A 58,356-nucleotide genomic window follows, 5' to 3' on the forward strand; every position below is an offset into this window, starting at 1 on the left:
AATGGAATTCATCCTTAAACCATCCACTCGTCCCTCTGTTTGTAAAAAAAAAAAAAAAAAGAATTGAAAGTGTTAAAGTAATGCAAAAGTATTGCCCGAAGTATTTGTGTGCTCAAACATTATAAGTGTCAACATGAGAGCAGTATGAAAGAATTATTAACTAATCTTGTGTCGTAACCACATACGATCACGCAAGGATACAACCGGTTTTCTGTGTCAATTATAGGGATTCACCATTGGGATGATGTTTTCATGTTGGTATGCAGTGCCCTATTTATGCCATATGTAGTGGATGTTCTTCCCAAACAATGAAACCTTAGTTTCATCAGTCCACAAAACATTTTCCAGGTAGCGTTGTGGAGTGTCAAGGTGGTCTTTGGAAAACCTCAGGCGTGCACCAATGTTTTTGTTGGAAAGTAGTGGCTCCCTTTATGGTGTCCTGCCATGGACACAATGCCTGTTTAATGTTTTCTGTATGGTAGACTCATGAACGGATATGTTAACCACTTCCAGTGTCTTACGCTGTCACTCCACGGGTCTTTTTGTTTTTTAAACCTCATTGAGCATTCTGCAGTGTGCCCTTTTAGTCATCTTGGCTGGACGGCCACTTCTAGTAGCCACAGGACTAAATCGTTTCCAATTATACACAGTTCTAACTGTGGACAGAGGAATATCTAAGCTCTTCGAGATAACTTTGTAACTATTTCCAGCTTTATGCAAAGCAATTATTGTATGTACACTGGCAGCCACATTTTTTAATAATGTACAGATTTTGCTGTAACGGAAGGAAATTGGTACTTTAATTCTCCAAAGTGACATTCATCTGATCACAAAGTATAGTCAGGCCATTACTGATGTAAGAAACAGCAACATCACTATTTGAAAAATTTCATTTTTGATCAACTCTAGACAGGCCCTATTTCCAGCAGCCATCTCTCCAACACCTTATCCTTGATTAATCATGCTAAATTGCTAATTTGGTACTAGAAAATCACTTAAACACAGTTGAATGTTATTTGTTTCATTAAATGAAGCTTAACATTGTGTTTGTTTTTGAGTTGCCACAGTATGCAATAGACTGATGCAGCTTTCTCTAGAAACTCGTCAGTCAATCGTTGTTTTGAGGAATGAAGGATATACAATTCATGAAACTGTCAAAAAACTGAAGATTTCAAACAAAGATGTACACTACAGTCTTCAAAGACAAAGGACAACTGGCTCTAACAAGGACAGAAAGAGATGTGGAAGGCCAGATGTACAACTAAACAAGAGGATAAGTACATCAGAGACTCTAGTTTGAGAAATAGACGCCTCACATGTCCTCAGCTGACAGCTTCATTGAATTCTACCTGCTCAACACCAGTTTCATGTACAACAGTAAAGAGAAGACTCAGGGGTGCAGCAGGCCTTATGGGAAGAATTGCAACAACAAAAAAAAGCCACTTTTGAAACAGAAAAACAAAAAGGAAAGTTAGAGTGGGCAAAGAAACAAACATTGTACAACACATCATTGGAAAAGAGTGTTATGGATCTTAACCCCATTGAGCTTTAGTGGGATCAGCTAGTCTGTAATGTGCTGTGAGAAGTGCCCGACAAGACAGACACATCTATGGCAAGTGCTTCAGGAAGTGTGGGGTGAAATGTCATCTGAATATCTGGACAAACTGACAGCTAGAATAACAAGAATCTGCAAAGCTGTCATTGCTGCACGTGGAGGATTTTTGGTTGAAATCTCTTTTTTTCATAATTTTTCATGTAATTAACATCATCATTATACATTGTGATCAGTTTGTAGTGAATAAAAGTACCAATTTCTTGAGAAAATTAGAGCAAAATCTGTACATTATTCCAAACATTTGCCCACCAGTGTAGGTCTTCTGAGATTTATTTTATGCAAGACATGGTCCACATCAGCACATGCTTCAGGTGAATCGCAAACTCAAAATATTTAGTGCATTTTTATAAGTAAAAGTATCTCTATCCCACACCTCCAATCTTGTTTCATTAATTGGATGCCAGGTTTGCCAACTCCTGACTCTCATTAGCCTATGGGGTTACACTGGGGTCCAACCTACACTGTGAATGTTTAAATTATGTATTCAATATGTACAAGAACAATACAATACTTTGAGTGATATTAGTTCAAACAGATTGTTTTTGTTCATTATTTAAATTTAGATGAAGATCAAACCATATTTTAAGACAAATTTACACATAAATGCAGGTAATTCAAAAAGGCTTTTTCTTGCCACTGTATACGGCACATAACCACACGTTTATCAGCTGAGAACAGTAGTACACTTACTAAAATGCAGATTTAGACAACTTTACAGCTGATTTAACAAATATTTTTGTATGGAAAAATAATATAAGCACATTTCTGCTTCCCCATACACTTACACCATCAGTGCATTACAGCAAATTCAATTTTTGTTTGTTTTTAGAAACTGAGGAATGAGTCTAAATGATTGTATGTATGCCACTGATGCTGTTGATAAGAGCATGGTTTGAACCGAAACGTTCCTTTAAGAGAGATACACACAGCATTACACATGAAGCTTAAGCATTCACCTTGGCTAGAGTTACTGTTCCTTTCAATCGTGTAGCAGCACTTTCAAACTCTGGGGAAAGTTTCTTACAATGGCAAGAAAAAACACTTAGAAATAAACCACAGGGACAAAACAAACAAATAAACTGTTTTAATACTGCAATAAAAGGATAGCAATGATACCAATGGCACTGAATTTTACACTTGTGATGTAGAAATTATGGTGTGACCTATGCAAGTGCACCTTGCAATAAATGCTGCATTATATATTATAATAATTAATATTTATTAAAAATTAGCAAAGGTTATTGAATTTTACAAATATTACAAAAACGAATTTGAATTCGTTTGCATTGCAACTGCAGTCTAGAGTTAGCTACCACGGACAGCTCATGCCATAATTGACAGCAACATTGAATTAAGCTAAAAACGTATGCAAACATTCTCCTCCACGTTATTATAGAGATTGCTAATGTGATGTCATCGTGACGTATTACCAGTGGTGAACGCAAAGCATTTTGGGAATCCGCGGCACAAACAGTAGGCGCCAGACTTGATTGCATGGAGGGAAGAACGCAGTGTTCAAGGTACCGTCTACCTGCTGTGTTATAAACTGCAATAGTCGTTCTCACGATAGAAGTGGCATAAAGCTTAAGAACGGAAAATCCTTTTATCGTTTTCCAGCTTGGAAAAATAATAGTACAAGCCATGTTTCAGAGGTGACAAAAAGGCGACGAATGGCATGGATAGCAGCAGTAAGGAGGCCCAAGATTACCTTTGATAACACTCCACCACACATGATGGTGTGTTCAAAGCATTTTCACAAAGGTAAGTTACAATTACTCTCTGTAAATGTTTTATTGTGGGCAAATAACCAGCGTGTTTTGTTTGATTTAACCAGACCATTAGATTTGACGTTAAGCCAATGTTAACTGTTAACTAGCATGAAATGGCTAGAAAATTAGCTGAAGTTACCAATGTACTAAAGCGTAACGTTAATCAGTTTTAAATGTTGTACATCTAGGCTACATAGCAATTTATTTGGTGACTGTGTTTGCAGGCTAACCTGCCTATGAAATGTTGGAGTGTAATCCTGACTGGGCCCCTTCTCTGTACCTCGGCCATACTGAGGTCAAAGCTACGAACACAGACCGGTTCAAGTGGTTTAGGAGAAGAGCGACGAGTTCACAACAACAGCAACCCCCATCGCTAGGCACTGACAACACTGGTCCTGAGGCTGAGTTGGAAGCTCACATGAATCAACCCCCATCGCCAGGCACTGACAACACTGGTCCTGAGGCTGAGTTGGAAGCTCACATGAATCAACCTCTATCGCCAGGCACTGACCACACTGGTCCTGAGGCTGAGTTGGATAATGCAGCACCTTTATACCCAGGTAAATAGTAAAAGAATACAATATATGTTGCCCCCTGTGTATATCTAATCTGGATTAATTTGGAATAAAGGTTGTGATATGACACAATGTATTTTTATTGTTACTGTCAGACAACACTACACCTGCAACCAGTAAAAAGCAGAACACCGAGAACTGTGGCTTTCTTCAGAAGCTCTCGCCTGGAGACCTAGTGTTAGCGGACCGTGGATTTGATATTAAAGAAAGCGTTGCCCTTGTGGGTGCTACACTGAAAATACCTGCCTTCACCAGGGGCCATCACCAACTTAATGCAAAAAATGTGGAACAGACCAGGAAGTTAGCTCGTGTCAGGATCCACATGGAGCGAGTGATAGGGTGTATGCGCTCTAAGTTTAACATATTAAATGACACAATACGCCTGGGATTTGTGGTGCCTTGTGAGGGGGAGGATAAAACTGCTGGATAAAATTGTGGTTGTGTGCTGTGCTTTGACCAATATGTGTCCAAGTATTGTTGTGAAGCCGTCATGTTAGAATTAAGCACCATGCTCACATCTAATATGTAAATATGTTTTTTTCAAAAGATTTTGTAATGTCACTTCTCACATGTAATGATTTTTAGCCATTTCTGTAAATAAAATACACAAAGACTGAATGAAATTCTGCCTCCTTTATCTGTATTAAGGAAGAATTGTGCAAAATCAGTGTTATTTTGTTGCAAACACAATTACATAACTTAAATAGTAGTAACAACCAACTTAATTTCAGTTTCTTTACATATTTAACATGTAAATACATTTAGATGAAGACATTTATAAAGAGTCCATATAAAAGACAACTGGAAATGTATGAGGTAGGTTGTGGGTGATAAGTCACAGACATGTGCAAGCATCGCATTGCCATAACTCTTCTCTGGCTGGACACACATATAAGTAAACACTTTGCAGTTTGAATGATGTCCTATGAACAAAATGATGGAGTATGTTTTTATGTTTCCACTGTTCGATCGCGCGAGGAGTGTGGTGCTTAAAACATTAGCATACCGTTGAACGAACGAGTTTTCTGCCCCACTTTTACAATCTCCATGTCCTGGACCCATCCATCTGTAAACAAGACCTGGGCCTGCTGCAGCGACTTGAAGTTACTGAAAACTTCGTGTGTATGCACTAACATTTAATATCATATAGTTGTATATATATGGGTGCTGAAAGTTGGGCAACAGGTTGACATCCCCTGACCAGTCACAGTCACTTTGATTCCCTTTATTTTCTCGTCATACCTCGTTTTTGCATTAGGATTTAGTTTTAGGCGGTGTGGTCCGACAATGTTTTCTTTAGACCGCTGCATTTTGTAGGTTTATATTCTGTTTTTCACGCTTTTTATTATTTTCATGCCAGAACACTAGCCTGCTATGCGATGCCAGCCCATGTAAACTGGCCAAACATACCCATAATTCTTTGCGTTCTGATGACGTTGCCGCCCAGTTGGTCACATGTTTTAGCAATCTCTACTTCATACAAAATGTTCTTAATGGCACAGATATATATGTGTGTGTAAATCCATTCTTATTCTCTCACCATGGTGCATAAAACACCAGCAGAGTCTCTTGCTCTGGCGCGAGATAATCGAAGTCAGCGTTTCTAGCTCGAGCACATCTTTGCTTCCAAGCACTGACGTACTCAACACGCATACAACTGTAAATGATCCCTAAAAACATGAGTAGAAAATGTCCTGAATGTAGAAACATTGAATTAAAAATGCTCCACAAATCTCACACCGATATGTGTGCATGTGTGGGGCAGAACGATAACAGCGCGTCACCGAAGATGATTGGTTAGTAATTTCACAAGTAAGGAGATGTAAAGCGGTCATTGGTGGATTACTCTGTCAATCAAAGCACATCCCGCCGTGTGTTTCTCTTGAGAGATACACGCACAGCGCTACTACTGTCAGAACGAAAAGATAAAATTAGTCGTAGTAAACAGTAAAATAATTTATTTGTGACATTCCTTTACATACAAAGGGATATGACCATACCGTATAAATTATTTACATAAGAACTACATGAAAAATTAGTAGTACACAAAACATTTTAAATTACGAAACCACATAGGTTTCTTTGTTACAACAAAAATAGTATTTTTACAATAAGCAAACTGTCCCCTTATGTCAGATGTCACCGAAAGTGCAAATGTTTAAATGCCAAATTGCAAATCTGTCCTCACCTCTGAGATCATGAGAGAGTCTGAAACGGCTCAATTCAATTTTCGTATTCTTTCATATAAATATACTTCGACCCAGGGATCACAGATTTCATAATACTACATGGTATTTCCTTTGTTCAAGTACTTCATGCAAAAACTTTTACAGTGGTGTCCATCTTTCTATCTCCTATTCATGAGGCAGGTCCAGCCTGCACTCGTTTACTTTCACAAGTCTTATTGTTCCACACAATCATATTTTCTGTCTGGTTAAGTTTCTGTTGTACTGGACTGGTCTTCCATGTCCAATTGGCTTGTGTGAGGCAACTTGCTGGATTTGTGGAACAACTTAATAAGGTCTTGAAAGCGTTCCAAAACCTGTGAAGAAAATTTTTTGTTTGTTTTCCAACTGCAATTAAAACACACTGATGTAACTGCAATTTTAGTTAATTGAATTTAGGATAAATTAAATGATCATCTAACCCAAGGTTATTGCACACTTCAACATTTCAAACTGTGTATTTAAAGCCTGTGCATGTGAATCGAGAGTGCTCACACCTCGTTGGTGGTTTTGTTGCCAAGCTGGGCTGCAATGGCACGAAAAGTGGCCGTCTTGGCACCTCTCTGTCGACAGGTTGTCAGTATTACACGGTCTGCCTCCCTTTTTCATCACACAAACAAAACACAGAAAAACACTGAATAAAAATCATGAATATGCATCTCAATGTAAACAATTTTAGACATTTTAAAATCTATATCAATATCAACAAAATAAAAAAATATCAACAAATGAAGTGTTGTGTAGTGTCAGACCAAAGCTCTGTTCCAAAACTTAGTGATCTACATATGCACGCAGTATTTCTACGCCAAGTCTGCTCCAAAAGGTAGGCAACTTAATTATGCTGCCTCCGAAGACACGACGTTTTAGCCAAATAATATCTTTCATGAAAAAAACAGAAAACAAAACATGATGGCGGGTGAAGCAAAAGAAATGCTGATAAATGTAAACATAATTCAACCAAAAACTATCAATAAAATAGTTAAATATAATGAAAAATATACTACTTTACCCAGTATGTGTGTGATATGTATATTAATGCTTACTGGGACCAATTCCACAAAGGTGCCCTGCTTTGTGCCAAACTGGCTGATTAGAAATACTTTAATACCAAACTTCAACTTAAATGAATTGCGAGTCTAGTCTCCTGTGTTTTGCACTGAGTTACTGCCTATGCATGCTACTGCATTCCAAATCAGTCAGTTATGAAGTTCCATCTCTGTTAGAATACTGCATAAGGGGCCATATAGACCGAACTCATTCTTGTATTAACAAAAGCTAGATGCCGAGTCACAAACAGTGCAGACGGAGTGTGTAAAAAATAAAACACACAAAAAAGCACGGTGTAAAATAAAACTGTAAAATGTGTAAATAAATAAAAAAAGTAAAACAAAACAGCACAGACAGACACAAAACTGTATTCTGTGTAAAAAAAAAAAAAATAGTAAACAACAGCACAGACGGACACAACTGCATTCGGTGTAATAAAATCAAAAAAATGTGTAAAAAAAATAAAATAAAAATAGTAAACAACAGCACAGACGGACACAACTGCATTCGGTGTAATAAAATCAAAAAAATGTGTAAAAAAAATAAAATAAAAATAGTAAACAACAGCACAGACGGACACAACTGCATTCTGAGTAAAAAAATAATAATTATAAAATGTGTAAAAAAGTTTTTTTTTAAAAACAGCACAGACGGACATAAAACTGCACTTTGTTTAAAATAAAAAACAAAACTGTGTAAAATATGTACAATAAACAAAGATTAAAAAACTGTGCAAGATGGACACACACAAAAAAAGTGTCAAATTTGTAATAAAAAAAAAAAAAAGAGGAAAAAAAACCCAGCAGAGACAGACATAAATCTGTAAAACAGCATTCATTACATGGGTAAATATAAAAAAAAACGCACAGGAGGACACAAAAAGGTGTAGTGCAGTGTATCTAACCTTGTCCAGAGGATGACTTTTTTCCCATTTGGAGAGTGTAATATATTCTTTGCACAGACTGAATTTTCCATGCCTTTAAATGAAGACGGCTGATTATCCACTGAAGAAGAACCTTCATCTACCTCACTGTCCAACTCTGTGGCCACATTACTTCTTGCATTGTGCTTTTTTACTTTTGTCTTCTGAGAGAGGATTAAATCATGTGAGATAAAGGCAAATTAAACTGAAAAAATGAATCTGAAATAAATTGTGGATAAAAACACAATTCATATGGTATATTTCTGAGATCTTCAGAGTACATATGCAAACAGAACTAGTAGGACATATGCTTAAGAAGAGTTTAATGGTACCTTCTTGTCTCTCATTCTCCTATGTTTAATAGCAGTTTTGTGGGGCTCTACTTTCCTCTCTGGTGAGAGAGTTCTGATTGGGTGAGATGGCTGGCTCCCCTTCAAGCCCTGAATAGTTTCCAAACTGGACAAATGATCTGCATCGTTCTCATTCTGTTCAGAGTCCAACTGCACTTGAGGGTAAAGCTGCTTAAAAAATACCCAGAATTCCTCCAGCCTGTCAGTGTGATCACAGAAAAGCGATGATATTTGAGCTTTCATCTAAAAAAAGAAAAAGAAAAAGATAAACAGAAGAGATGCTTTCATGCCACAATAAAAAAACATGACCTGCACTAAACAGATAATAAAGGCCCCTTTTTGATTACCTCTCTGGAGCAAGCAAGATCCCATGATGGAGCCCCTTGCAGAACGTGCACAACCTTTGTGTAAAGGGCTGATTGTTCTCCAAAAGTGCGTTCCAGCTGCCTTAGAAACCGTTTGCTTCGTTCAAATGCCTGCTGCTCTGCCAGCTAAAGATATAAAAAATAGCATTGTATCAGTTCCTTAGATGAGGACTGAGCAAGTTTTACTCTACACAAGAGATATTTTTACTGCAGATGAAAACTAGTCAATTGCATATTCACTACAGACTTTTCCATGAATATAAAGGGATAGTTGGCACCCATTCACTTGCGTTGTAAGGACAAAAAGAGATGAGAAATTCTCTCATCATGATCGGTTAACACACGAGTAATGCTCGATTCATAAAAGCATGACAAGCAATAGAAGCTTCAACAATCCTACCAGAAAACATCCAAGCATTATAGCAGGTAAATAACTTCGCCAAACGGATAACAGATAAACATCCAACTAGACTGCAACGATGCTGTCTTGAACTGTGTGAGTGTTACTGAACTGAGCTGAACAGCATAGTTAGTTTCTCCAGTCAGAACACGAGACAGCTGGCATTTCTTTACTGTGTGAAACTAAATCTCCTGTCACTTACGTCAGCGAGAGACACTCTGCATTTTGAACCATAACTGGCCAGTCACTTTGTTTTGTGTAGTTGTCAAAATCAATTCTCACTTGCATTTGGTGCTTGGCGAGTGTTAACTAGACCCTACCCTATACTAGGCATGAAAATCTACCTCTATGCTTGTGCACCATATTTGGCTATATATGAGAATAGTGTTAATTCTCACCAGGCCACACTCTCTGGCTTGGTCTGGATGCAAGAAGGCAGAAAAGTCTCGAAGCAGTTCAGGCCAGTCAGCCAACATTGGTTTAAGTCTTCTCAAAAGCTCCAGTGAGGTGCGACTCTCCGGATCTCTCTCAAACTCAGACAGAACGCCCAAGAACTCTTTCAACTTCCCTGGTACTGCCTGCAACACCTCATGCACCTGGAGACAGAAAGACAGTGTGGACTTTTAATGTTATGAATAGTTGTAAAGAGTGAAATAAAAATAAATCATAGTAACTTGATTAAATAGAAATTTGTTGTGCACTGACAAATGGGCTTGAAGTCAACCTTTTAATGAACAGTTTTGGGACATTTCAGACTGAATAAGGACATCACAGAAGCTGAAAAAGTGTGCACATTAATCTTTTAAAATCCAAAAAGGCTGAATTAATATTTCTTGCCTTCTCCAGGTAAGCTTGGGCAAATGCAACATCTTTAGCATCCCTGTGAGGATCATCATCGAGTGTGTCATTGTAAAGGACAAAAGCTCTCTCCACATCCATCTCCCGAGTGAAGGCACCTGTGAATTCAATGTATTTCTTGTGATAAAGAGATTTCAGCTAGACTAAACAAGAGGGTATAATAGGGAGATACAATCTCCTAAAGACATGCAAAGCCCATTTAAAAAAATGACAAAACATGAAAAGTAAAGAAATGAAAGCCTATTTTAAAACCATTAAGATTTTGTACTATTTTCATGAAAATTAAGCAAATTTCACCCACAAATTCTCAATACAGTAATGCAAAAAACCCTTCACAGATGTTTTCTGCATTAAAGGGTTAGTTTACCCAAAAATGAAAAATATGTCATTATTAACTCACCCTCATGTCGTTCCAAACCCGTATGACTTACTTTCCTCTGCAGAACACAAAAGGAGATTTTTGTATGTATATTGTGATAACTGGTTTCCATACAATCATTGATAGTGACTTACTTTAAAGTTGTCCATGCAATATATTCCAAGGCTTCTGAAGCCTTACGATGTTTTGGTGAGAAACAAACAAAGTTATTTTCAGTGGAAATCTTGACTTTCACCATGACTCTCTTTTGTGCATTCATAAGTGCATGAGAGATGCTTAAGGAGAGCTATGGTGGAAGACAAGAATGGTTTCCATCCATTTAATTCTGTTTTTCCACCATAAAGAAGACATGGAATATGACGCATGTAGAATATTGCTAAACGTGACAACTTTACCATGGTTTCCTTTGTATTTAAAATGAGAAAAATATCTGAAATATGTTTCAGTATAAAATTAAAAGGGTATGAACAGGAACTTAAGTTTGTATAATAGGGGAGACCAGGGCTAGTTGTCACACTTCTTACTCAAATTATTATTTCTCAGGGAAGGTTTATTTTTGAAAGTCAAAATTTGTAATTAGTCCAGGTTTTATGTGAACATTTCCTAGTCACCCCCAATCACAACCACCAAAAACACATTTAAACCTTTCAGTAAAAATCAGCCTACATAATATAACTGACCATAGCCTGAAAATACGACAGTGTGATTTTAATATGTTCACTAGTTTACCCAAGAGCTATTGCAAACATATTCTGATTCTTAATTCACAAAATTATTGGTTTAGGAGTCCCTTTGTATAAGTTTAAGGATTCTGATTATGAATTCACAAAATTACATCACAAAGAACATAAAAACAAGCTCACCAGAAGCCCTGGCACAGGCCCGACTTCTGAAACACTGTCTCCACCTATTTCCTCCTCCATGTTCCGTCTACTACTGCCCTTCTTTTCTTTTGCTTTCTGCTTCTCTAGTTTCCCCTCCAAAACCACCTCCATATCTCTGTCCTCCTCTTCTATGCTGCCTACTGGGCTCCCAGAGGATTCAGAGAGCATGAGGAACAGCTCTCTGAAGTCTCTCTCACCACCCTCCTCTTCCTCCTCAATCTCAACAATCCCATCATCATGGCTATGGAGTTCTTTCTCCTCTGTAATTTCTTGCAAGCAACCAATGGAGGACATTGTCCCTTGAATGGAGGACATCTCTAATAGACCTCCTTGTAGCTCATCAGTGTGGTTGTCTGAAGTTTTCTCATTCCTGTTCTGTTTCCCCTCTGTTTTCTCTTGAGCCGAAACTTGTTTAAAGTTTTGATCTACAACAGGTTCAACTATCTGATGGCCATGGTTGTTCCTTGCAACAACATAGCCTGGAGGTAGCAGAAGAAACCGATTAAGAGGTTTTTGAGATCCAGATGTTTGTTTAGGAGAGTCTCTCGGTATAAGTTTAAAGAGGGTGCCGTAGCGCTGACTTGTTTGATTTTTAGCCAACGGGACGCTGGCTGGGGAAGTCTTCATAATGGGTGTGGGAGGTAGACTAATGATAAGTCCACCTTGACTTGATCCTGCTGGAACTGCTGTTGCCACATTAGAGGTGACCAATGGTCCAGTTTGATTTACAGTTGTGTGCCCTGAAGAAGGGGAACTCAACTGTTGTGCATTTGTAGCAGCTGTAGGTAAAGTGATGAGGACTTTCCCTTGGGTTGCAACTATTTGAGCTACATTTGCAGCACCAGAGATGCCAATTGGCATTTCTACAGCATTTTTCACAGGTACAATCCTTAAAGAGTTCAATTCAGTGGTGACTGGAGCAGTTGGTAATGTTACAACAACTCCACCATGGCTTTGTCCCATTAGAGGAACCTTTGGGGCTATTATTGGTCTCTCTATGGGACAATGAATGGCTCCATTTGCAGATGAGCAAGGATTAAGTTCTGGCCTCAGTGGAACGGTCTGAAATTGTGAGCTTGAACCCTGTGAGAGATGAGGAGTGTGGGAAAGCGATGGACATGCGACTGTAGAAGCCTTTGGTAAGATGGCTGGCAACTGACTGAGGACTTCCTCTAGTTCCTTAGCTGACAGGGGAGGTTTTGAAGGCCTGCTGGATTCAGATGGCTTGACTTTTTTCTTTTTGGAGGAAGCTAGTAGTTTAAGTGCCTGAGACAGGTCTTCAGGAAGGCGAGGAGGGTAACGGGTGCCTGGAGGGACGCTACAGTGGAGACCTGGAGGCTCATTGGCCTCCTCTGTTGGCGTAGTACTTTCAGCAGAAGTGGTAGTTTGGAATTGAAAGATGCCAGATGGCTGGTTATAGTTTCTTACATGCTCATTAATGAGCTTAAGGTTTTTCTGTGGGAGATTGAAATGGTTAAATGTTACATATCAATTATATCCTTACAATATAAAAAAAAAAAAAAAAAAAAAAAAGAAAAGTGTGTGCCTGCCTCAGCACCATGACATTACGGTTGCTATGCAGTTGTTATGTGGTTGCTAGGGTGTTCTGGGTGGTTATTAGGCTGTTGCTAGGTGGTTATTACTTTGGTAATAAACATTGGTGAGTTTAGAGTTCATTTATTTGCTTGTCAAGCAAGAGAAACTTTAGTAATTGCAGAAGACAAGAAGACAATTATTACCTTGAGCCAATCAGGCATAAGGCTTTTTTCTCTCTCCACTGGTGGACGCTGCTCACAAGGACTAACTCTTTTACAGGCCAAAGGCATGGGGGGACATTTTCCTGCCATAAAGTATGTCTGAAACATGTGAAAAAATATAACAGGGGTACATCTCAGCTCAAACAAATATACTTACTTGCACATAGGGATGCAATGTTTACAAACAAATGCTTAGTGCCACTTCTGGGTTTTTTAGGCAATGTGAAAAACAGCTATTTTATATTAGAATGTCATACAAATTGACCAAAAAGTGCCATGTGTAGTGTAGAAACACCCTGTTTTTGCAAGAGATTTGGGCATCTTGAGATTTCCATTAGACAATCAAAAACAGCAGTTATTAAGGCTGATCGATGCCAAATATTATCACTTGTGTGGTCAAGTAATAAATCTGAGAAATAAAAACGCATTAGGTGGGTATTTTTAATTGTATATGTCACATTTCAACTGAATCAAGTTAAAATGGTTTTGGGGCTGGTTTAATAAACACTTATGTACATTTCTTCACTATAATCCACGTTATGCAATGCTTTATAGATCATTACAACCACAGCACTGCCTACAAGCATAACTTGAAGCTGCTTGCCTGAAGAACCCGGAAGCGTGTTTGCTTGTTGTGTGATGTCACACCTTGATAACACTTGGAAAGGGCTTTTGACATGCATCCTGGATGTGTGATTTTAAACGGACAAAGCTCCTAGCAGCAAGCAGATAGCGACATGTCATCTGCAGTGGGTGTAGGGTGCTTCTCAAGTGCTTATGACCCAGAACCACAAGACTGAAGGAGGAACGACAGAGAAAAATCACCTTGATGTAGAGATTTCAAAGTTCATGTTCAATTAACCCTTTAAGCTCTGAAGGTGATTTTAAAGATTTCCTGTAGCTTCTAACAATCAAACAGGGTAAACGGTTTGGTATAATTTTAATGAGAATTTATCCAAAGGTTTAATGATATAGATTATGTTAAATTATGAGACTCTCAGCCTAAGAAACTGATGAAAAAAAAAAAAAACCTTGAAGTGTAAACACAGGGTGTAAATAACAGTTTGAAAATAAGGTAAATCTGAAAATGTTTTTTCTATTCATGTTACTTGTAACGGAGTAAAATTTTGTGTTGATACGACAATGCAAATCAAAAGTTATCGCATTAAAAAATAATTCAACCTAGTGTCCAAAAACATCCCACAGTCTCCTAAAGCCTCTCCAAACAAATAAAACATAATAATTGTACACTATCACTGAGTCTGTGTTATGTGCTTGGTGCCATCTCCTGGTAGACATATGTAATTACAGCGAACAATCCTCTCTCCTCCCACATTTGGATGACTTTCACCTCAGGTTGTATTCTACTCTGCTTTCCAACGACATATGACACATGGCTATTTAAATGAGTTTGATGTTTTTACAGATTACAGTAATATGTACAGTGCAAAATAATTATTAAAACAAAACACTTCTGATTTGTCTGCAGATTTATGCCTTAATGTAGGCGTTTATGTCATAATGCCTACATGCATTGTAAAGTAGAACTTCTTAGCTTTTATATGACACCTATGTTGTGTTTCTCAAGACTCAAATATTTTGAAAATTATTTGTATTCTTGGTGGGCCAATCCGAGCTTAAAGGGTTAACTAAATGAATAAGGTATAATAAATAAGGTTGTGGTATGAGTACAGTACCAGTTCTCTGCTGATGTGAATGGTCCTTTGAATCTAGTGAGGCGCAGTGGGACTACAGGAAGAAGCTCTAGGTAGAGAAACACTGGCCGAGTCGCCATCAACCATGTCAGATGAGCTGGAAACTTAGATCCTACACATTATATAATGCAAACAAAAAGAAGAAAGATCAACAGAATTGAATAAATCATAAATAACTTCAGTGTGCAGCAGTGCATACTTGTTTTCCAATTTCAAAATCAACCAGATAGTGTGTATATAGCAGAAACTCTTGATCTGTAGTGTAACTCAAACTGAAATTAAATGCATCTGGCTTGTTTTTAATAAAAGAGAATAAGTGAATGCATGTGAAGTTTGGAGCCTTAGATAAACTACCAGGGAAGCATGGACTAGGATCAGAAGGGTCTTGTCTGGGTGACTGTTCTAGTTCCTCCAATAGAGAAATTGCACCCTGAAGATTAGAGACACTGAAGATGCTGATGAAGCCAGGCTGTACTGGACCATGGGATTGCTCCCCACGCTGAGCAAACATCTGAAGCTCCAACTAAAAGAGAATGAGAGAGAGAGAGAGAGAGAGGGAAAGTTTACATTAACATTGCATGTACAAAATTACATTCGGATGCATTTCTCGATGCAATATGTGTTATATCGTACCAAGAACTGTTTGCTTGTTGAAGCCTCTGTCTCCAGACCATTGACAGAACTGCACAACATGTTCACCTGTGTGAGGAGCTGCACATGCTGCAGGAAGAAGAAAACAAAACATTTTTGAACACAACAACAGTAAAAATGCAATGCGGAGACCAGGGGCTTCTAGAATGGGGTGACATTTTTTACTAAATAAAATATTGGTGGAATAGACACAAATAAGCAATTACATCACAGAGCGGAACAGTCTGGTAACGGAAGTAAAAATCCCATAAAATTTTTCCATAGAGGGATTGATTATTAACGATAACTTACAAACATTTGAAGACAGACCTACCGTGTGCTCTGAAGTTGTTAATCGATGGTATATGTTTATATTTAAGCCAATTTCTGAATTATTTAATAATAATGTCAATCAATAATCACATTTTTTTTCTTAGTTAATCACGATTAATCACAGATTTTGAAAGTCCTGAAATTTCACTCTGAATACACTTAATTTTCCTATTAAAATGCATTTATTTCCATTTTAGGAAATAAATAAAAAAATAAATAAAAATAATCATATTGTTACATTGTATATAGTAACAATTTTTATTTTCTCCCTAAATTGGAATGCTCAATTCCCAATGTGCTCCAAGACCTCGTGGTGGCGTAGAAACTTGCCTCAATCCAGGTGGTGAAGGACGAATCTCAGTTGCCTACACGTCTGAGACAGTCAATCCACCCATCTTATCACATGGCTTGTTGCGCGCGTTACTGTGGAGACACAGCGTGGCATTCACGCACCCCACCAAGAGTGTGAACCACACGTTATAGTGACCATGAGGAGGTTACCTCATGTGACTCTACCCACCCTATCAACCGGGACAATTTGGTTGCTTAGGAGACCTGGCTGGAGTCACTCAGCACACCCTGGATTTGAACTCACGACCCCAGGGGTGGTAGTCAGCATCAATCCTCGCTGAGCTACCCAGGCCCAAATATGATGCTTTATTCAAATTTTCCAAACAAAGTCTTCCTCAGTATGAAATTAGAAATGCACTAAAATATCACCAATTCAAGTAAAATGAAACGTTTCAAAGTCTAAGTGGGAGTCTAATGTGAACGATTTTTGGAGGGTTTAAACAGAAACGTGAAGCTTATATTTTTATAAAAGCACTTGCGTTAATTCTTATAAATAATAACTTGTGTATTATTTGAGCTGAAAAGTTGTTTAAATCTTCATTTTTCACAGTCATTTTATGGTTTTAGGGTTTGATGAGATTGCATAGTCATGGTAACGAAGTAAAATTGGCTATAACTTTACACAGAAAAGGTTTGCAAGTGATTTTATAATACTAAAATCATGTTTACAAACATATCCTTTATGTCTTGTGGTTATACTTTGAAAAAGTGAAATTTTTTATGTAAAATAATTATGCTGTTTATGCTGTATAAATGGTAAATGCCTCAATCACAATTAAGAAACATTAACAGACTAAACATTTAATAGCTGATTTCCTGGTGAAGAACTACACTACCCATGATCCAGCAGAGAAAGATCCACCAATCAGAGAATCACCGTAAACAAACCATCGCAAAAGAGCTCTGCAGGGAACTCCAACTGCCAGGACGCACTGTGAATTAAGAGTCTCAACTACACTCTCATACTACTAATATACATGTTTGAATATATATTGGAATATTTTGCAATACACACTTAAATATATTTTTTTCCATACTTCGAATCAATTCATTATTAATGAATTAAATTAATGGTTTTATATTTTTCCATAATTTTTAATGCGATTACATCATTCGCAATGCTTCATGGGATTGCAGTTTGTGCCCTCGTGAAAGACAGCAAGTACACAATGCTGTACCTTTGTCTTTCTGTCAAAGTTTGTAATGTTGTGATTCTCCTCGGAGCTGGCTGGTTTGTTTCACGACTTGACTTGACTAAAATGAATGGGAGAAATACTTCCAGAACCAAAATGGCTGAAAAACTGGGAAAAAAACTCTATTGTTAATTCGGTTTAGTGTTCATTTGGCCGATTAACAGAAGTGGTAGTTCCCACTTGTGTCAGTTCCAAAATGTAATGACAGCAACACAAACATTTTAATAAACATGTAATAAACAAACATTATAATAAGTAAATATCTCATTTACTCTAGGTCACATTAAATTTCTTTGTTGCCACTTGTTCTGCTCTACATTGACCAAATGATTAATAAAGCATTGATGCTTTTAGTGTTACTGCCGACGGCATCTGATGAAAGCAGTGGGTGGAGTCTGACCTGCTGGATCTGCTGCTGTAGCTGGAGTTTCTGAGCTGCACTAAGTATCATGGGAGTTAAGGAACTTGTGGGGCACTGACGGTAGGGCAGGTGTACTCCTTTACTCTCCAGCAGAGCCTTACGTTTCCTCAGAGCTGCCAGCTGCTCGCGAACTGTACGATAGCGCTGTTTCATCACATCTGCCAGTGGGTCCTCATATCTACACACAGGAAACATTTGACTAAAAAAGTGTATGCTAATATTGTGTCATCTGTGTATATGAGATGAAGGTTCTGTCATGTGCTTTTTAAATTTTATGGATGGTCTTACTGAATATTTTCCAGAATGGCAGGTGGCTCCTGTGGAGGACTCTCTTCTTCCTCTTTTTCCTCCTCTTCCTCGTGGCATTCTTCATCCTGACCCCCTATCTCATCCTGAAACTACCGGTGACAGAGGAAAACTATAGACACATGTTTTAAGAGGTAACAAAGTCAGAATGTAGCCTGATATAAGTCTAAAGACTTACTGCATCAAAAATTTCATCCATCAAGTCATTCACTTCCTTCTCTGAAGAACAAGGAAGAAAAACAATTAATATCAAAAAGTATAGGAGAGAGGCACACTGTACTGAGGCACACAGAATTGTATCTTGTGCTGTAAAATGAACTCACTGGTGATGCGCACTGCCTTGTCATTTCTGTAGTCCTCCACATCAGGTTCATCAATGTCAGCCAGAAAGTTATACTCGGGGTCATCTTCATCATCACCCTCCTCTGGCAGGGAGTAAGAATGCGAAAGCGTATTCAAGAAACATGTAGAAAGTACATGATTTGACGACACTGTTAAATATATTTGAGACCCAGTCTATACCTTCATTCTCCATATCTGAAGTCATGAGGCCTTGCAGCCAATGCGTCCATACTCGATCCTCGAGGCCGGAGCCAAACTCATACATGTCTGGGGTGAAGTCAGGAGCACGTAACTCCGCCTCCAGACGGCCTAGAGGGACGTCTCTCAGCGGACGCTTGGATCGTGTTCGTAATGATATGAGGCTCTCATCTGCGTTAGTGCTAGTAAGACTCTAGATGCCAAAGAGAGATACAATTTAAAGAAAAATTAAATCTATGTACAACATTTATCTACATTAAATCCCAGTAATACCAAATGTACTCTATAAACGTATACTTGTATATGTATTCTCAAATCGTTTTTGTGTTATCTTACCTTTATTAATAAAAAATGAGTTGCTTAAAATAATATAAACTGCAAGAGTGAGTTAAGATGCACCTGATATGGCTCTATGAAGTCAGTACTGATGGCCAGCTCCTCATCCACAGCATGGAGTTTCTCTAAGAAGCTGCAATCTGGTGGGGCCCTTGAGGGGGCTGGTGGTGGTGGTGGAGGCCCCATTGGAGCAACGCCCACTGTTAAGTGCCTGGATCTGCGGAGGCTCTGTTGAAATAACAAGTACATTAGATATGTTTATGTCTAGTAATTAGTTTGTGTTTATGTGTTAATTAGTTTATCTAAGTTTCAGGCTTTTTGGTTACTCTGACTGAAAAATATCACCCTTTTCAGTTATTTAGTTCAGTTATACTAAATTAGGGCTGTCGATTTGAAGCATTAATCAGTGTGATTAATTCTATTAAAAACAAGCCGTTAAAAATTTATGTAATTAATCATGTCTTCGGAGCGTAATTATGAATATTTCCCCCATCGGAGCAAATCAAGCTTGATTTCTCCAGGGGGCAGTAAGCAAATCTCCAGCTGTATAGGCAACACGCAGCTATACAGAACAAACCACACTTGACAATAGCAGACAACACTAGATAAAAACATGCCTTGTGTACAAACACAGCTTGATGGAGTGCAAATCGGAAGGCAGGAATCTCAAGACGTGTTTTTCTCCCCTTTTCTCCCCAATTTGGAAAGCCCAATTCCCAATGCGCTATAAGTCCTTGTGGTGGTTTAGTGACTTGCCTCAATCCGAGTGGAGGAGGACACATCTCAGTTGACGTCTGAGACCGCATTTATCACGTGGCTTGTTGAGCACGTTACTGCGGAGACCTAGTGCGTGTGGAGGCACACACTATTCTCTGCAGCATCCACACAAGATGTGTTTATCGAAGTTTCAAACTACGATTAACTTGACAAACATAAAGTTTATAACGCAACACAACCAAAGTGAGATGGTCTAAATGTGTCCGTTTGACGCAGGTGTACATTAAAGTGCCCTTAGAAAAGACCTTATAATAAGTCTTGGACTGATTAACAAATTCAATTGCAAAACGGATTGCTGTGAAATTTAGGCCAGTGACTGGCTTATGATTAATATGGAAATAAACACTATATTGCATTCTAAGGCCACTTTTTGTATAGCCTTTTCAATGCTATTCCTCTGCCACAATAATGTAGTTCATATTAATTCTGAATTATAATTTTTATAATATATATATTAGGGCTGTCGATTTAACGCGTTAATTCGGCGCGATTAATTTGACAAAACATAACACGTTAAAAAAAATAACGCCATTAATTGCAATGCCCCCGGGCCGTAATATGGAAGATTCCTGAGAAATGCAAGCTTGTATTTACTCCAGAGGGCAGTAAGCGAAACTTCATCTGCGTGGCAATGCGCAGTTTATACAGTGAAGAAAAAACCCTTGAGCAGCAGAACAACACAGACATGCGTTACGTTCTTGCATTCCAAACACTTGATGGAGTGCAAATCTGAACTAAGGGATCTCAAGATGTGTTCTAAGTATTAAACTATATTTAACTAGACACTGTGACCTAAAAATTTTATGTTTATGATGCAACGCATCCAAGACGCAACACAAGCATGACTGACTCAGCTGTTCATTGACAGGTCCTTAAACAAGCCCACATAATAAATCTCCAACTGATTGACAAATTCACTTGGATTGCTGTGAACATTATGCCAATGATTGTCATATGATCAATAATATGGTAATAAACAATACATTGTATTCTAAAGCAGCTTTTTGTATTGTCTTATCCATGATTAAAACTTCTGCTACAAGAATGTAATGCATTTTATCTGAATATGTTATTTTATTTTATTTATATATCTCCACATATACACACACACACACACACACACACACACACACATACACATATATATATATAAATTATTTTAAAATATTTAAAGAGAACCATTTATAATTATTACATCATTACATTCAATTATTGTTATTTGAGAATGTATCAAATGCAAAATGTATTTATGTAATTAATGAATCAGCATACCATGTAATTAATTTGATTACAAATTTGAATCAATTGACAGCCCTAATATAAATATCTACAGGAGTTTTACCAGTCTGGAGTTGCCAGTCATATCCTCCTCATACTCTGAGTGTGATCTGTGTAGATTTACTCGACTGCCTCGTGGAGAAGATGATGTGCTCTCCAAGTCACTTTCCAGAAAAGTCTACAAAACACACACATGATAATAGTCTCTACAAAGCCTAACAAATATTCAACCGATTTTTTTCTAAACACATATAATATTTTCTAAAAACAATTATACAAGTATGCAAAAACTTGTGAAGAACTATTCTCTACAACCTCCTCTGCAGTTTCATCCTCCTCCTCTTCATCAGGTCGATACTCTTCATCAGAGGAGTCTTCCTCTTCTAAAGGAATATCCACAAACTGGGTTCCCTTCTGTAAATGCATACCAAACATTTAATAATACATTCCACAAATTCTGGGCAATTTCTCATAAATACTGCTTCACAGCTTATATGCTTTTACTTTAGATGTTACCTTTACCTCAGTCTGCTTCTTAATTGGTGAAATGTTCCAAGCAGGAATGACCTTCAAAATAATGTTATTGATTACTGTATGAATCACTCCTTAAGCAACAATTTGTGCATGCAAGAGCTAAACTTAGTAAATAGCCAACAACTAAGAGGTGACTTTCAGTAAAATGAGTCACATTTTATTATATTAAAATCAGCATATATTAAAGGCAGTACAAAAATACTATCATGATGTTTAAATACTTTACAATTTAAATATAATATCTTTTTTACATTGCAGTATTTGAAAATTATAAAAAAAATTATAAATAAAATAAAAATAAAGGCAAAACGTAATTTCTTATTTTCTTATATATCTTTTGATTTTGGGGAGTAATATGACCCTGACATGTTCTTGACAGGTTTTGTGACATCCTTAAGTCCATTCATTTAATAAACTGTAACAAACTGTTTATGTAAATTAGATACACTGTAAATTAAGGAATTCAATGCACATTTCACATCAAAGTAACAAACTTACAACTCCTTTCTCCACAACCTCTTTCAGTTTAGAGCGAGTCATCTTGGGCTCCTGAGAGAGAGAGAGAGAGAGAGAGAGAGAGAGGTGTGAGCAAACAGCTGTCAATCACTATCTATCAGAACAGAACAGATGATAACAGGATGATGATACTCACAAACACAGGAATAGGTTCAGTTTCATTGATGGCAGCTTTCATCATGGCCACAACATGCTCATTGGTAATGACTTCCTGCAGACCGAAAGAGCAATACAACAACAATGATATTGAGCAAAGAAAAATCATTGTGAAAAGCCTCATATCTCTGAGGAAATATTGGTACTAAGCGTCTTGTAGAAAGAGGTCAAATACATTTGTATAAAAGGTGGAAGAAGTAGTTGAAAGCAGTCCACACTCACATGAATGATACTTCGAACATTCGCTGAGGTCAGATTATGTTGTCGAGATTTATTCTCCAGTTCTCTGTCCAGCTCTCGGTCTATCTCCAACTCCGGGTGGATTTCATCGTCACCTTCCTCTTGCTGACTGTCTTCCTCATCACATGTATCCCTCTTCCTCCTCGTCATTTTCCTTCTGCCCACCAGTCGAGTGCCACCCTGCTCTTTATCTGAAAGAGAGTAACAGTGTTTTGCTGAGAGCTACTGCTCTGTGTAGTATTCATTGTGTCTATTTTCAATTACATGAAAAAATAAACAAAATGTTTACTCAATATTAAAGGAATAGTTCAGCCAAAAATGAAAATTCTGGACTTTAATTAGACTTTTGGGAGAACAATCCCTTTAATTTAAAACTATTGGAAAACAGAAAACAAAGTTCAGACTTCTGTAAATCGGCCAGTTTACTGGCCGATCCTGATAAGAAGAACAGAACAACAACCAATTAATTGACCAGGTCAATATATCGGAAATCTTTTAAGAACTCACCAAATGTGATGACCAATGCCTTCTCAACATCATCTTCCGATGTCTTGGAACATTCAGTATGCTGTTCTCGGCCTGGTAACGTTTATACAAATGTTTCAGACTATAATTTTACAATTACAATTTGACGATAATTATAAGTCTTTGACAAATAATATGAGTTGGTTATAAATACTTTTTTTTACAAAAAGGTCAGGGAAATTTGACAGTATCATTGTACAGTGATGGTAGCATATGCAAATACATTGATACTTGAATATATAGATTATAGTACTGAATAAATAGATTATAGTACTGAATAAATAACAATCATGTACCATAGAGTTCGACTGATAGTGGATTTTGCAGATACCGATATCGAAGGTGGTGGAAAAAACTTCTTAAGGCAGAAAAATACTCAACGAATGTATGTGAATGCAGATGTGAATGCAGATGCGATCGCTTGGTTGCTTTGCCAACGTGCCGTCCAGCTGAACATGCTTAACATGTGTTCTTGTGTTACCATGACGGAAACAAAATCTCAGTACTCAAGGGGGCCATAGAGTTACCTTTAAACGTCTGTGCCATTAAACTGGATAAAACAATTAGCGTCTGCCATTAAAAAAAACTAAAACAAAATAAAAACTATGGGCACGATTAATCGTCTATCTCTAATAAACCATGATAGTTACACTGTTCTCCAAGGTGCTTGAAATAATAATATGGTACTTTTCGGTATGTAATTGTTCATGGCAGGACACTCAAATATAAATAGGCCTAAAATATATGAATCAAAATTTAAAAAACATTTCTAACTACGTGATCTAATATGTACATAGCAAATGATCTATTAAGCATATTGTCATAGTAGTCAAAATGCATCAGTGTGCAGGTAATGATTTGAAACTTTTGGTATTGCCAAAGTGACGAGCCAATCAAAATAAAGGCCTAATTTTTATGGCCAGAAATAGTGCCTTGGATTTTTTTGTATATGCATTTAATATATTCAGATAATGTTTGATGTCATTAATGAAAGTTGTTATAACAAAACAAAAAAAATACTCTCAACCAAAACAAAAAACATACTGGTTCATTTGGCAGCTTCTGATTTATTTCTAAATGAAAATGCACATAGGTGGTGTCTGAAACAGTGCTAGTCTTATCTAGACAGAATTGTGGGCAGCATAGGTCACTGTTTTGCTGAATCTTACCAGCAGTGTCTGACTGTGGGCTGGATACTCTGATCTTAGTGAAGCGTCTGTGTGATACTGTAGTTTCTGAATCATCTCTGCTGTCTGCAGCTTTGACATCCTCTGGCTCTTCAACCCTCTTCACTTTACCCTGAGGGAGGCCAGTTTTCCTGTTCGTTATTCTCCGTTTGCGGGTTTGATCCATCTCACACTGCCATTCAAACCTGTCGTCAAAAACATGATCAATACAGATGAAAAATAGTGACACGTGCACGTCTTCTGCCTTATCAACCCCACTGGCCGGGGGAAAAACTTAGTTAAAAGTTAAACTATAATTTATATAGATACAAAAATAACGCATTTTTTTTTTTAAGTATCCGCTTTCTTGCTGTCTTTGCGGGTGAAAGAGACAACAGTGCACACTGAAATAATCGTATTTACTGAGACTGCAACATTACTGGAATAAATACTGTCATGTCAATAGAGTATTCCGCATGTCATATTTAATCGTTCGAAAGGGTTCCTATGAAAACATAAAGAATAATTTCAATTCTTTATACACACCCGCCAACATATGAAATGCACAACAATAGTGCGTCACTTCCGGTTACTCAACGAGTAGTGAGTGTCATAATAAAAGTTACATTTTTTATTAATTTGAGCTAACTTTAACTTTATTTTTTCGACCTTTAGCTTAATTTTATAAAAGTGTTTCACACAAGCTCCGTTGTTTTCTCATTTGCATACAGGTCATATGAGACGATTGTTTTTCTTCAAATACAAGCACTTTTATTATTTTTACTCAAACTGAGTGTATTTTTATATTCTTTTTGCTATGTGAAGATAAAAATATATAACAATAATATAAAAAACATCAAACATTCTTCTAACGGTAGTGTTCCCATACGGTATGGCAGTAATAACGTGCGGTCACTGGAAACCGTTAGGGAAAAATGTTGCACGAAAGAAAATATTTAGCAATTACAATACGTGTGTGTGTAACGGCTTACCATCTTAAAGCACACTATAATAATTTAAAATCATAGACTGATACAAAAATTTATGACATATCATAACATTGCTTTTATATATGTGTATGACATTTTTGAAAGTTTGAAACATTGAATGTGTGGAGTGAGGCAGAAATTTAATTTACATATTTATTGTGCATACAGCGAAGAGTGTAAAAAGGGCTACAGTAAACCATGTCAAAGAGAAAGTATTTTATAAAGACACAATCACATTGAGGGAAAAATAAACAATCATTTGAGTAAAAAAAAAAAAAACTACAAATAATCATGCTCATTTAGTTCAACAGGATACACCTGCAGAGCTGAGAGTTGTGCTGACAGCCTATGTTGCCAGCCATTCCCACTTTGTTCCTTTCTCACTGGATGAGGTGAAGGAAAACCAATGATGTCAGCACAAGCGATGGCTGTTAAGAGTCTTGAACAGCAGAAAATGCTGGAACAGCAAGCACCTCCAGCGTGTCTTCAGCCTACCATGTTGCAAGCCTTGGCATGGTAGCAATTGAAGCAAGCCTGATGATGGCTATGATGGAGCATGCAAGGGTACCACAATGAATGGTAAATGGTCTGCACTTATATAGCACCTTAATTCACCCATTCATACACCAGCTGCCATGCAAGGCGCTAGCCTGCCATTGGGAGCAACATTGGGTCCAGTGTCTTCAGCATGTGGAGTCGCATGTGAATCGAACCGCCAACCCTTTGATTAGTGTCCGACCCGCTCTTCCACCTGAGCCACAGCTGCCCACAAATAAAAAGTATCCTGGTGGAGGATACAGAGCCTCTCTCTATATCAGAATCAGCTTTATTGCCAAGTATGCTTACACATACAAGGAATTTGTATTGGTGACAGGACCTTCCAGTGCACATCAATACAAAACAGCAACAAGACAGAGATAATAATAACAAAAACTAGAAGATAAGTTTAATAAAAAAAAAGTATATATATACACACTCACCTAAAGGATTATTAGGAACACCATACTAATACTGTGTTTGACCCCCTTTCGCCTTCAGAACTGCCTTAATTCTACGTGGCATTGATTCAACAAGGTGCTGAAAGCATTCTTTAGAAATGTTGGCCCATATTGATAGGATAGCATCTTGCTGTTGATGGAGATTTGTGGGATGCACATCCAGGGCACGAGCTCCTGTTCCACCACATCCCAAAGATGCTCTATTGGGTTGAGATCTGGTGACTGTGGGGGCCATTTTAGTACAGTGAACTCATTGTCATGTTCAAGAAACCAATTTGAAATGATTCAAGCTTTGTGACATGGTGCATTATCCTGCTGGAAGTAGCCATCAGAGGATGGGTACATGGTGGCCATAAAGGGATGGACATGGTCAGAAACAATGCTCAGGTAGGCCGTGGCATTTAAACGATGCCCAATTGGCACTAAGGGGCCTAAAGTGTGCCAAGAAAACATCCCCACACCATTACACTACCACCACCAGCCTGCACAGTGGTAACAAGGCATGATGGATCCATGTTCTCATTCTGTTTACGCCAAATTCTGACTCTACCATCTGAATGTCTCAACCGAAATCGAGACTCATCAGACCAGGCAACATTTTTCCAGTCTTCAACTGTCCAATTTTGGTGAGCTCTTGCAAATTGTAGCCTCTTTTTCCTATTTGTAGTGGAGATGAGTGGTACCGGTGGGGTCTTCTGCTGTTGTAGCCCATCCGCCTCAAGGTTGTGCGTGTCGTGGCTTCACAAATGCTTTGCTGCATACCTCGGTTGTAACGAGTGGTTATTTCAGGCAAAGTTGCTCTTCTATCAGCTTGAATCAGTCAGCCCATTCTCCTCTGACCTCTAGCATCAACAAGGCATTTTCGCCCACAGGACTGCCGCATACTGGATGTTTTTCCCTTTTCACACCATTCTTTGTAAACCCTAGAAATGGTTGTGTGTCAAAATCCCAGTAACTGAGCAGATTGTGAAATACTCAGACCGGCCGGTCTGGCACCAACAACCATGCCACGCTCAAAATTGCTTAAATCACTTTTCTTTCCCATTCTGACATTCAGTTTGGAGTTCAGGAGATTGTCTTGACCAGGACCACACCCCTAAATGCATTGAAGCAACTGCCATGTGATTGGTTGATTAGATAATTGCATTAATGAGAAATTGAACAGGTGTTCCTAATAATCCTTTAGGTGAGTGTATATTTCATTGCTGAGAGTCAGGCGAAGAATGTCTTGATGCATCTGCAGGGAAATCCCTTCTGCTGGAAGGGGTCCGTGGAGGGTGAAGAGAAGGCTGCTCAGATGAGATGATTGTCATAGACAAGATCAAACTATTTCGGTCTTGAAGAAAATTATGAAGAAATGGTCATTGAGAGCCTGCTTATATAGGGCAAATGCACGCCTAAAGGGACAATCACAAGATTGCTGTTATGATACAAGGGCTTCTACTAGGTCGTCAGAGAAGGAGCTCTCCAAAGCATTTCACCGCAATGTCGACTGAACTGAATCGTAGGGCACATACATTTCCTACTCAAATCTAAAAGCAAACACAGGATATATGAATATATAATTGAAAGCAAATTGTAATTATGTCAGATTCACTTAAATATGAATGGCAGAAACTTTTTTTTTCAAAAGGTAAATTGACCAGAGCAGAGCTGGTTTTGTGCAGGAACAGCACAGATTTTTATGAAAATCAAAAGGTTCAAATGTGACCCGTCAAGTGTTAATGCCATACATTATAAACTACAATGATATACATCCAAAAAGCGTAATCAACTCAGCTGTCAAAATCATTGCATCTTGCATCAATATTTGTGCTTTGCATTTACAGACAAGTAGGCCCAGATGGATTAGGCAGGTTTTTTTTTCCATATTTTCACTGCTGATCTTGGAAGAAAATCTGCAGAATGCATTTAAATATGGTAAAGTTTGTTCAACAGAGCTTAGAGTACTACACTTACATTGCAGAGAACACCATGAATGCTTCTAATTCTAAAAGGCATTGGAAGGACAGAGCAGGAAAACACAAGGCTTTGTGAAACTGACACTCAGTCATGCGACCAATAGTTGAGAATAAGAAGCTGGCTGAGAACATTTACGCACTCTGATGTAGGCATTTGTTAATCAATGAGAGGCCACACCCACACTAATCCATTTTCATTTGAAAACGCATTGAGTTTTTACGCCTCCAATCCATGCTGGAAATGCGTTTTCCTCAACTGAAAAACTTTCTAAACCAAAAGTGATAACCGCTAGGGTTGCCAACTTTTCACCACGTGAATACGGGATGCATGAGCATTTGGAATGCTTCAATACAAGATGAGGGTCATCCTAAAGCGCCTTGCCATCTAAAATACAGGACAATAGCCGTCTAGTATGGGACGTCCAAATTTTGGTCAGAATACAGAACGTCAAAGCTAAAATGGGACATTTGGCAACCCCAATAACCACATATTTTGGAAAACAATTAGGTTAGGAAACTGAAGACAAATTAGTGTGGATGTGGCCTAAGGGAGTCGGGTCCAGTTGTGCTTTCATGAAATTCAGTGTATGCCTGCTTGAATTCAAATTGACATGGATCATCCCACATCCTGCAAACGAGTTTACGCCTTCCTATCCATCAGAACCTCTATCTGAGCTAGCCCTAGGCACAGTGCAATGAATGAAATAGAGAGCAGGTCTAAAGACCATTTTTTTTTTACTTGACACGGCATCTTAAACACACGGTAGTCCTGCACGTCTAGTGCATAGACATACATAGAATAAAAAAATAAAAAATGTAAAAAAAAAAAACAGACAGATGGAAAAAAACACCTTTTGTGAAAGGTGAAACTTTTGGTAACAAAACCATACTTTTTCCAGCCTTTTTATTAATATCATAGTCCATTAACATAGTTACAATCTGTTTTATGAAAATAAGTCAGTAGAAAGAATTTTCTAAAAGTCCATCAACAAGTCAAGTCCTCCATTTGTACAGTCCCACTTTCTGCACCTCTGTGCATTCCAAACACGAGATAAAAATTTGCAGATGAGAAGTTGTTTCCCTCTGTAAAGTCCCAGGCTCCACTCTGAAGAGCCACAGCATCCAAACAGGACAGACCGTCAATCTTTATTTACGATGGGCATGGGAAAGCTGTTCAACATCAGATAAAATGCTTGAACCTGATGTTTCTAATCTGTTTTCCATATTTCCAAATGCAGTAAAATCTTTAATCAATTTAAGATCCCTGTACTTCAATTTACAGTCTGTAATCTGGGCTCACTTTCATTATCATGTGAATAATCTCTTTTTGAAGTACATTACCATGACATTTTATGGGTGGGCCATTGAGAAGAGCAAGAAACCCTCCTGTAAGAGGCAGTCTGCCAGTCTATGCCAGTCTGGATCTAGTTTCCATCCAGGTTTAGCCATCCCTACTGCACACATCCTTACACTTAAACTCTCAGGCTTAAAATAGCCTGAGTCCAGTAGTTTGAGCTAGCTGGGACTCCCAGGCTCCAGCCAATGGCTTTTGAGTCCATAGAAAAAGAGTTCTGCCCCTGCAATAGGAGAATATGTCTGGGCAGGCAGCCCCTGATTGGCTGGAGTAAATGACTGGCAGGTAGTCTCCAGTGATGTCACAATCGTGGAGGGGGCGTGCTTTTGCTGGGGTGTGGTTGGCATGGAGACCAGGTTTTGTCCTCTCAGTCACTGTCAGAACCTACGGCAGATGAGCCTTTCCGTTTCCTCTTGGGGGCTTTGGGTTTGGAGTCCTCTTCCTCCTGGAAATAAAATGATTATTATATGGTTTGTCTAAAAGCCATTTTGAGGATGTGATAATGGAAATGTTATGCTGTGGTTGTGTATTTACTGAGGCAGTACTGGAGGCGCTCTCATCGTCATTGCAGACCTGTGGAGCCGCACCCTTGCGGGATCGCGGCGAGGACGCTGGGGCTTTGCGGCGAGATTTAGAAGGCTTGGAGGAGGAATCCTCATATTCCTCGGCCAGTGAGAAAAGATCACTGAACCTGCCAGGAAGTAGCAGAGTTAGTCACATAAGAACAGGCAGAAATCAGTCTCTCCAAAAGCACATTTCACTTTCATTTTGCAATTTAGAATATGACTAAAATCTTTTCAGAAATTATCAAGTGGTTGTTAGGTGTTACTTACAAGCTTAATATAAAAGAGCCCACCCTGAAGTTTATATGACATTGTGGTCACGAGTATAGTTTGGTACCCTCCTTCTATGGAAATCTATGTTTTTTTCACCCATTTTATCATTCGCCATGTGAAAATCACTTATACACGTAATAGCACAATAGCAACAAGCAGCACGATTTCAGGATATATTCCGTTTCATAGTGCTTGACAAGTTATTTGCAGAAGTTTCATTCTTCTGGTTAGGAGTTTGTTCCATTCCCCAAGTACTGTATTAGCAATTGTAACAGTGATGCTTGGAATAGTTCACCCAAAAATGAAAATTCTTTAATCATTTACTCACCGTTATGCCATCCCGACTGTGTAGGAGTTTCTTTCTTCAGCAGAACACAAATTAAGATTTTAAGAATATTTCAGCTCTGTAGGTCCATACTATGCAAGTGAATGGGTGCTAAAATATTGACGTTCCAAAAAGCACATAAAGGCAGCATAAAAGTAATCCATACGACTCTGGTGGTAAATCCATGTCTTCAGAAGAGATATGATAAGTGTGGGTGAGAAAAAGGTAAATATTTAAGTACATTTTTGCTAGAAATTCTTCTCTCTGCCCAGTAGGTGGTGATATGCATGAAGAATGTGAATCATCAAAAAACACTAGAATGTGAAAGTTAAAGTGGAGATCGACTCAGCAGAGAGGAGAATTGATTGTAAATATTGACTAAAATATTTATCAGTTTCTCACCCACACCTACCAAATTGCGTCAAAATGTAAAATTTTGGGTGAACTATTCCTTTAATAAGGACCAATAAACACCTACCTCATTTTGTGGGCCTCATCACAGCTGGCCTGAACATGTTGCAGGGCCTGTAATATGGGCGTCTGAGAAAAGACTGTCACAGAAACAAGAATATTTAAGGGATCAATATGTAAGTAGTCATTTTTCCACTATCAGGCCAAACGAGGGCATGCTAGTGCGTGCCAGGCCCAGTTACATTCCCAATGTCACTTCCAGGGCTTCATCGTGCCTCCTTGGGGCCAACGGCCAAGCACCCTGGCCCACCGATTACCCTTGGGTCAAAGAAGGCCAACTGGGTATTAGTGCTGGGCGATAGAATGATGTAATCGGATATCGGCTATGTCTTACAAATATCCCAATGCTGATTTCAACACAAATATATATATATTGCGCTCTGGGAAAAAATAGGGGACCACTGCAAAATTATCAGTTTATAGGTATGTGTTTGAGTAAAATTATTTTGTTTTATTCTATAAAGTAATGACAAAATTTCTCCCAAATTCCAAATAAAAATAGTCAATTAGAGCATCTATTTGCAGAAAATGACAAATGGTCAACATAACAAAAATGTAACCTTTCAGACCTCGAATAATGCAAAGAAAACAAGTTCATGTTCATTTTTAAACACAACACTAATGTTTTAACTTGGGAAGATTTCAGAAATCATTATTTGGTGGAATAACCCTGATCTTCAAATCACAGATTTCATGCATCTTATGCTCTCTACCAGTATTTCACATTACTGTTGGGTGACTTTGACACTCCTGGCACAAAAATTCAAGCAGCTTGGCTTTGTTTGATGGCTTGTGGCCATTCAGCCAATGCTGAAGCACCCCCAGATCATCACTGATCCTCCACCTGGTCATCTAATGTTTAGACGGGAGACCTGGAGAGGCCTTGAAGATGCAGTCTCTCGCACCCACTGTAAAATTTGGTGGAGGATCAGCGATTATCAGGGGGGATTCAACAAGGCTGGAATCGGGCATATTTGTCTTTGCGAAAGACTGATTAGTAATTGTGCTTATTGGTACATATTAAAACATTTGTATTGTGTGGTTTAAAAATTACTATGATCTTGTTTACTTTGCATTATTTGAGGTCTGAAAACACTGCGTCTTTGTTGTTATTTTGACCATTTGTCATTTTCTGCAAATAAATGCTCTAAATGAACCAAAATTATCTTTTTACTCAAACACATACCAATAAATAGCAAATCTAGAGAAACTGATAATTTTGCAGTGATCGCTTAATTTATTCCAGAGCTGTATATATTATTATTATTATTATTATGATCTTTACATTTATAATTGTCTTTAGTTCTTAATTTTAAGGCTATTAGTAATTTCCCACCTGTTGTCATAGACAAATACTTGCATGATGTAGAGGTCTGCACGGGCCTTAAAATTAAACCAGAACCCGACCTGTACCCTGTGACACTACCCGGCCCGAATGATACCGTCAGATTTTAAGCCCGACCCAGACCTGAAATCGCTTGCTATATAATTTCTCCTAGCAAGTACTGTTGTAATAGGCTGTATTTTATGCAAGCATATAGGCAACATTTGTAACAGTAAATATACACAATTTTAACAAGGCACAGCAGCCCCTTATTACACTAGAGCAGAAGGGGAAAAAAGCATTGCCTTATCGTTTATGTGTGGAAACTTCACTTAGTGCAGAACAATTTGGAATAAAATGAGACAATGCAACAGTCCCCTATATGCAGCCTGAACTTGTTTATAATGTTGAATCTTTGTGACAACTGTGCTAAAAACAATCTAGACACAGTGCAAAGAATGAAAGAGCGCACAGGTGTCTCAACATCAGTTTTTGAAAATGTGAAGTTCTTTTTAACATGGTGTTTAAAATGTGGCTGTCATGCACAAGACGCTGAAGAAAAAGTGAGACACGGTGCAAATATCAAAAGACATTCATCCAGTATGTGTGTACATAGGAAAACAGAACAGACGTGTGCAAAAACACGTTCGGTGTGAACGGCCCCTAACGCATCTGTTCGTGCATGTCTGTGAGTGAGAGCAGGTGCGCGAAACAAGTTCGTTAAGCCTAAACCCGAAGTTCTACTTGAAAACCTGACTTATCGGGTTCCGTTGGGCCCAGGTTGAGTTGCAGACCTCTAGCATGATGGCAAATGGACCGTTGGAGACTGTAAATGTATTGATTTGGAAAGGTGGTTATATAATATTCTTTGATCACTTTGTTATTTTAATTGCTTTTTTAGTTTCGTTTAATGTGCAATGTGAATTTAGAAATACTTTTGGTTTAAGTTTTTTGTGTTTTATTAAATTAATAAACATTTTACAGCAAAACCAATAAAGCAAAATTATTCAGTGACCCTTCTCTTGATATTTTTTAAGGTGATTATCGATAAAATGTATTTTACATTTTGCACAGCCCTACAGAGGATTGAGGTGGGGTCAATGTCAAAGATGGAGTTTTGCTGAGTTAGGTCATGGGTTTCAGCACCAAGACACTTATTTCCCAATCCTTCATTTATAGATACCAGCTTAACTCAGCAGATCAAAGGAGAATGGAAATTGTCAATACTGGCCAGTAGACAAAAATCAGGGCTCTTGTGAATATTTGGGCTGACGAAAATGTGCAACTTCAGATCAACTGTCGTGATTAAGTATATTGTCACAGAAATTAACAAGTTGGGTATCCAGAGCACAACGTTGCAGGTTAGGGGAAAACAAAACAAAAAATGAGGACACAGTACAGGTCCCATGTTCATTTTGGGGCTAGCTAGTCTCCAGAGTCTGATACCTCAACTTGTAAAATGGGCAGGGTGTGTGACGTTTGCAAAAGGGCGGCCTATTAAGGGCGGGTTTTAGGGCAAAGCTGCAGAGCTATTTTTTACAGTTTGATTTTGGTTTTGCGGCTCAAGGTCTGAGGCTATTGGCCCTGGCTGACCAGTTGATATCCCTGGCCAATAGTAGAAAAGAAGCTAAAATGTACAGTGAAACGGACACAAGTCTGGCAAGGTAATCAGTGATGCATCTCTCAAGGACTGTGAGAAGTCTGAGATTTACTGCAGGAGGAACTCACAGTTGTTCTTGGTGTTACTTAGATTGAGTCTCAAGCTGTCTAGTTGTTCCAGCATCTGTTCCAAGGTCAGCTGAGCCAGTTTACTGCTGGAACTCCTCAAACTGCAGAGCACAACACAAACAACAGATCATTGCTCGTGCTTATATATATATATATATATTGTATATCATTTTCTTTGAGGGGCAATAGTATTTATATACGTAGTGAAATAAGGACAGGAAATTATAGAAAGACGAGAAGGGAATAAGACTGATGGCGATGCAAGCTGGACTCAAACCCACGTTGCTCACATGAGCACCAAGGCACAAGGCCAAGTTCTAGGTCACAAGCTACAGGCTCAGTAGATAGTTACATGTCATTTAGCAGATGTATTTTTATTTTTCTAAAAAAATGTGTGGCTTTGCCAGGTTTGATGTAAAATAAACCCTCTTGGCTATTTAAAAAAAAAAAAAAGGCACAAACTGTTTGGCATGTCCGACCCCAAATTCATGTTTCAGTAGGAAATACATCAACAGACCAAAAAAAAACTAAGCTAGTTGTGGCATTTCTCAGAAAAGAGTAATACATTGACACAAAACACTGATTCTGTGCAAAGGCAAACAAACAGAGGATTGTCTCGACCAATGGCATTGAGTTTGGGGTAGGTCTGTCTTGTTTGGGAATTGAGATAAAGGTGTTGTTACCTCTGTCGTTTCCGGGGCATGTTGTTGTTCTTGATGAGCAGGGCTTTGATGTGTTCTCCCAGCATGTCATCATGTTTAGCCGCCCAGTGCCGCAGGATGCTGGTGGTGAACTGGTCCTCTTGGTGATAAGGTCGGCTCAGAACCATCTTCACCATCTCTTCACTGGGCCTTCGGCACAACACAGTAAGAAAGTCAGTAACTAATCCCAACAGATTCTGTTCCACAGCAGAGAACAAACTAATACCCGTTTGTCACTTACTTTTCTCTGCGCAACTGCAGGAGCAAGCAGGATAGAGCCTCTGGATGCTCTGTGAGCAGAGAGACAAGAGGATTACAGGAAATGTTAGAAGGATTGAGTATGTGACTGAGTAGAATGAGATTATACTCAAAAAAAGGATTTTACTACAATTACTACTCTGACATTACTGATTACTTCTATTCAAAAAGGTAATCACATTACAGATTACTTTCAAGTTATTTTCTAAAACACTTTTCACAGAAAAGCTTTTGTTTTTCCACTCAATGAATCAAAAATAATGTCTATTTTCTCATTGATCATTAACTTGTTTGGGGATGCATGCACTACAGCCAAAATAATGCAAACAGATTTTAATTTGACTATTTCATGCTTTATTCTACATATAGATTATTATTTTAGAAATGGGTGTAATCCAAGTGAAGTAATAAAAGTAACTTATTAGAAAGCCAGTAACTGTAATCTGATTACAAGAATTTGGAATGAAATGCACTAAATTACTTTTTGTACTAAAAAGTAATTAGATTACACCCAACACTGGTATGCTTATGGAGAATGATGCTCACCCTTGTATTTGAGGTGCTGTAAAATGGGGATGATCGTCTCCAGAGGGATACTGTGTGCCAGGAAGAGCTGCCATGTGCTGTACTGCTCAAACGTCTCCCAGTCTAGAGACTGAACTATAACACACACACATTTTACAAGGTTAAAGATGAAATTACCATGACATCACACTGCAGGCAACTGCACTTTCGGGTTCTTTGAGCAGCAGATTTCAATAATGGATGTGGGCAGCACTGCACTTTTAATAATCTTCTAACAATGTTTGATAATATTAATACAATGTATTGGTAACACTTAATAAAGTTCCATTCATTAACATTAGTAATGCATTAGGTATCATGAACTAACAAAGAACAATATACTTTTTTTACAGCATTTATGGATCTGTTAATGGTAGTTAAATTGTTTTTTATACATTGTTAGTTCATAGTGCATTAACTAATATTAACAAATGGTACTCCAATGTTAAGTGTTAAGGTGTTAACTTTTATTAATATTAACCATATTTAATAAATGCTGTAAAAGTATTCTTCATTGTTAGTTAACTAATGTTAACAAATGGGACCTTATTGTATTTATTCTGCAGTGCCGTCAACTTAGAAAACCCTGCTTCACACAAATATGTGGAGGCGAAAGGCAGAAGCAATTTTATAGCTGTCACACAGCTGAGGATAATCACCTATTAATGACACTCAAAACAGAGTAGAGGGAGCAAGTGTCAAATAGTTGTATTAACCTGCTGTCACTAACTAATTCGACAAGTTGTTCTTTCTTTTCCAAAGGAAGATCTTTAGATGTGCAAATCAATGGATCTCGAACAAAAATAAATTGTAGTCATCCAAGAAACATTGGACTAAAAGAGTGTGAAATTAACATTGACAACTAACAGTGTGAAGGTGGCTCTAACGTAAGAAAACGGCCTTAAACTTACTGAGAATGTTAAGGACTGAGTCCTTGCGGAACATCACCAGATTACCCATCATCACATGGCACATCAGCTCCTGTAGCTGTGATGAGAAGATAGATAGAAAACAAGAGGAGATGAACAGAGATTGGAATAACAAGTTTAGCACCGTGAATCTGAACATGATCAACAATAAAGGAGTTAATTTCATACCTGTGCAGAATCAATGACAGCCACGATCATGTTCAGAAGCTCTCCACTGCGCAGGGTCTCATCAGGAAACTGTATGAGAGCGATTGATCAGTGTTGGTATAAAGACCAAAACAAAGAGGTAAAGGGAATCTACTGCAGGCAAAAGCTATTTGGAGTGATGCAATTATGGGTTACCTCTGAGTAGATGGAAGGGGTGAGATAGCACAGTAGCCTCACATCATCCTCTTGACAGGCCTTCATGTCCATCATCAAGCATGTGTGCAAGTCACCCAGAGCTGTGGCCTGAGCAAATGACTCGTAAAGACTCATCTTTCCTGCTGCTGCTTTGCTGCAGGGAGGCAAAAGCAAAAATGCACAGTCAACTATGAAAACAGTAGCCTTGCACTGTGATACAGCCAACAAATGAGGAAAAACTCTAAGCAACACTAACAGAATGTCCTGTAATACAGTGGTTCTCAAACCTGTCCTGGAGGCCCGTCAACACTACACATTTTGGATGTCTCCTCAATCAAACACAACTGATTCCACTCATCAGCTCGTTAGTGGAGACTACAACACTTAAATTGGATGTGTCAGAAAAGGGCGACATGCAAAATGTGCAGTGCTGGGGGGCCTCCAGGACTGGTTTGAGAACCACTGCTTTAATACAGCCACTGTTCATTTTCCAAGTAGGATGTGTTCCAGGATGGTGCTGGACCAACATATCTGTCAAACATAGACCTATCCCAACCCCTAAACATAATCCCTAAAATCAGAGGATTATAAGAATGGTTAAGGCCCAAACCCTAGCCCTAAGGCAAACCCAACATTAAGCCTAAAATCTGATTGGTTGATAGAAATGATGTTCCAGGACCAACAAGGATGTTGAACCAGGAAAATGTGCAACTTGGCAAAATTTACAGGCAGATCACATGAGCTCCACTGTCCTCTTTACAGGCCAACCACCGAATGTGCAAAAGCACCTATAGTGTTGGTGTAGTTTTCTTATTATTCTTCTGCCATTGAAATCTATGGCTGCCCACAGAACCGTACATAGGAAAGATATGAAATTTGGCACACTGATAGAGGAAAGTCTGAAATGTGACTCACCCAAATTTGGGGTCTCTTACTTATATCCTCTAGCAACACCAACTGTTAAAATTTTCACAGACATTTTGCCATAGGTCAGGTTGTGTCATTTTTAGATCTGCACACTAGATTTTCCGCCATTTTTAATTTTCTAAAAAACTTTTTTCAAACTCCTCCAGGACCGTATGTCTGATTTGGACCAAATTTGTCATGTATTATCTAGGGACAAAAAGCTATCAAAAGCAACATTTTAGCATATTGACATGAAAGGATCTGAGGCTGTATTTTGGCAACACTTTGGCATATTGACATGAAACTTTGTACATTGTCATTATCAGAGTCATTGTTGTCACACCTTGACTGCACCATATAACTTTGGGGACAGCGGCACCTATTAGTCAAAAGATATATTGTATTTGTTTTATACCACATTTATTACAATCCTAAGTGATGTGGAATCATACGTCCCTACACGCAGTTGGTGTAATCAGGGTTTCTGCAGGTTTATTGAAGCTAAATGTAAGACTTTAAAACCTTTTTAAGACCAACTAAATACAATTTAAGGAATGTGTGCGTTTTCCCTTTTTAATGAGGGATCATAAAAATTGCATTTAGTTTAGATTTAGTACTGCTCCGAAGAAGCTATTTGACATAACACATCCTCACATATACTCCACATGACAAAATAGTAACTGAATTTACACAAATATTTCCTGTTAAGAAGTTTACATTCCAAAACACAATATGGTGTGTTGCTTTCTCGATGATCAATGACTGTTTGTGTAATAATTGTTCATGAATCCCTACTTTGTCCTGAGCAGTAAAGATGTCCAAAAAAAAAACAACTACAGTAAAATTATTTGGTTTCTCAGCATCTTCTGCACATTTCAGTTCTTGATTTGTAGAAAGACTAGAATGAAAGTATCATCAAATCAACGTGCAACACTTTGAAACTGCTTCTCTTCTCTGCAAACGATACAAACACAATAGCGAGAAGGAAAATGAGTACATCAAATGTAAGTAGTAAAAACAAAATCAATGAGCCTACCAGCTGAAACAAGGACATAATTACAACGTTTAGAGAATTGTCGGGACACCTCCTTAAAATGGGACGTCTGGTCACCCTACTTAAACGCAACGAGAAAACAATCCCTCATACAACATTTAATGCCATGGCCTTATGAATTAAAGACCTGTTGCTCTGATTTAAGACCTTTTTAAGGCCTTATTTTGCGGAAGGCGAATTAAGACTTTTTAAGACCCTTGGAAACCCTGTGTAATTGACCCCGTAATTACGGGCCAAGCACTGTCTAGTGGTCAAAAGCTATAAAGAATGGTTATACCTACAAATAACCTTCAAACAGCTTGGTTGGATTTTGGTCTAGTTTAATTATTCGGCTATGCTTAGCTGCTACTCTGCCGTTTAAGTGCGTGGCCCTGGTAATTGCTTCTTGTAGCTATATTTCCTGTTGTTGCTCATTTGCATTTAGTTGAACTTTTTGCAGAGTCATGAACGGCCTCTGTCGCATGTTTCCTCAAATAGACAACTATCTATCAATAGTGAATGACATCCTGTAGCTTTGTCACTGCAAATCGCTCAGCGTAATTGCCCCATAACACAGAGATAACTTATTTGGACTAAACACTAAATGTCTAGCCCCCACCTGGCTTTGAGGTAGTAGAGCAGATGATAACCAATTTTTGGCTGTTTCTGGTAGAGTTCAGCGAGCAGGTCCAGCAGAACAGAAAAGCCACTGTTATCCTCCTGCATCTGACACAAGTTCCTGAAGATCAGACACACCGGCTTACAGACCGACTCCTCCAGTGACCTGGACACACACGGACAGTGAGATGGTTAAACAGTTTAAATAGAAGTCGACAACATCATTTGAGTAAAAGAAATGTCCAGATAAATGTATTTATTTGCAGGTTAGTCTTTACTGATGGTAATAAAGAAACGACAGATGGAGAGCAATAAGTCTGATTTATTATATTACAGATTTAACTTTTTTTTTTCATTCTTTGTATTATAAATATTATTTGTATGTCATTCAACCTTGTGCAAGATTTCTTTACAAGGCCATAAAAGCAAAAAACATGACACAGACCAGATTCAACCCCACGTCTCCCAGATAACCACCACTGCTCAATATGTCTGGAGCATGTGTGCTAACCAGTGTTAGGTAAGTTACTCAAATTACTTATTACTTTTCTAAAATTAAATCGGACTACTTCATAAAAAGAAAATTAATACTTTACTTTTAAAATTACCTTCTAAAACACTTCACATAAAAGCTGCTGTCTGGGACGCATTCAGGATGCATTAGCATTTCACACCTCAAATGAAATGTGGTCACATGCGTTTTTGACTACCTCCTTATGTCGTTTCAATGATCCGGTCATAAATAATTTTGGCCCCAGTCTCCACCTGTATTTAGCGCAGACCACTTGAGATCAAATCACCAAAAAAGCATCTTAATACCAGGTGGAAACATGGTCACAGAATCAGACAGGCATTTTCTTACTCTTCTGTTATCTCCTCAGGCAACACATCTCCTCTGAAGTGACTCTTAAACAGCTCAGCCAGACAGGAAGCTAGAGTGGACATCTGCTCTGAATCAAAATCCTCCTGAAAGAGAACATATGACCAAAACGTGTATCATCAGCCATTTCTAAAAGCTCATACTATATACTTTACCCAGAGCAAAGCTCACCTCTAAAATAAGGTCCACGATTTCCTGCATGACCTCACATTGCGCCTCTGTGTCACTGAGAGATAGAGAGCAGAAAATGTGAGAATGTGCACTTTCGATCCTAATATAGTTTTAATACAGGTTATTACTCATGTGCATCCAGACATACCTCCCTTTCTGCAGCTGCAGGACCCTCTCTTTTAGCGCTTCATCTAATTGGTCTACAAAAGGTGTAATGTCAGCAGGTTCATCAATGTAGGTCTCCTTGAGCTGATGGAACCTAAATTCACGTTTTTTACCTTGGGATAAACAGGCAAAAGCAAGTTTATTTCATTATTGCAGTGACATTAACTGGAAAAATATATTGTAAAATTGAACCCATCATCTTTAATTGATGTGGTCAATTACCACTAAAATAGATTTTCGAAAATTGTGTTTCCAGTAAAACTCTTAGAATGGAAGTCTATTGGCCAAGGCATTCCACAGGGTTTAAAAGATGAAATGTGAAGCTTAAATACTTCATTACAAAACTTTTTGTTATTTGAGCCATAAAGTTGCCTAAATAATTATTTTAGCTGTGGGATGAACCAGTGTTTCCCCTACAGTGCACCACCGCTACTGAATTTTGAGCACCACTGCTGTAATTTCACATTAATATTCATGATGCAATGTAATGCTTGCTAGCCCCAGTCAGTTGCGCGCTTTTCACACTGCGCACAGTAGTGATGTTTCTTTTGTTAATGAACCAGTCTTTTTGTAAAAATCTTGTTCACCTCCATTCAGACTCCTATTTCGTTCACTGAAGTCTCTCCCTTTCAAAGCCAATGAGCTTTAGTTTGAAATGTGAGACTGTTTGGTGCTTTTAATGCCTTTAAAGACTGACTATTGCATGAGCCAATAGCATGAGTGTGGAGCTGGGAAGGAACATATCATTGGTTTGCCCCACTGAGGATCAAAATCTATAGACCGACTGAAGGAGAGGAGGTGGTATGCTGTTCATTTACTTCGGTAATCTTGTACAACAAGGAGAGAAAGTGACTGGACAAATTAGGAGTAAAAGTGACTGATGACATTACAATGAAAAATCCCTTATAATTAGAGCTGTCAAAATTAACACAAATGTATGAGATTAATTTAAATAGTTTAATGCACACATTTTTCTTAAATCACAATTAACGCATTTATCATCAATACAGCATAAACACTGGTGGGAAGGGCAGAACCTTTGTAATGCATCCACCTGGAGTCGTTACACTAATGCACATGTCACAGCGCCAAAGACCCTCTACCAAGTGGAGACTACAAGCTTAGCATACGTGGTGGTTCCATAGCATTCTGTGGGCAGAATGGTCTTAACATGCTGAAGTGTACCATTACACTCTCTCCAATGATAAGAGTTGCGGAGGTTGTAATCTCATTAAATAAAAGAATATCTGACAGCGCTTCCCTGTCAGTGATGGAGAAAGGATCTCTTAGCACAATTTAATTTATAAAACAAGCCCAGGTGGGTCAATGTAGTTGACATATGGTGACGTATGGTGGGTTCAAAGTGCCGCTCTCTGATCTCACCATGTTACCGCCCTGACATGAATCATGAATGCTGCTTCATGATTGCTGTAACAAAGCAAATAGCCACATACTACTGGCAGATTAATATTTTGGAAGAGAGTTTAAAAGATTTAATGCCCAATGCAATGAATATGCAAAGTATGTGTGGACTAGTTCTACAAAATAAAAGTATATAATGTCAAATTTCAGCACATTCAAAATCTGCGATTAACAAAAAAAAATGTATTAAATCATGATGAAAAACTTTAATTGACTGACAGAAATACTTATTAATTTTAGGCTAATATTGTTTTCCTTTTTCATAGTCATGCACAGTAGTTCCCAAAATGATACTCTGCTTTGGTGCCACTTGTGGGTAAAAAGCTTGATGCTTAACACAGCTGAATTCTCCAAGTAGATTTGTAGACATGCACATTTCTGTAGAATTACACTTGTTTCAGTAGCTAACGACTCAGTGCTTTATCAATGGTTAAACTACTCACTCAAAACACATAAAAGATGTTCATTTGTTGTCACCTACTGGTTAAGGTGTGATTTACAAAAACTGTCACAGAACAAATCAGCGAATAGATCTGAATGACAGACAGAGAAACATCATCGAAAGTTAATTCACTCCCCTAAATAAATGTGACATTTGTTGTAGTAATATGTTTTTGTGGTGTCTGATATAAATTTAAACTACAGAAGTAGTGAAATGATTGATTCGTGTTCTATATTTTTGTGTTACTAAATGGAGAATAAAAAGGAATGATTAGAACAAATTAAACATAAACATAAAACCAATAAATAAACAGTTAAAACAATTACAATGGTTTGTCTGTATTCTTAAAGCCATTTTGGATATTTTATAACTATATAAATGCTTATTATAGAATAAAATATTCTGAATTCATTTCAGAAGGCTTGCTTCAATTATGTAAATCAGTAAAAAAAACATCATCTATTCAACAGAGTGGAACACATTTTATAGCGTCATTGGGGGCAGAGCCCCCCTAAAATTGAAATCATAGAACCGCCGCTGGTTTATATAATCTATTTGTATTTATGTAAAAAAGAAATTTCCAAGTAATTTTCTGAGTTGAGGCATTTCACTATTTGACATTTATTACTAGAGCTATCTGGTCTTCCCTTCAAATGTCAAAAACTCAGAATAAATAAAACACACATGACAAGGCAAACATGAATAACCCATCTATAATGATTCTAAGGTTGTTTTGAGCTATTCCTCCACCGACAAGCGTAAATAGGGGCATTGCTGAAAATAATCCAAGGGGAAACACTGGATGAGCTTATTTTTATGACATAATTCCTTTAGGTGTAGTTTGCTTCATGGAAACAATGCTTTAGCTGTCTGTGTTTCTGGTAACCTTGTGCATATAGTGTGAAAGTTAAATAGTTTATCAGCTTTACATAGTCACGACAGGAGTTTCAGGCAGACAAGGTTAGTGAGCGATGTTTGTCACACTAATCTCATGGCGAAACTTTCGAAATGGCTTCCGTTGTAAGTGCTTTACTGTAAATGCAATTTTTGATTGTTTTTACGAGTCAAAATTATTTTCTGCGGTAAAAACGCTTGTGCTAAAAGTGCATCTTACCCTTGTTGTTCAACTCCTCCTCATCATCACTAAAGGTAGCATCTGTGTTGTCATAGCAACAGTCCTCTTTCTCCAGCACATGATTGTCCATGTCCAATGGAGCAGATTCCTCCATTTTTGCTGCACGAACAGAGTAAAAGTCTCCAGAATTAAAACATGTGAACCATCTGGTGTTTCTCCAGATTTTAAACAATTGTCAGCATTTCATAAGCACTTTTAGCATTGGCCTTTTATTTTAAAGACATCTTGTAATGTCACATTTCAACATGTGACGAACAAAGTGGGTGGAGCTCTGACCTTCTGTGGGCAGGGACGGGGAACTGCAGAACTCTGGGAAGCGTTCCCTCAGCATGGACCGCAACTCACGGTCCAGTTTAGGGTTGTCAAACAGTGGTGCCAGGTGACTGAATGAGGTAGAGATGTAGGAGATTATTAAGTGATCAAATCGGACTTATAATGTCAAAAGGTTTCTGTGAGGGTTTGTTTAGTGCAAATATTAGCTTAGTATTAGAATCAATCCGTCAATAAGTGGTTCTCACTAATATAGCCTAAAAGGTCTGTGTGTGTGAAACTCACGCCAAAACTCTCTTCTCCATGATGAAGTTGAGAGAGTTGAAGACGCCCTGCCGCACTTGACCCTCAAGTGGTGGGAAAAAGTTTGTGATGATCTAAAGTAGAACAGTAGTGAAAGAGTAAAAGAGTGTTCCCCTTGGACAATTTTATAGACAATAATCAATTCAAAAAATTCTAAATCATATTCAGTTCAATCCCTCATTCTAACTTGGATGAAATGAACAAGCTCATAGATAAGTGGTGGATACTGAGAGACAGTTCCTTACCCGACACATAAAGTCTAGTAGTGTGGCAGTAATAGCAGGATGAGGCTTCATGGAGTGATGCATCACCAAAATAGCTGGTTCTAAAATTAGAAAGCAAGATCAAAGGGAAATCAAAAACAGCATCTGTTAGATTTGTGTGTCCGTCTATGAATTCACGGCTGAAAGACACACTAATGGGCTCCTGTCTCTCTTACCGATGTTCATGATGCTGTCTTTCTCTGGGTTGAAGAAGAGCCAGTCGTAGAACAAGGCCAGTTTGGCATTAGATGCAGCAACATTAGACTGGGGAAATGGAGACAGAATTAAAGCTATTACACAGATATAAAAACATTTTAAATGTAAACAATTCTAGAAGTAGCTCTTTTAGGAAATTATTTCTAATCAATAACAATAACAATTTCTACTATCTGTTTACCGTGCAGGTAGTCAGCAGCCAGCCAATAATCGCCCAGCGTGGTAGAATATCAGAGCTCAGCACCTCATTGGATGGATGTACCACACCGCATATATAACGGATGAGGTCACAGCGCAGTGACTGGCTCTCGGCTGTTGACAGATACTGCCTCTGAAACCAGTCCTGATAGCGCTTCTGCTGCCCAAATCGAACCTACAGCAAGGATGAGTCAATTTAGTAAGATGTGTAACTGGTGCAAGTCTTATGCACATCTGGTTACATAGGCCACAATCTACAATGTGGTTTCATCTCATGTAGTATTAAAGCGTGTGTGTTTACCCGCGAGGTCATGAACAGTAGTTTGGTCTCCATGTCGGGTGTGAGGCGGCAGGCAAGAAATTTGCGTGAGGTTCTAGAGGTGAGGAGCTGTAGTATACCTGCAAAAAAAATGTTTTTTCACACAAATAATAATTTGATTATTGAATTTTAAACCCGCACATTTATTTTCACCACTAGGTTCACTATTAATCTGTAAGAAATGGAAGTATTACTGTATGAATTCCCACACGCACACACACACACACCTGTGAACTGTGGGCTGAGGGTCTGAGGATTGTGCAGTAGGTCTCTCCACAATAAATCCATCTCTGGAATACGAGCCACATTCTGTAACAGCCTGACCAGATCCCTTCCCATAATAAAACACTCCATGAACTGTTAAACACACATTAATATCAATAAAGCAATTCGATACAAAATGTAATTGCATTCATAAAACATTTAATTTCCAGAAAGCAACATATTTCTAAATGTGGATCTGAATGTTCAGTGGGGAATAATGTAGGATGGGACTTGATTTTATGGGGATTTGTTTGGATGCAACATGTTAGGTTGGTATTATTTATTTTATTTTTTTAATGCCATATCAGCATCAAAGGCTATTTTCATGGTAATATAAAAGTAGCTTAAGAAACTAAAAACAATAAACAAATACAATTCTTATAAGGCCACATCCAGAGTAATACATTTTCACTTGAAAACGTATCTTTTTCTCTAAACTTTGGCCTTTCGACCACTCAGATATGGCATTTTGACAGTGAAAACAGAGCTTTTCGAAAAGGTTCTCCCAAGTGGATACATTTTAAAACATTGACTTTGCGCTGTAGTGTGGAAAGGGGAAACGGTGATATCTGAAAACAATGACATATTTGTTGTCATGTGATGCAGTCACGTGATTCATTCAAACCAAAACAAAACAACTACATCATCAAAATGTCCATGTTAAACGGCATTGCTGTACCTGCTATTAACATCGATAGTGTTGCTAAAGATAAAAGTTACTTTGTACAACCTTGACATTGCATTCCTTCAAAGGCGACAGAAGCATACTCTGAATTGCTGTCTGGCAAGGAAACACAAGGACAAATTGAGTTTGACCGTATATGGATTGCGATTTTTAATGGGTTAGTTCACCCAAAAAGGAAAATCCTCTCATCATTTACTCTCCCTCATGCCATCCCAAATATGTATGACTGACTTTCTTCATCAGAACACATTTGAAGAAAAATAGAAAAATATCTTAGCTCAGTAGGTCCTTAAAATGCAAGTGGATGGTGCTCTGAACTTTGAAGCTCCAAAAAGAACAGACAGTCAACATAAACGTCATCCATACGACTCCACTGGTTAAATGAATGATTCTAAAGCGAAACAATCACTTTTGATGTGAAAAAGATAAATATTTATGTACTTTTTAACTATGAATCATTGCTTCCAGTCAGCAGCAGTAAGCACGTGTGACGTAATAATGTTGGCATTTTCACACAAGAACAGAAGCATGTGCGACACACCCGGAAGAATGGGGCTGTTTACAGCCAGAAGGAATGCTGTACAGAAGCGGTTTTACTCACAATGGGGCGTGTGTGTGCTCAAACTGGATGTTTCAACTGAAATAAAATTGTAAGAATAGATCCATAGCATGCCAACGTGAATACTTCACAAGAGACCGCATGAACTCCGCCCTCTCATGAATGCGCATAGGGCTGCTGAATGGAAGCAAAGATTTATAGTTAAAAAGTACTTAAATGTTGCTCTTTTTCACAGCCAAAGCAAGCGTTTCACTTAAAGGGGTCATGACATGAGAAACCAAATTTGCCTTGATCTTTTGGTATATAAGAGGTCTTTGTATCATTAAAACGTCCTGCAAGTTTAATATTTTAAGACGTCCTCCCCATTCTAAACAAATCATTTATTTAATCAAGCTCAAAATACAGCTCGTTCTGGATTCATGGTTAGAAGTGACGTGTCGGTTAGAAGTGACGTAACAGCGTTTGCATATGACCGCCTCCAGCACAAGATAACTACGCTTTAAGCGCAAGACAGCTACGCTCATTTCAGTATCGCCGTGCGCTTCACAAGTGTTCAGTCGATGGACAGCGAGCTCTGACAGAGACTACTTGTGCACAGGAAAATTACGATGCCACACAGATGTGCTGTTCCTGGCTGTGGTCAAACAAAACCTCTGAATAAGCTGCCGAAAGATCCAGACGTCAGGGAAAAATGGATGCAGTTTATTTTTTGCGGACGATCCAGTCACGGCAGTGTTAACTTAAGCGTTTGTTCTGTACATTTTAAGGATGACTGTTTTGAGAACAAATCTCAATATGATGCTTTCTTTGCCAGAAAACTGTTGCTCAAAGATAAGTCTGTGCCGACTATTCTGGGAACAACGACGACGCGCAAACTGTAAGTAGGCCTAATCTATTTTAAACTTTAAACTACTTTTTAAAGCGCAATTTCATTCATTATGAATAATCACAGTGTTTTTACTTAGTTTACTTGCATATTGTTCTGGCTGGGAGCGTCAATAATTGATACATAGGCACTGACGTTAGCCAATCATAACAGTGGGCGTTAACACTGAAGTCTTAAATGGAAAACGCCCCAAAACAGACTGTTTGAATCAGAGGATGAGAAACAGGGTGGGAAAAGGTCATAAATCACTAGATTTTAAAAGTTTTTCTTAAAAAAAAATATATTAATACTATAATTGCACCTAAGGGAACATAATAATACAATAAAAAAAACCATGTCATGACCCCTTTAAGACATTCATTTAACTAGTGGAGTCATATAGATGATGTTTATACTGACTGTCTATTCTTTTTGGAGCATCAAATGGTCAGATCACCATACACTTACTTGCCTTTTAAGGACCTACTGAGCGAAGATATTTTTCTATTTTTCTTTAAATGGGTTCTGATGAAGAAAGAAAGTCATACACACCTGGGATGACATGAGGGTGAGTAAATTATGACATTTTTAACTATCCCTTTAAGAGTGTTTTCATACGTTTCATTGTGGATGAACAACTTTTGGAAAATGCTGGTGGGACACGGAAACACCCCAGCAAAGCTGGAGAGCGTTTTGAAAACGAAAATGTTGTTTTAAAATGTATCTGGATTAATGTAGACGTAGCCCAAGATCATTCAATTTGATAGAAATTCTAAAGTTCTAAAAAACTTTGTAAATAACTTTCTGAATAAAACAGGTTGTGATATTATAGTTGAATATTATTTTTCCCCTCCCACATGGCCTTAATTACATTAGCAGAAAAGTTGTTTGAGGCAGAGAAAGTTATTACATTTTGATGAAAGACTATGAAAACTGACATGTTTTTTTCTCTAGCGTCACAAGCAATAATGAAAGAGTAAATATGGTCAATTGTGATTTCATGATCTTAATTTACTCAACATAATGTTGAATGGATGAGCACTGGCAGTCTAAAAATTCCTGCTGGTTCAACTGAAGTCACAAGTTAAAAAGACTCTCGGGAACAGCTGACCCAGATACAGATATTAAAATCCAGCTTTATTATTCTTGAGCAAGATACTTAACTCCACCCTGCTATAAGGAGAGCGTCCTTCAAGTTAGTGTACTGTGAGTCACTCTCAATGAAAACCATATGTTAGGTGCTTGTAAATCCACTAAAAAAAATAAAAATAAAAAAAAAGCGAGCTATAGGCACACTCCCTCATGCTCCTGAAATCTTGAGACTTGGTGCTCCAGTGGGACACGTGGGTTCGAATTCAACCAATGTCAAGTCCCGTTCTGGTTCATTAGATTGTTCTCCTCTACTTCTGGGTCACTTACCCTCTCTCTGAGCAGGCCGATGCAGAAGTCCACCTCTCTCTGTCTGAGGGAGAGCAGGCTGGGGATCCCATGGTCCACAATGAGCCTCAGGTATGTGTATACAGACATTGCCACTAACATCCCACTCTTCACCACCCACTCTCTGTACATCAAAGAAATTTGAATGAAGGAACAACACATTTTCCATTACAATGTCAATATTCACAATGCTACTATTTTACATTTTTATAAATAATAATGTTTTTTCCCCAATATAAATCCTATTAACAGCATAATTTGAGTGAAAAGTTGAGTTTATTTAAAAAAGAATTAACATGAATTTCTTTGTATTTTATGTGTCCCACTTATGCTTTGACAGCATGCACTCGAGCTGGCACAGACTTCACAAGTTTGAGCCAAACCTGGTGATCCATGTTATGCAGCATGATATTTCTAGTTAACCCTTCTTTGTTTTAGTGTACATTTAAAAACAAATAGATTTGACTTTTTTCCAAATCCATAAAACTATGTTTAAATTACATTGTAAATCCCATAATTCAACGTGGACCTTTGAAGCCCACTGTATGTAGCTACTTTGCACAAGGCAAGAGATTGATGTCACATGCTGTTTGATTCAGAACTCCTCTCACCTCTGGTCCACTAAGATCTCCAACACGCTCTCAGCCAACCACAGGTTTTTATTGGAGATATCTCCTCCTGCAGATTGGTGTAGGTTAGACACGTGGTATAGGGATATGCTGTAAATATGTGTTATGATTTGCATATGTGTGTGTAAACGTACCAGCGATCTGTTTCATAAGTGTCATGAGGACTCCATCCGCACCAATGACTCCACTCTTCACCAGCTCTCTGACCAACCATACCAGCTGCCCATACACACACATGACAAGATATCACTTATAAATATCACTAAACAACTGATCCTTTCACTACCACCAGAGTAAAAGACAACAAACGAGAGCCCACCTGTGTGCGACACACGTCCTGCAGTTTAAGGAACTTCTCCATGAGGATCTGGTTGATTTTTATGAGCACAACATTCATACCGTCCCGATTCACCAGCGTCAAGTCCCTGAAGCACTGTAGGACAGAATGTTATGTTAATAGTGCAGGGTTTCCACACCTTTTGACCCATCAATTTCCATGACTTTTCCACAACGTTCAGGTTACTGGATAAAGATTTTTTTTACAAATCATTTTACTGAGATGGCTGGGTCAGATTTTCCATTTTTTCCAGTTACCAATCATTGGAATTTCATATGAACAATCACACATTGTAGTGAAATAATGTCTGAGATTTGGGTTTTTACTCAACACAAGGACTCAAAGGTCATTATCTAGCCATTGAAATATTGTGATTGTGGAGCAAAAAATAAACACGTACAGTACTGGGCAAAAGTTTTTGGCAGTTGTGAAAATGTTGTATGAGGAGGATGTTTTCAAAAATAATACTTCTGAAAGTGTGTGTTGTTGCCGTACCCTCTGTGCCTGTGAGGTCTCTGTGAGCAGAAGTGTGAAGAGACCCAAACACACCTCCTCATGCTGCTGTGGACCCTTACACACCTAGACACAAAAAAAATATCATCAAATATTTTCAAACATCAAGTTACAAGTGAAGCCAATTTATTTCAGTTAGTTCAATTTAAATTAAAAACCCCAGACTGGGCATAAAATTTAGAAAAGTGAATACTGTATCTATAAATGCAAAAGAGAATAAAAAAGTAAAATTTTTAAATGTACAAAGAAAGAAATATGAGATTAGAGAGAAAAAAGTGTGCAGTTGGACTTGAATAAAGTATACAGTGCAAGACAAATGTGATGAGTGCATTGTTTGTGGATAAGATATACACGTTGATATATTTTTTAAATGTTATTTTTGGGATGTTCCGATATAATTTTTGTGAGAAGTGTGTACAGATACAGATACTTTCTTTTCTGTATTCGCCGATACCTATTTTTTTGTTTCCATATCAACAGTTCATTTCAACTACATCATCAAAATGTTCTCTGAATAAAATTTAATCAAATGAAAATAAAATACATTTTCAACATATTGTATTATTTGTATTATTTCAAACTTCAATGTAAACGGCCACTTTTATGATTGGCTAACATCGTGCAGCCCCTCAAAAAAAAAGGGGAATGAACAAGCTCCACAATATTATAAAACTAAATTTCACGTTTTACACAAAACGAACATCCAACGCATTGCATCCAAATATCTTAAACAGCAGCACCACAAACTAATAAACTATAAAACATTTGAAATATTCAGAATGAAATGGTTTACTCATGGTTTACGCAAGTATTTTTAACTGCCCCATCCTTCAATAACAGTTCCTTTGCAAAGCTTGAATCGTATTATGACTGATTCACAAACAATTCACACTGATATAAAAAAAACAAACACAAAACCGAACACACAGTCTTATGCAAGGTGATATGACGCACACACATAATGCAGATCGCCAGAAACACACAGAGACCAAACGTTTTTTTAACCGCAAAAGGCTGCCATTTAATTCAGTAAATATGTAGTCTATATGTGCCTTGCGCTACAAAGTGAAATAGCGCTCTGATCATTGTCATCTGCTACAAACAGAGCTCTAAATGGTATGAGCAGTCGCCATTGGCACAACACGGGCTCCACGCATTCACTTTAAAGCGCACACATTTGAAGCGTGCAGCATGTGCAAACAAATATTTATCCCATTAAATTGCCGCCTTTAGGGTTTAATAATCACCCTAGGGCACAACGTGACTGTAATGTTTGCACTGAATGACATTTGTACGTCAGATGATACTGTATCATTTTGTGGTACGGTGCAGACATGATTGCGGTATCGGGACATCCCTAGTTATTTTTTGCCTTTTTGATACTTAAGATAGAGAGTGGAGAAATCACAGGAAATGGTGGAGAACACTGGGGGAATGGGATCAGGACATGTTGCAGGCCAGATTTGAACTGCACACCCCACATGAGCACCAAGGCTCAATTTGTCGGAGCTGATAGAGTAGCCACTGTTAGAGGCCGACTATTAACCAAAGTTACCATGTAAGGCACTATACCTTCTAGCGGAAGGATGACAATAAAATGTAGCTTAAAAATGTCATAAGTCTTATTATTGTGAATATAGTCACAGAATATATCCATGATAATATTCACAGTATAGAACAGCCTCTCATACCTTATTGCTTAATTGTGACATGTTGTTTTCTTTAATGTCATGCTTTCAACTGTATGATGTGGGCAAATCTAAAATAATCTTGAATTTATAAGGTATAAAGGGTATTTTCAGGAACTCTACACTATGAATAATAAGACCATAAGAGGGATAAGGAGTCATTCCTGATATTGATGAATCACATAAATGTGTAGAAGATGAATGTTGTGTGTTATTGTGGATGTTTTAAAAGTGTGTGTGACTGATAAACACTCACATGGGCAGTAAGTGCATCATTGGCTTCTCGCTCAGACAGTCCATTGGTTATAGATGTGGTGATGATTACACACCTCTCAAGGCGCTGAAATAAATACAAACACATACCAACTGATGAGCACATTACCAAACATTTAAAAGAACCGCACAAATATGCGAAGTAATACTGCAGTTAAAATGCTCATGCTTTCATAGAGAAATTGTCTTTCACATTAAGGACACTGTTGCATTAAGGTTTAAAAGGTTTATGGGCAAATCTACATGGTTACTGACATTATGGGATGTCTTTTAGTGCATTTAATACATGTTGACATCATGTGTCAGATCTCCACTCAACATCTGTTTACACTGCAGCCACAAGGCATCCCTTAATGTTTCATAGATCACAATCAGCTTACACAAAGCAAAATCCTCGTGTTTTCATGCATATATATATAGTCTGATTTTACATTAGATACCCGGTTGCATCCCCATTTAATAACTTTAGCAGCACATCTACAGTGTCATTGACACAATCAGCTAACTCTTATTGCATTTCTTACATAATAACGCTACTGTCTGCATGTGTCAGATCTGTTTAGACTGCTTCCACGACTCATTTCTCATTTTAATTGCAAAGATAATAATCAGCTTTCAATTTACTCTCATTGTCAACTTCTCCATTCTGGATGTCCTTTTGTAATTTCATGATATTTCACATTGTTTTTCGGACACAAAGGGTGTGTTATGGAGGAGGCACTGACACATATGTGTTTAGGGTCGCTCCCTACCTCTTCTAGCTCATCTTTGGAGTCCAGGCTGGTGGACACCAGAAGGCGACCCTGTGCTTTACCCTTCGCCGGCGAGGGCTCCATCTCCTCCCGCCTCGCTGCGCCCACACGCTCGTGAGCTCACGGGGGTTAAGGGCGCTGTTTGAAACCCTTCTCTTAGAGTTTATGTGGGTCTGATGGACCAATGTACTAGTTAGCCCTCTCTCCGCCTAGTCGTAGGCGCCTACTGAGTGTTTACTACTCTTATTTCGCCCCCGCGAACGAGCACTCCTGTGTTTTTCACTGTGTCCGAATGTAACAATTTAACTTCCGCAGGGCATGGTGGCCTAGCGGAAGTGTTCCGAACGCCGAGGGGAGGGAGGAGCGAAGCGACTATTTATACCAATCGCGAGCTGGTTATTTTGATCGACCTGGTATTTACCCAATCACACCAGTGGCACTATCACCGAGACACGTTAGACAAAAAGAAGCCCGTGCAACTTGTCTAGAATGCTTCTTCTTTGTAAACATGACATGTGGGTAAAACTAAAACAACATAAGGTATGTGTTGTATCAAACGAAACCTGTGTAAATACGTACTGATATAGTTTTAAAATATGTTAATACGCACATATCCTCACATGAGGGCCCTCTCTTTTTAAATATTATTGCACAAAAAATGCAATTTTTGTGCATTTAATAATATACGAACATAAAATAAGACAACTCAAAATTAATTATTTTATATATTATATAGTATAAATATATAGGTTGGACAACTGTACTTTTCCAAATATGTCAGGTTGGTGCAGGTTGTCAGTGTTTTATGTGTAATAATTGTATGCATTTCAAACTGCAAAAACTGCTTTCCAAAACTATGGTTTGATATTTTTTGTACCTTTTTCATTTGTTCTTTTGCATGTAATCTTTTTTTTTTTTTTTTTTTCATATTAGTTTTAAAGGGATAGTTCACCCAAAAATGAAAATTCTCTCATAATTTACTCACCCTCATGCCATTACAGATGTGTATGACTTTCTTCTTCTGAAGAACACAAACAAAGATTTTTAGAAGAATATTTCTGCTCTGTTGGTCCATAAAATGCATGTGAATGAAAGCCAGAAAGTTGATGCTCCAACAAAACAGTTAAAGGCAGCATAATCCATAATCAAACAATCCATCAGACTACAGTGGTTTAATCAATATCTTCTGAAGTGATCCAGTTGGTTTTGGGTGAGAACAGATCAAAATATAACTCCTTTTTCACTATAAATCTTGACAGCAGTCTCTTTGGTAATCATGATTTCAAGCTTGATTACACTTCCTATAGTGCCATCTAGCTAACATGTGCATGAAGAACTACAAAGTGTAATCGAACTTGAACCCAAAAGTCATTAAAAGCCTATAATATATTTTAAATACTGATACCTTTAAAAAAAAAAAAGTAAACTTTAGATAGACTTTCTATTTTAAAGTATTAATAAAGGTATTTTTAAAATGGTGCTATTAAACAGCAGGTTCCCTTTGTGACAACTTAACCCACAAAGTGTCATTGACAACACAATGTCTAGACATTTTTAATTGTTTTAAATGAACTCCAATAATGTGGAAATGTTCAAAAGTTTGTTTAGTTATTTTTCTTAATTCAAGACTTTTTGCACATGCCTGTACAGAACAATGTATGTGTCTGTATGAGTCAGAACAAGATTAGTCATTCTCTGATTAGAACATTAGACCCTCCCATGCTACACCTTATGTATGTTTCACCTACACTGAACCCTTGAGGATAAAGTGATCAAAATACTATAATTTTACCACTCTGATCTATTTCCAATGCATTTTAGCCTTCAAAGATGTGCTCGTCCATAGACATTCAGTCTAATTTGCAGTTCAAGCACCACTCAAGCACCATAGCTTTTTTAGCTATTTGGGGCTTACAGCAGCAGTGATCAACGCATAAAAGAGACGTTTGTATTTGATGACATACAGAAATCATATTTCACTAAATGATTCTTTTGAAAATCTTTCTAACTGTGGTTTTAGGGCAACAAAATTAACTGTACAGTCATACTCCTGAGAATGAGAGCTTTAATTTGATAAATGACTTGTCCATTTAGGTACTATGTGAAAGACTTTTATTATCATCTAAATGTTTCTACCCCATGACCTCTGGTTATTTTGATAACCTCTCGCTAATTTTCAACTAGAACATTTTGAGGCCTTATTTTGTTATTTTATGTAGCATAAATGCAAAAAGTGACGATTATCTCTGAAAAGTTCAGATTCTAAGCTTTCAAATGACACCTCATATGCCTGACTTATGTTAACGGGGACTTTAACGTTTTAAGTGTAAACCTTTTGCGATATAGCGCCACCCTTTGGTGTATCCAACAGAGTTAACCTAAACTCATTAAAAAATAAATTGACCTGTTCTAACTCAAGGTTTGTGCTTGATCTGATGCATTTTGCACCTTTTATTGTGGGAATATATGCTATAAGCTATATATATATATATATATATATATATATATATATATATATATATAGCTATACAATTTATACCAGTGTGTGAGGCTTTACTTATTTTAAATAGCATTTGGGGTGAAAAGACATACTTGTCTTGCAATCTAGGATTTCTCTGGGGCAAACTGAAAATTAGAAAGGCCAAATTGACCTTATCTCTACAAGCACCCAGTTTAACGGTTTAAATTTAACAATATTTGTCTTTACCTCTTAGTTACATTCATCAATCTTTAAAAAGCATGTAGACATTGTGAGACATAGCAAATCCATGCACCTGCATGTACATACAGTGATTATTACAATATTAGTAACACAATAATTTGTGAATGTTGCTCAGTGGTATTTTTAATTAGTTTATTGTACATAATATGTCCCGCCCACACGACCGCTCGCCCTAACATAACAATAACACAATAATCATTTAAAACTTCACTTGAATACTTTGTAGTAATATATAATATTATCACCCATAGACCCAGCTTTTCAAACCACACATATAGGACAAATGAAAACAATACAAACATAATTCTGCCCTCTCAAACAGGACAGCAAGAAGAGCTGCTTCTTTTAAGACTGTACATCTAACATGATCAGTTCGGTTGTCATAACACAGGATGTATGACATCATGTCCTCGTGATGCATTGCTAAAATTTGACTGAAAACTGTCACAGCATTGATGCACAGCTAAGTGATGTGGCACTCATTTATTTACAACTGTGCCTGACATACTGTACATTCATGTTTATTTAAAAAATAACAGCAAGGTACGAGCAGTGGGTTTACCAAAGCTTTTAATACCATCAGAGGTGTGTGCTAAACAAATGTGGACTGTTAACTCTCAGAATGTAGTGTGTGCAGTAATCTGCATTGCAAATTGATCAAATAAATCCTTGTATTATACTGAAATGTAACAGATAACCCAGACAGACTCTGACCTGTCTGATATTTGATGGCACAGCAGGTGTCATTGCAAGAGGAAACGTTCCCTTCCACATGCTCATTATCACAACATGGACATGGAGAGGTGAGCAGTGTTGCTGCATAAGCACTCTGTCATACTGATACGGGAAAGAAATGTGATTTTGATCTTATTCTTAACATTTCTTGGTAGATATTTGGCAAAGCTAAGACTTTGCCTTGGACAGCAGGATTGTGCTTGTTAGAAAGTTTCATTATTTTAACACAAAATACTGGACGCATACAAATGATGAACATTTGATTGGCACAAACTCTCAGATCTTGAAATAATTGTCTGCTGTCACTGATTTTTGGTCTATGATTAGAGAAACTGATGTTGTGGAAGATTCTTATGTTCAAAGTGTCCTTCATATTTGTAGAACTCATAAGACATAGTTTGATTTATAAGACATCATTCTTATCACACCCCATTCAAGAGGACATAAAATAAATATGGACAGGTGTTACCTTCTTTAAAAATGTCCTTGGTTATTTTGTACAACTCATCAGTGAACATGATTCTAAACAAAAATATTTTTATGTCACAGTCTCTTCAAAATGTAATCTAGTGTTGGTGTAATCTGATTACAAAGTAATTACTGTAGTATAATTACTCTTTTAGTCATAGTAGTGTTGCGCATTATATTTTACATTTGTGTAATCAAATTACATTTATTGACTTTTAATTAAGGTAATTACTTTTAAGTGCATTACTTGGGTTACACATATTTGTTTTTAGAGATGTCGATATAACTTTTTAAAAATGAATCACTTAATCATGTAACTTAATTACATGTATGTAAGACCCAGGGCCAGATTAACCATATGGGCTATTGGGCACTTCCCCTTGGGCACCATGTCCAGGGGGGCACCACGTGATAGCATCTGTAAAATTGGCTAAGGTCTGTTTTTTATTAAAGATTTTCAGTATCATTAATCAGGTGTAAATTATTATCCAGGGGTCCAGACCGCTACCAAAACAGAGCGTAGATGGCGCTGTCACGTGGTACATGTTCTGTTTTTCAGCGCTGGAAAGGACGGGCCAATCACAATTGTTTATGTTACATTTGGCAGGCAGAACAGGCAGAACTGGAGGTAGAACTACTGACATAGTAGAGAACCCAAGTGCAGTTTTATTAAAATAAATGCAAAACTAAATTACAAATCAAAACAAGCAACAGGAATCATAGCGATGACTAAACTAGACTGGCAAAGTCTACAACTAAGAATAGACAAACTAAGCCTCAAACAGGAGCACAGTAATTCACAAGAGAAAGAGGTAAGAGCAAAACACTACTCGACCAGGAACAAGAGAACATGAGGGCTATACATACACAGATAAGGGAATCACATGACAAAAGGCAACCAATAACAAAACTGAACTAGTAACAAGATAACAAGACAACTAAAGCATGAACCAATGACAATACAGCACTGATACCAAGTTAACAAGACAATAAACCAATGAAAGCAAAACACATGAAACAAAGGGCCATATGAAAAGACAAGGAAGTCACATGCTTACCAATGAACAGGAGGCAATAAACTAAACTTCAAAATAAAAGTCAACATCTACATGGTGCAAAATGTTAAACTAGATAAATCCACAAAT

The 58,356-nt window shown here is 37.8% G+C and overlaps 3 protein-coding genes across 5 annotated transcripts; 1 reads left to right on the top strand and 2 right to left on the bottom strand.

Annotated features, from left to right (window-relative positions):
• Positions 1-3,074: 3,074 nt before the first annotated feature.
• Positions 3,075-4,567, top strand: LOC127620219 (uncharacterized). 3 transcript variants are annotated; one of them, XM_052093364.1, is made up of 4 exons: positions 3,075-3,135; positions 3,233-3,376; positions 3,609-3,944; positions 4,055-4,567. In XM_052093364.1, exons 3-4 carry the CDS (start codon positions 3,626-3,628, stop codon positions 4,387-4,389), a joined length of 654 nt encoding a protein of 217 aa, XP_051949324.1. In that variant the 5' UTR covers positions 3,075-3,135; positions 3,233-3,376; positions 3,609-3,625; the 3' UTR covers positions 4,390-4,567. The 3 variants fall into 3 exon arrangements, with proteins under 3 accessions (XP_051949324.1, XP_051949326.1, XP_051949327.1); XM_052093366.1 differs by having other exon boundaries at positions 3,087-3,376; positions 3,609-3,824; positions 3,888-3,944; XM_052093367.1 differs by having other exon boundaries at positions 3,087-3,376; positions 3,609-3,784; positions 3,911-3,944.
• Positions 4,568-5,928: 1,361 nt separating this feature from the next.
• On the bottom strand, positions 5,929-24,746 carry gon4la (gon-4 like a). The gene is made up of 29 exons (XM_052092981.1): positions 24,710-24,746; positions 24,167-24,369; positions 22,980-23,051; positions 22,455-22,663; positions 22,213-22,287; positions 22,059-22,109; positions 21,549-21,593; positions 21,342-21,440; positions 21,091-21,204; positions 19,035-19,199; positions 18,618-18,828; positions 18,419-18,520; positions 18,274-18,314; positions 18,078-18,187; positions 17,769-17,967; positions 15,495-15,581; positions 15,216-15,384; positions 14,844-14,973; positions 13,795-13,942; positions 13,129-13,245; positions 11,369-12,844; positions 10,527-10,563; positions 10,106-10,224; positions 9,667-9,864; positions 8,851-8,994; positions 8,486-8,746; positions 8,136-8,317; positions 6,682-6,784; positions 5,929-6,501 (listed from the first exon to the last, which is right to left on the bottom strand). The coding sequence occupies exons 2-29, from the start codon at positions 24,348-24,350 to the stop codon at positions 6,394-6,396; spliced, it is 4,956 nt and encodes a 1,651-aa protein (XP_051948941.1). The 5' UTR covers positions 24,351-24,369; positions 24,710-24,746; the 3' UTR covers positions 5,929-6,393.
• A 4,220-nt stretch (positions 24,747-28,966) lies between these two features.
• On the bottom strand, positions 28,967-53,379 carry LOC127619935 (integrator complex subunit 3-like). Its single transcript, XM_052092968.1, has 29 exons — positions 53,287-53,379; positions 52,518-52,601; positions 50,556-50,639; positions 50,043-50,156; positions 49,858-49,942; positions 49,706-49,772; positions 49,077-49,218; positions 45,512-45,641; positions 45,267-45,364; positions 44,949-45,140; positions 44,728-44,815; positions 44,534-44,613; positions 44,271-44,362; positions 43,992-44,098; positions 43,695-43,814; positions 40,700-40,829; positions 40,552-40,606; positions 40,363-40,466; positions 39,502-39,666; positions 36,944-37,097; positions 36,770-36,838; positions 36,584-36,659; positions 35,655-35,768; positions 35,092-35,140; positions 34,833-35,000; positions 34,150-34,250; positions 31,105-31,177; positions 30,000-30,156; positions 28,967-29,910 (listed from the first exon to the last, which is right to left on the bottom strand). Exons 1-29 carry the CDS (start codon positions 53,368-53,370, stop codon positions 29,833-29,835), a joined length of 3,060 nt encoding a protein of 1,019 aa, XP_051948928.1. The 5' UTR covers positions 53,371-53,379; the 3' UTR covers positions 28,967-29,832.
• Between the last annotated feature and the right edge of the window lie 4,977 nt (positions 53,380-58,356).

Source organism: Xyrauchen texanus, chromosome 26 (assembly GCF_025860055.1).
Source record: "Xyrauchen texanus isolate HMW12.3.18 chromosome 26, RBS_HiC_50CHRs, whole genome shotgun sequence".
Lineage (NCBI taxonomy): Eukaryota > Metazoa > Chordata > Actinopteri > Cypriniformes > Catostomidae > Xyrauchen > Xyrauchen texanus.

Excerpts from the sequence above, each read along its gene's own strand:
- gon4la (XM_052092981.1), bottom strand. The coding sequence starts at position 24,350 with ATGGATCAAACCCGCAAACGGAGAATAACGAACAGGAAAACTGGCCTC. Across the intron at positions 21,205-21,341 it reads AGGATGAAACTGCAGAGGAG|ACTTTTCTGGAAAGTGACTT; the intron begins GTTGTAGAGAAT and ends TGTGTTTTGTAG. Across the intron at positions 8,318-8,485 it reads GGAGAATGAGAGACAAGAAG|AAGACAAAAGTAAAAAAGCA; the intron begins GTACCATTAAAC and ends ATCCTCTCTCAG.
- LOC127619935 (XM_052092968.1), bottom strand. The coding sequence starts at position 53,370 with ATGGAGCCCTCGCCGGCGAAGGGTAAAGCACAGGGTCGCCTTCTGGTG. Across the intron at positions 43,815-43,991 it reads CCCGTCCCTGCCCACAGAAG|CAAAAATGGAGGAATCTGCT; the intron begins GTCAGAGCTCCA and ends CTGTTCGTGCAG. Across the intron at positions 30,157-31,104 it reads GATGAGGCCCACAAAATGAG|GTTCAGTGATCTTTTCTCAC; the intron begins GTAGGTGTTTAT and ends ACTTCCTGGCAG.
- LOC127620219 (XM_052093364.1), top strand. The coding sequence starts at position 3,626 with ATGTTGGAGTGTAATCCTGACTGGGCCCCTTCTCTGTACCTCGGCCAT. Across the intron at positions 3,945-4,054 it reads TGCAGCACCTTTATACCCAG|ACAACACTACACCTGCAACC; the intron begins GTAAATAGTAAA and ends TGTTACTGTCAG.